At 41.8% G+C, this 72,089-nt stretch overlaps 1 protein-coding gene and 1 pseudogene across 1 annotated transcript; both read left to right on the plus strand.

Annotated features, from left to right (window-relative positions):
• Positions 1 to 26,921: 26,921 nt before the first annotated feature.
• On the plus strand, positions 26,922 to 38,391 carry LOC131293779 (uncharacterized; annotated as a pseudogene).
• A 2,658-nt stretch (positions 38,392 to 41,049) lies between these two features.
• Positions 41,050 to 48,675, plus strand: LOC131293780 (uncharacterized). Its single transcript, XM_058321837.1, has 2 exons — positions 41,050 to 42,099; positions 44,455 to 48,675. The coding sequence occupies exons 1-2, from the start codon at positions 41,050 to 41,052 to the stop codon at positions 48,673 to 48,675; spliced, it is 5,271 nt and encodes a 1,756-aa protein (XP_058177820.1).
• The last annotated feature ends 23,414 nt before the right edge of the window (positions 48,676 to 72,089 follow it).

Consider the following 72,089-nt stretch of genomic DNA (forward strand, 5'->3'; position numbering starts at 1 on the left):
CTTGGCATCTTTCCGTAATTTCGAATACATGCGTTCGATTTCGTATTATGAAATTTTGTTTTACGATAATCCGTCTCTCGTGCTGGATTATGGAGTCAATGTATTCGTATTCGTACATTTGTGTGGTTACTTTGGGGAACTTTAGTATGTAGATAATATGCGTTTGGTTTACAGCAACTTGCGCAGTTGATTGCCCTAGCAATTCCTCTGGAGTACGGTAAGTAATGTTGTTACTCTCTAGGAATTGGGCTATGGAGTTTAGATCATCTAGGGATAGTAGCTTGCTGCTTGGAATCCCGTGTTTCGCGAGTATGATGGCATCTTCAATTACTTCTAATTTTTCTTGTAGCATGTTCATGTTTGATAACAGGATTAATTGACGAATCTCTGTCTGGTGCGTTTCGTATCGTTGATTTTCAATGTTGATAACCGTGTTGGCGACTTCTGTTATTTGTTGGAGTCGTTCATTTAAACCTTGGTTGATAACTACTTGTTTGTTGTTTTCAGCAATTAGGGAGTTTATCGTTGAGTTAATAATGTGTAGGTCGTCGGCGTCTGGATTTCCTGCGATCCATTTCCAAACTTTTCCGATCGTGTCCCATCGTTTTTCTCTGTTTGTAAACGGTCTAATCTTTCTAAAGGTTTCCTGTAGCGTTCTAGCTTTTATATTAATCAAACTTTCAATTGATGCCGTATAGATTCCAATAGGAATTTCTTCTAACGTTTTTTCTACTGCTTCTTCTATGTTTGATAAATCGATTGGATGTATCGTCCTTACATATCCGATTTGAATTTTAGCTTTACTTATTGGTATTATAGCTAAGGGATTATTACTTAGATCATATATGCTTATATCTGCTACAATAAGCTTGATCAACAGGGTTGTAATCACTCTGTAACGATAGTTAAAAGAATTTCAAGAGTGTATTAATATTTCTTCCTTATTTTCTTAGATTCATTTTATGAATTTTTCGATTATTCGAATCGATTATATAAGTTGGATGATTCTCCTTTACTTTTATTATATTAAAACGACTTTCGCGTTTATTATTTGTTTTTTTCCTTTCATATACGTATTCATTTTCTTCATAGTCTTTATATTTTTCATCTTTGATTTTTTCATCATTCTTTTTGAATATTTCGAGTATTCTTTCATTTGTAGCTTCTCTTATTCTTGCTCTTTCTTGTGGATCATCTGATCGTTCTCCTACGTACACATTTCTTGGTGTATCCTTTATAAATGAGTGAATAGTATGATTATATTTATAAACGGCTTGTTGCACTAATGTTATAATACTCATTTCTGGATTGAGTTTTTTCGTACATCTCGCTATTTCTCTGATAGTCGAATGGCAGCTCTCTACTTGACCATTCGTTTCTGAACGATTAACTGGAGTTTTGAAGATTTTGACTCCTATATTTAATATTGATTGTTCGATTACATTCGATACAAAAGTACATTCGTTGTCTATAACAATTTGGGCTGGCAAGTCCCAGTCATATAAAAGTTGTAGTAATACTTCTTTTATGTCAGCGATTGATTTCGATTTTATCGGTCGTATTTTAACGTACTTTGAAAATTTATCGATTGACGTGATAAATAAAAAGTTTGCGTTGTATGCAAATATATCAATATGAATTATCTCTCCTGGATATGTCGGTATTGGTGTTTTTACTGGTATAAATACTTGTGGTTTTCTATCGTATTTTTCGGTTTTGCATATCTCACAATTTTTAACAATATTTTGAATACTTTTTCTCATTCCGGGGAAGTAGAATTTTTTTATAAATTGCAATGAATTTTCCTTAGCGTTTCTGTGTGCAAAATTATGGATATTTTTAATCTCTTCGATTTGTTTTTCTACGTCGCAAAGATCTTCGACTTGTATTTGAGAAAATCTAGCTTTAACTGTTTTTGGATTGTAAAGATTTTTATAAACTTCTTGGATAATTCCCATTGTTTGTTCATCTGTATGAATTCCATTAATTACGTTTGGATTAATAACTTTTTTGAATTTATCCTTGATAAAATCAGTAGTAAAATTTGGTTCGATGAAAATATGCCTTTTAAATTTCGGGAAAGGGCTTATTAGTTCGGAAGAGGAATTAGTTCCGATTTTAAATATTAGTTGGTTGCGGAAAACATTAATAGGTGCTTCTGTTGAAGGGATATATGAATTATCATCTTCATCAGCTGAGTGCTGGGTTGGTGTTAGTGAGTTAATTTGTATTCTGGAAAGGGCGTCGGCTACGACGTTCGATCTTCCTGGTTTGTAGCATAACTGGTAATCGTGTTCCTCTATGAATGATTTCCATCTTTTCAGCTTTGCGTTGTTGTTCTGCGGTGATAAAGTAAATGTTAATGGTTGATGATCAGTATGGATATTAATTTTCGCTCCGTATATGAAATTTCTCAGTGTATGTAGTGCCCACACGATGGCAAGCATCTCCTTTTCGTTTGTTGCATAATTTTCCTCAGTTTGGGAAAGAGTTCGGGAAATGAAGGTTATTGGTCTATCTCCGTCGTGGCATTTTTGTGAAAGCACAGCTCCTAGTGCTTTATCTGATGCATCTGTTGTCAGTTCAAATGGCTTCTGGAAATCTGGAAAAACTAAAACATCATTAGAAGATATTATGTCTTTCAAGGTTTGGAATGCGTTCTTTGCATTTTGATCAAATTTAATTGGAACATTTTTTGATTCGTTTTTTGAAATTTGGCGATGGCCATCCTCCCCTCTTAGGAGTTTTGTGATGGGTTTTGCCAAGTGTGCATAGTTTTTAATAAACCTGCGGTAATAACCTGATAGTCCTAAGAATCTTCTCAGTTCTTTGAGGTTCTGTGGTTCTGGGAATTTTTTTATGGCTTCAACTTTTTTTATGTTTGGCTTAAGTCCTTCACTTGAGACAATGAATCCGAGGAATTCTACTTCAGTTTTTAAGAATTCGGATTTGTCTGGCTGTATTTTGAAATTTGCGGCTCGCAATGTGTCTAAGACAATTTTCAAGTTTTGCAGATGTTCTTCAACTGTTTCACTAAAAATGATAATGTCATCGATGTAAACGTGACATATTTTTCCGATATGTTCTCTCAAAGTGTCGTCCATGACGCGTTGGAATATGGAGGGTGCATTTTTTAATCCAAAGGGCATGCGTACGAATTCATATTTTCCATTGTTTATCGAAAATGCAGTTTTTTCGATGTCGTTCTCCGACATGGGTACTTGATGAAAACCTGATGCTAGATCAAGGGTAGTGAAAAATTTATTTGAGCCTAAATTGGCTAAAACAGTAGATGGATCCGGAATAGGATATTTATCACTTATTGTTTGAGTATTTAATTTTCTGTAGTCTATGACAAGTCTATATTTTTTTTCATTGGCAGCGTCCAGTTTTTTTGGAACAATCCACACTGGTGCATTGTATGGGGATTTTGAAGGTCTGATAATTCCATCATTTAGTAGTTTTTCAATTTGCCTGTTAACTTCACCTTTAAGTGCTTGGGGATAAGGATAAGTTTTACTGTAGATTGGCGATTCATTTTTTGTCCTTATGGTAGCTTTTACTTGTGAGGTAAAAGGTAATTTAGAATCAGGTGGTTGGAAAAGATCCTGATATTCCTGTAATAGGTTATGTAGCTGTATTTTTTCGTTTTGGTTGAGATGACTATCGCGGATGTTTATTTTATTTACTTCCTGTAGTTCATATTGTTGTAGGGGTATTACATTTGTGCCGTCAATGATTAATTCATCATTGGCTGTGTCAATAACTGCTTTGATTTCTTTCAGTGAATCGTGCCCTATTATGGCATCGAATGATTTCAAGTTTTCAAGATGATAAAATTTTAACATTTTATCTGAAAATGGTTTGAATAGTCGAGCTTGTGAATAAGCTTCGATTTTTATGTCTCCTGCTACTGAAGATACATAAAATGGTTTATCGATTTTATGGGAAATTTTAGCATGTTTCGGGTGGATATAGTTTTTATTAGAACCGGTATCAATGAGCATTTTTAATGGCTCCGAGGCGTTACCATAAAAAAGAAAGTAAGGCAACGCCGAGTTTAGTCTAAAAAATTAAGTTCTGCGACTTCGACAGTGTCACTGAAGTTGCATCCTTCTTGTTTTTCAATGGTTCGGAGGTATCTCTCGAACGATTGTAATGTGTTGTTATCTATTGTGTTGTTCGCGGGGTTACCGTTTTCGAATTGTTGTGGCGGATTGGCATCCGTTATGTGGTTCACCGTATTTGAGTGTCCTGGCTGTGTTTGGATATTGTTGACCCTGGGACGTTTTGGGGGTCGAACGTTGTTTGAGTTAGGGCGGTTTCCATAGTTCACTTGTTGTGTTCTGATGGAATGGTCAACTTCCATAGGCTCTGGTGGCGGTTGACGTTGAAAATTGTTAAATGGTTTTTGTTGGTAATGTTGGTTGTTCTTTTGGGCGAAATTATTAAAATTTCTATTTCCCGTGAACGGTTTGGGATGGTAAGACCTTGGTGGCGGAGGTGGATTTGTATATCTTATGGGCGTTGTTGGCGGTAAGGGAATCATATTCCTTGGTGCCGTTGGTGGGATATATGGCCTTGGTTTGGTTAGCATTTTTCTACACTCAATATTTTGAAATGAAATGCAGTAGCTGTACGCTCCTGCAAGGGATGTCGGTTCATAATTTCTAATGAATTTATAAACGTCTCCATCCAGTCCTCTCATGAAAGCATCGATTGCTTTTTTGTTGTACATTTCGATTAAAGCTCTTGAGGCTTCGGGGTGTGTGAATCTTTCGTCAGTGTTTATTTGATTTGCTATAAGCGAGAGCAATCTATTTACTTCGTCGTAGTATACTTCCAGTGAGCGGATCTTCTGCTGCACGCTCATAAGTTGGAAGTCTAATGTTTCCAAATCTCTCTTTTCACCGTAATACGTGACCAATGTTTTTTTGATCAGGTTCCAATTTATGCCTACGTTTGAAGCAACAAGTGAATCGTTCGCTTCACCGCGGATTTTTCTGCGAATGAATTTGCAGATCATATGGTATTTGTTTTGGCGTTCAAGTGTGTCTGTACTTTTAGTTTGGTACAGTTTTACCAAGCTGTCTACGTCACTCAACCAGCTATTCAGTTCGCTGGGATCCCCAGTGAAATTTGGTAGATCCTTTACCAAATCAGGGATTTTTTCAAAACTTTCGGGATTTACACTTGTTCCATCTGGCTTTGTAAAATAAAGCGGTGGATCGGAATAATCGATCTGAGCGGGGGCGACATTGCACGCTTCGAGTGCGGCAATGCGGTTAATAATTTGGTCAAGGTCTGGTCTCGACATTTTGAAGGAAAAGGATTGTAATGAATTTATAAGATCCTCCAGGATTTTTTGTTTGTTTTAACACGTTTTTCACTTCACTAGGTAATTTTACTTAATATTTGTTAATCGCGTTTTTGTAATCACTTGATTTTTGTTTCACAATTTTGTGTTTGTTTCACAATTTTTACTTACTGTTTTTTTTTTTGTTACTTACAGTACCATACGCATCCTGTATCGGGCGATGGTTTTATGATTTATGATGCTCCTCTGACGGGCGTTGTGTTTTACTGCTCCTCTAGCGGGCGTAGTTTAGTTTCTGGAAAACCGGCTGTGAATGACTTCCTTCTCGGTGTAATGGATGGCTCCTTTTTGTCCTGTGTGAGCTGCTAACTGCACAGGTGACTCGGGATCCTTTTTACACGGCTGCACTCGGCGATCAGGAAAGTCTTTTTAAGTTTGGGATTCGGTGGTAACTATCACTCTAGCGTGGTTACTTTCACTTTCACTTGTACTTAATTTCACATAGCGCGGTCCCTATTCGGGCGCCAGTTAACGCACTGCTGCGGGTGTTTGAGTTTTAAAAAAACTTAAACTTTATTTCCTACAACATATGTGCGGGTTAATACCCAACTATCGTGTTCGGATGCTGGATACCAACTGATGATCGGTTCGCGATCTGGATCGTTGGTTCACGGTCTTCTGATTCTAGGTGGTCCGCGTCGCTGCGGGAATCTGCAATCTCAGCATAATGCGGGCGGTCCGTGTTGCTATGGGAAGCTGCAACTCAGCATAATGTTGTGGTCCGGGGGCCGCGTCGCGATGATCGAATGTTGACTCACAATGTATGCTCTGGCGATGTCCACAATGTATGCGATGGCGTTGTCCACAATGTATACGCTGGCGTTGTCTTGACTCAAATAGTTGTCTGGGTCGTAACTGTCTACTTGGAGCTAGAAGGTTGATTTTGCTTAAAATGAACGGGGCGTCTATGGTTCCTGATACACTGTTTTCAGGGCCAGTTCGTCCGCATCAAGCTGCTATAGTGTTAAATGTGATTGTGTGTGTGATTTAGACGTAAGCCTGTTTCGTTTTTCAGTGATTATGTTCCCGGATTTTCAAAAAATGCGTTCGCATAGAACCGATGTTGCTGGAATGCTTATATACTGTTTGGCGAAAGTGTACAAAATGTGATATGTTGATTTTCGCTCATTCCACCAATGAAGGGCATCTTCATTTAATTTTAAATTATTTTCTGCTATGTATTGATCTAATTCATTAGCTGCAAGAATCATAGGACTACAGCTTGGGGTTCCTCTTTTTCCTTTTCGTATTAAAGGTTCCCAAATATCATCATCACTATCTAGTAATTCGATTTCTTCTACAATTGTGTTTTCTGACTGAGGCTGAAGTGGAATCATCTTCTCTATTAATCTGTCATAGGTACTTTCGAATTCCGCAATGTTTCCCAAAAACCAAAAGTATCGTTTTGATAATAGTTGAACAAACAGTAACGAGTTTTGTAGATGGGAAAAATATTTCCCTTGATCGTGAAAGGGTTAATATAACTGACAAAATATTCGCATTGGTTACTTATAATGCTTCTAATATATAAACATTGTGCATCTATCTTGTGGGGCACATACATTGAATTTAGTCGTACAACAGGCACTCGAAAAATCTATCAAAAGTACTATAGATAATGCCAAGAATGTGGTAATTCTTTTCAAAAAAAGTTCTAAAGCAGCTCAGATGCTGCTTGAAATGCGAACTAATTTAAATTGTCCTATTTTGAAATTAAAACAAGATTGTCACACGCGCTGGAATTCTACGTTTGACATGCTTGACCGTTTAAATAAAAATAGAACTCCACTAGTTTCATGCTTAGCATCCATGAAGAGAAGGGATAATGTTGGAAACGTTTCGGTCCAACGAAGCTAGCTGAACATAAACGTCGCCGCGACAGCGGATGATTTTGGAAAATATAAAAAGTATCGAAGGATGCGCCTTCGATCTCTTTTTCACTACGGAAGACGGAAAAGCAAGACGATTTTTTGGCTTTTGTAGCTTTAATAAAGTTTCACATAGGCAAGCTGCGTTGTCAAATTTGACTAAATTGGTGCTTTATAAACAAATAGTAGCTGAAACATTTGCCTTGGCGAGTTTTGGTTTTAGCGCCTCCATTTTGTTGTCAGCTGGAAGCTGTTTCTACGAATTAGGAGGCTGTGGAGAAGAACAAAGACAATCAACACCGCAAGACCGAATTAGACAAAAAACCAAATTGTTACTGCACTGTCAGTTCTACAATTTACCACGGGAAGTACCAAACACACTTGTGGATCAGAAATTGTTAAAATGTACAGGACAATGTTTACTTCTCCTTCAGCTCGATCAAAGACGCTTCGTGTTTATTGGTTTGTGGAACAAAGAAAACGGGCAATTCGTGGTTCACTCTACACCGTCAATTGTACTTACAGGCACTTTTACGCTGCAAATTGACAGCATCAACAAACACGTTTCCAAAACCTATACTTAAGAAAGGAAAGTTTATACCTATACATAAGAAAGGAGACAAAAATGAAGCAACTAACTATAGAGGTGTTTTGTCAGTATCGGCAATAGCCAAGCTATTAGAGTTGTGTGAAAAACCACATAACATTGGCACAGCACGGATTCATGCCCCAGCGCTCAATTTCGACAAATTTAGTCGAATTTGTCTCGGAATGTTTGAGCTGCATAGACAGGAGCAAACAGGTTGACACTACCCGGCAAGCAAAGAGAGTGTACTTTCGTAGGCGAAGGGTACGTTGCGGTATTCTGAAACGTGGGGAAGCGCGGTGAGGTGAGCTAAAGTTTGCCTACACGAGAGAGAATCGAAAGATGAGTTGAATTGTGCAGGAGAAATACAGATGAACAGGATACTTTTGGTCGATCGGCGCGAGTAAAAAACTGCCAAAGCAGGCTTTGCCGCGCAGTCTAATTTTCTAACTTGTCCAGTCTGTGAACTTATAGTTCGGTCGCGCGTTTTAAACAGTAAACATTGTGATTTTGTGTTGGTGTTTTCAGAAAGAAGAACAAATGACCATCTTCAGGTTGACTTACGAAGCCCCAGCACGTTTGATTCAAGATCCGTATTGGAATTTACTCCAGCGGAAGTGGTGGAAAAAATAAAGTGTTGGTGTTTTACGCCAGAAGCAACTAGCATCAACCCCGTGAAATGTGCAAAAAAAAACAAAAAGTATCCTTTTGTGTTTTTTTTGTCTACTGGCATACCCAAAATAACGAAAGAAACGACCGCGCAAAGCGCGAACCGGTAGAAAGAGCGTAAGCAAGCGAGAGAGTATTTCCAGAGAGCACGCTGTAAAAGCTCACTCTAGCCCGAAAAAGTAGTACTTTCGTAAGTTGGAACTTTCTCTCTCGTTTTTTTGCAAGCCGGGTATATACACGAATTTAATTAAAAGCAGCCTTCGACAGTGTATCGTTTGATATACTGCTCGCAAAACTTGATCGGATTGGTCTACATGAATCTATAATTTCGTGGTTTCTTTCGTTTTTAGTAAATCGAGTCTATTTTGTAAAATACGGGAACGCGTGATCTGACAAATTCCTTAGTACCTCTGGTGTCCCGCAATTCAGCAACCTAGGGCCCCTCTTGTTCTTATTGTATGTGAATGATGTAGCTTCAGTACTGCCCTGTGATAGCTTTTAAATGTACTAGCTTATTTGCCCGGTTACACGGGCACTATGCATTTTTTAGTTTACTATGCTTCAAAACACAATTTCAACATGAAAAGTATTTTGTTAATTCAAGTATGCTTTCACTTTCCCAAATCAAGCTGGTTGCTATAGCAATCAATGTTATGTAATGGGAAAATCTGTTTAGTAATTTTTGTCAAAAGTAAATGCACTTAGTTACGTTGTTCATATTTCATAATTGTGGACAGAGTGAAAATACTAACCATCCCCGGCAAGTTAGTGACTTCAAAGCGAGAACAAAGCGCCGTTCTTCTGTTTCAAGAATGTTGTTTGAGATTTTTTTTCCTAATCCAGTAACACGAGCTTGTTGAAAATTAGATCGTGGCGAAATAATTAATTATTTTTCATTTTTTTCTGTGATTGCATTGGTAAACTATTGAAAACTGTGGTAACTTTGCCACAGTCGTGTATCAACTGTCAAACGACTAAAAACACCGGACCTGCGTTTTATGTTTGTTTTTGGCACAGTTGAATATCAGAACGATTTTCTATTTAGGTTCAAGCCAGTGAAAAGTTTGGGTGCTGTAATGTTAATTGCTGTGTAAATGGTTTGTTGTAATGAAGCCGTGCAGTGGTTTGTTGTAATGAAGCCGTTTGAAATGATCTGATTATTAAACACGTTAAACGCTACGTCCCGAGGGGCCGACAGTGTTCTTTCCCGCAAGCAGAGGTCGATCTGCTCGGACCGACAGAGCCCGTTAGGTAGACCGGCGTTTCTACGAATCGCTGGCAGAACGGAAAGCAGTGTAATTTGTGCATAGCGCTAAACGTGTTAATAGTTTCTTTAAACTTAAATCGACACAAAAAAAGTATGAAGTGATCTGGCTCTGTGAAGTGAATGATACTTGCATAGCATACTTGCATGCAACTTGTGATTGCGTGCAACACGAGATTGTACAACTTACGATAGGATTAGAAGGACCAACAGGACTCCCGGTTTAGTTCGTAAGATGACATGCGAATTCAACGACCCTTATATGTTTAAAAACGTTATCCCTGGCTCCGCTTCCGCCCCATGGAAGGAACCATGTCGTCCACGTTACATTTTCTAGGTGTTTCTGTAGAAGGTTCGATTCGAATTGCGGGATCAAAACTTCCATTTAATTTTCAATTCGAATAATTCCGACCCTCTTCCTGTTTGACCAGTGCCTGATTATGGCGCACAGGCTAAGTTACTTTAACTCGATAGCGCTTAACGTGTTACACGTGTAACTAAAGCCCCTATCGACGTAAATGAAAAAGCACTGTGATGTTACTTGGGGACCTGTTACTGTTTTCAAAAACTAATAGACTTTAACAAGTGTTATCAATGTTTTAACATGGGTGTGCTAAGTCCAACTAGTTTTATTGAGGCTTTTTGTAATGCAAAACACTTTTAATTATTTCAGCATCTTTAAAACCATTTTAGGATAGCTATGAAACCGATCATTAAGTCTAAAATCTTTGCCGTCTTGAAGAATCTATGAATACGCTGTGAATACGCTGTGTCTTAAAACCTTCTCTTAAAACCAAACAATGACAATGCCTATTAAAACCATATAGAGTTAACGTAGTCTTGTGGAGGAATCCTTAAGGATGCTGTTGCGGACGGACGATAGGTCTCGTTCGAGTTAGAAAATCGGTTCTCAAATTGGCATGTCAAAATATAAAATTACACACAGACAAGAAAATGAAAGTAAAGGAAGGAACAAATAGCCAACAAAGATGGCCATAAAATGCTTGGATTGGCCGGGAAAGGTTGTTGGTCTAACATAGAACAACCACGAGTAAAGTTTAGGATAAACGCAAAAGCATAAAAACAGCGATTACCGCTGTCGTTGCACCAATGCAAACTCGCACGTAGATAACGGTAAAGGAAACGATTGTTACTTTCGGTACCAAGTACAATCGTGGATCAAAATACACATGACTTCCCGGATAAGATTCATCGGGAACGAGATGTGTAAGCATGCGTGCAACGACAGCGCTAAACGTATGGCGCGACAAATATTAGTAATTAAATCAAAACATGGCTTGCTCAACGCGTGGGAGCAAAGAACGGGAAAGCGAGATCGCTTAAGACTACAAAGTCAAGACGCCACACGTATGCGTACGCGAAACAAATTTCAGCATAACCAAATTCCAACATTGTAGAAGGGATCGCGAGCGGGCGCGATCTAACATGTTGTAACGAGAACAAAATTCAGCTAACCAATATAACATTGTAGAACGAATCGCGAGCGTGCGCAATCTAACAATGTTTTATCCAGTACAAAATCCAGATAACCGAATTCCAACGATACAACATTGTAGAAAGAACGAACGATCGAACGTAGCGAGAGCGCGTTGACGAACGTTGCGCTCCGATCGACCTCGTAAACAATCTTCAATTGTTTACGCGATCGACATAAGTTCAAGTGCATGGCCAGCATAAGATTCGAATACGTGACCAATCATGCTAAAGTCAATGAGTCAAGCCAAAACATAAGCATCTAAGCCTAGACAACAATGTAGTTACAAAGGCCAATGTTCGATTTCAAGTTCAACAGAAAAACTGCGAATATGTTCGAACGAACATGAATGAACAAGTTGGAACAGGAATTTACGCAACTGCAAACAAATCTGGATTCTGGAGTGAGATCTTCTAACTCGCTCGCGCTCTTTAGTCCATAGAAACCATTTAGGTATATAAGACGGACAAATTTGGAATAAAAGCAGACTTTCATGGGAATCCATCCGAGGCGGTCACCTTGACCGTCTTGGTACGAGGCTCGTGGATGTTCTCATCATCTTAACCTCGACGTTTTAGAGGAAAGGAAGTCCGGTCTAATTATTTTTTACCCTTTCAGCAACCTTACCCTAAGAACTTAGGAAATCTTGAGAGCGTCCCCTCCGGCGTCGGCATAGTCACGGCACGGACCAAACTCTCGGGAAATCCACAAGTTCAATTCCCTCCTTACCCCAAGGGCTTAGGAAATTTCGAGAGCGTCCCCTCCGGCGTCGGCGTAGTCACGGCACGGACCAAACTCCCGAAAAATCCGCGAGTCCAATTCCAATCCGGTTACGATTTCTCCGTTGTCGGCGTAGTCACGGCGCGGACCGATCGTACCAAATCAACCTTTCTATCCCAGCCCGAAAGACTTAGGAAAATTCGAGAGCGTCTCCTCCGGCGTCGGCGTAGTCACGGCACGGACCAAACTCTCGAAAGATCCAAAGTTCTATCCCATCCTCGGTCGCGATTTCTCCGTTGTCGGCGTAGTCACGGCGCGGACCGATCGTACCGAAAAGCCAACTTCCTAACCCTATCCGAAAGACTTAACGATAATTCGTTGGAATCTCTCTCCGTTGGCGGCATAGTCACGTCGCGGACCGAATTCTCGGTTATCGTCAAGTCCAGGTTTTAGTATCACACGTTGTTTTCTCCGGTGTCGGCATAGTCACGGCCCGGACCGAACACGTTGATACTAAAGCCGAAGGAGTCGAGTGCGTTAAAAGGTGTTCGCGTTGGAGACGACCAACGCACACGGTCAAGCTACCTTCGCGCTTGATCGGACAATCCCACGTCGTTACATGGTGGCTCCAGAGAGGAGTACAGCATCGCGCGCGGTTGTACTCGTGAACGAATTCACAAGGCGTGCTGTCGCCTAAAGAACAGCAGTAGTGAAAAGGTGTGCTGTCACCTGAAGAACAGCTGTTGTGACTGACTCAAAGTGAAGTTTGTGAGCAGTATTGTGAAATTCGTATAAGTGACTTCTCAAGGTACAAAGTGCAGTACAGTGAAGTTAAGTGAGCGCGTGAAGTGTAAGAAGTTAAAGGACAACGACTGAAGTCGCTGCACTGTTTCGAGTTAACGCTCGAATGCAGCGAAAGAGTGAACTGCGACTCTTCTGACCCAGGCCAATTAGGGCCTGTGCCGCGCCAGCATATTGTCGACATAGTAATTCCTTCAGTTCGTATAAGGGAAGAGAAAATTCTCTCGGCCAACATATCCCCACCAGTTAAGCCGGAGAACTCTTCAGGTGTTTGCACAGTAGCAAAGAGATCATAATCTCCGGTCGCCTAAAGGTAAGGGACCGCACCACTGCCAAAACGGCATTAAAAACGGCACTGAAGCCTCTGTCCGGGATAGCAGAGGACGAGTGAACTTCGACTCCTCGGAATCAGGGAAACGGGCCTGGTTCAACGATTGAGAGAGTACGACTCAGTAACTCCTTCAGAGTCCAATTTGGACAAAGGCCGGTTGACGCTCGATTAGCCTCAACAGCGTAGGGAATCGCAGGTCGTGATCCCTACGAACGATCGAAATTCATCGATCATAGAATCTCTCATCGGGAGGGATTAACAGCAGGGGATTTGCTCGTGCTGTCAAGAGTTTTCTACCAGTTTCCTACGGTCCTGATCCCTACAAATGATCTAAATGCATAGAATCTCTCAACGGGAGGGATTAAAATTGGCTCCAGGTAACCCCAAAGGTTAGTGCAATCACGTGCGTTACCAGGCCAAACCGCGAACGGTTCACAGATCTAAATGCATCGATCATTGAGTCTCTCACAAGGAGAGATTGGCGACGCAACGGGACGTCGACCACCGAAGGAAATGGCTTAGGATAGCCTTAACAGCGTAGGGAAAGAGCGCCTACGTCCGATCTAAAGGCCTTGATCGAAGAATCTCTCAGCTGGAGGGATTAACGACGCAAGGTGACGTCGACTATCAGGAACTGGCTCCAGGTAACCCCAAAGGTTAGTGCAATCAAGTGCGTTACCAGGCCAAACCGCGAAACGAGGAAACACAGTGTCAAGTGTTAAACCGCGGACAAATAAATGAGGTGGAAGTAGAGCTCCGAAGCAGGCACGAGGCACCTTTTTTTTTTTTTTTTTTTTTGAATTTGGTAACAATGACTGACAGGTAAGCAAATCATATTATTGCCAGCTCCATAAATTCTCATCGCAACGGACAATGAAAAGACCCACGAAAAAGGGCAAGACAGGGCCAAACAGGGAATAGAAACAATTCCAATGTACATCCCGAAAAAAGGAAAATCACAGAACGAAATTTGTGATTCGGGTGTTTGGCAGGAAGTAATGGAACATGGTTGCCACAAAGCAAAACAATAAGGCATCTCACGATGCACCAAAGGCGTAAACACGTCTATTCGGTATCAACCCGAACTAATAAATAACCATGCCATAAATAAAAAAAAAAAAACTTCAATACATACTATCAAGTGTTACAGTAATCTTGATCAACACATTGCAAGTTAAAACTTATCAGTTCTTAATTGTCACATCTTGCAAAACAAAAAATAAAACCAAAAGGTTTCAAACAAAGGAAAACAGGTCAACTGTTGGAGGTTGTCAAAAGGAATACGCCGCATTCTGGAATCATTGACAACAATATAAACTAACCTGGGGTGGTTGGTTTATTAATATTTAACACAACCCAAAATGGGTTAACTAATACTATCTCCTTTCATGAGATTTAATTCCAGGAACACACCTCTAGTGCAACTACAGAAGCTCCAATCGATTACGGAGTAACAATCCCAAGCCGGTAAAGGTAAAAGCTGAGACGCAGAGTGGTCAAGGCATACGGCCATGGGGACAAATGGCAGCAAAAACATGCAAGTATAAACAAGCTCAATCAGGCAGGATTGAGAAAACGGCACCGGCTTAACCGGCAGAAGACATGCCAATTTCAAACAAAACTGAAAAAAGTTAAAGTAACCAAACGAGGTAGTTCACTAGTATGCACACAACAAAGTTAAAACCTAATAAAAAACAAGTATAAAAAGTAGAAGGATCATAGCGATAGGAACATGCCAATAAAGGAGGGCATTAGGATCCATTCTTGAAAGTAGTTTGAAGGGATTGATTGCTCACGATTGGACAACGAGTGCCGATTCAACAGCGTGTACAACCATCGGACATCCTGGACACGACGACGCTGAAGTCGATTGGCGACTTGCAGCAACATTCAACGGTCAACCTTGCGTCAGGTCACAACAAAGCAACCAGAGAGAGAGAAAGAGAGAAGCTGTCTGCTGAAAACACCATTTCGACAGAACTTTTGAACTAGAAAGCTGCTCACTAGACGACGCAGCACGCTATCATCAGAGAAAATGGTTCACCGCAGTCATCGGTTAAGGACGTGGTGGCCACACGATACTTCAGCCGGAGACTACGAAGCACCTAACGTTACACCCGTAGACGCGTTCGATTTACACCAACGTCCGCATCTACCAGAAACAATAGATCGAGAAGAGAAGAGAATGCCATCGAGACATATGCGAGTATCGCACACAACAGGCAGTGCGTCAAATACTGAAACGGCAGCACCAACAACAACACTGGTATTGCATACGATCAACAGGAGATGGTCCAACCGCCATTAATGCCCATCTCGCTGATCCCGACGACTACAAGCAGAAGCACATCCACATCATTCATCATGGATGCAACTTACCTACTTCCGATCGTAAACAGCAAACGCATATGCAGACTCGTGGCATCAGCTGTAAACGAAAGAATTCCGTCCACGGCAACAAGACGCGAACGCAAGAGTGACTCGCAATCTACTCAATAAACGTCCAAAATTGTAAAACGATGTAAACATAGTTACATCAAGCGCCTGTATTTACATGCGGAGGAGACGAACGTCACGTCTCCGTCTGGCATCTTCGAACACAAACAGCAAGGCAGACGACTAGACATGCCAAGGGCAAGGGCATCTCGTCAATATTCGGCTGCAACTAAAGTATGCACCGTCAGCTTCATCTCGACAACAAACGACAAGCAGCAGAAAACCACGATCGACCAGCTCAACATAAGTTTATTCAACGAGCATCGAATAACTGTCCTGACGCAACGCAAAGGTTCACAACGCAGCGACGACTGTGGCAGAACGAAGACATCCCATTACGCAGCGTGGAAGCAGAGGACGTACGAATCGGAGCGAGAATCAATCCCAACTTGAGTAACGCATAAAAAATAACGAATAACATTGCGCAATCAAAATATCATGAGGACAGATAGATATTTCGAAGGTCGCGTTTTAAAGGTTACTTAAAAAATAACATTTTACAAGCGAGATATCGTCCTACACTGTAGCGTAAAACTTAGTATACTCGCGTTTTACGAGGGGCGGTGTTGCGGACGGACGATAGTGTAATATACTTTAAGTAATAAATCATAATAGAATTTATTTTTAAATTATAGAAAATAGAAAACGATCAAAACTGTTTGAAATTATTTATAGCTAGATATTAATTATGGTAAAGGATCAGGTGTATAGATTAAAGGTGTAAGATTAATAGTTTCGTTAAGATAAGGATAGAAGTTAAATTGAACTAGGCAGTCTAGATAAGATAGAACGGTAATATATTAGAAAGAGACAGATAGTTGTTTCCCCGTAAATAATAAATTATCCATAAATTTCGATTCAAATAATATATTAATTAAATAGGAGACACTCTCAACAGATAGGTAATTTAAATTAGGTTAGTTTAAGATATGATTTAGGTAGGATAGTACTATTAGTAAACATTAAAAGTAAAAAGATAGGATCAAATTGCGCAGCATACTCAAGCGGTCACCTTGCGCGCAATTACGCGGTGCTACCAGGCTTTTGTTCAAATTTATATAAAAACGCGCTACGAACGATGTAAAAATCCATTCGCAATAAAGTTATCGGTGAAGCTCGAACCAGCTTCGAAGTTTAAAAAAAAAGTGTTTCTCCTATCCGAGATAAATCATATTACATGGCGACGTTATTACGTGGAGCCTGAATCTAAAAAAGTAATAATTATTAAAGTGCAGTTAAGTGAAAATTCTAAGTCCTACGAAAAAGAGGACTTTGCGGATTATTTGGGAGAAAACAAAAAAAAATATTAAAATCAGTTAGTGCGAATTCAAAGTCCCATATAAAATTGGACTTAGGCCGAAAAAATAAAAGTATTTTAAAATTCTAAGTCCAACGAAAAAGCGGACTTAGTGGATTGTTTGTGAAAAATCAAAAACCAACTTTGATTAAGTGCAGTGGTGGAAATTTCAAAGTCCCATAAAAAATCGGATTTGGACGCAAAAACAAAAAATTGTGAACAAATTCTAAGTCCCATAAAAACGGGGACTTAGTCGAATTTGGAAAATTTGGTGAAAAAAAAAAAAAAGGACTCAGACGGCAGTGTTAAAATAAAAAAGTGTTTTAGTTGAAGTGAGTGAGCGTAATAGGAGTGAGTGCCATAACGATCATAGAAACAAAAAAAAAAAAAGGACAGCTACAGTCCAGCAAAAGTGAGAGTTGGATTATTACTTCGGACACCAACAAATACCGCCTTACCGCGGGACAGCAGTCACCGCCGTAGCGGAACAGTGAAACAAAAAATAATAAAAAAAAAAAAGACAACATCGTAGCGGCGAACGAGTACATACAACTACCTAGCACCACGTAGCGGCTTCTACCCAGCACCAGCAGGTACCACCCAGCACCAGCGGTATAGGGACAACATTATTTACCACTACCGAGGCAAGCATACGTAAACCCTTAAAGGGCCAAGGTTAGTAGGGAATTTTTTTATTATTGTAAATGGGATATTATATTTAAAAAAAAGGGTTCAAAAAAAAAATGTGCTACTATTGATATCAGTCAAAAAAAATTTTTTTTTTTCCGCGTCCTGCTCATTAGTTTTATTTTCCTCCTACACTTTATGTTTTGTCATTTGCCAGCATCAATTGGTGCATGGATGAATTGGAAGAAAAAGTTCGTAGGCTCAAAACATTGGAAATTCGTCTAAGCGATCCAAACAAAAGTCACAGAACGTGTAAACTTACAAGTGATAGGCTACTAGCTACACAAATAGTAGCTGGAATTCAAGCCGATATTATCCAATTGGAAAAAGTTATTAGCGAAGAAGAAGTCAATTCCATAATTCTGCGTTCCCGATGTATTTACTCTAACATAATATCTCACATAAACCAACACCTAGGCATAGCTCGAAAACATATAACTTTCAAAACACTTTCCAAACTGGTTATAATTTTCAATAGAATGGCTCAGTTAGATATTAAAGTAGCCACAGCACTCGTACAAGTGTACGATGGTTCCGCTGATAATCTTGATTCTTTTGTAGATTCCGTAACTTTATTAAAAGATTTATCAGGAAGTGTTCAGGAACAAACAATAATTAAATTCGTGAAAACAAGGTTAACTGGCAAGGCACGTTTAGGACTACCTCTGAAACTTGAAACCATAGAGCAATTATTGAATGATGTAAAAACCAGGTGTCAGTTAAAAGTATCTCCAGACAACATTGCAAACAAACTCAAATGTCTAAGATCAAAAGACACGCAATCACTATGCGACGAGGTAGAAAAATTAACAACAAAGCTTAAGAATTTATACTTAGAGAAAAATATCCCAGAAAATGTCGCCAATGAAATGGCAGTTAAAATTGGCGTCACAACACTCATAGAAAAAATCGACAATCCAGAGACCAGATTACTGCTTAAAGCAGCCACATTCTCTTCAGTCTCGGCAGCTTGTGAAAAAGTAATAGAAAATGAATCAAGTAATACCTCACAAATCATGCCTGTAAGACATTCCGGTTACGGCAATTATTATAATCAATTCCAACAGCCACCTCACTTTTCAAATAAAAATAGATACCCAAACAGATACCAAAAGTACCAAAACTTTAACCAATCATATTCAAATCGTAACAGATACAACAATAATTATGACCACGGATTTCAAAATAAAAACAGTTACAGAAATCAAAATAACTTTAATAATAGGCAAAACCACAACAACAATAATTACAATAATAGCAGGAGAAATAATTATTCAAACAACCAGAACTTTGCCCCAAGGGACAATAATGATAATAGGCAATTCAATGAATCATCAAATAGGAGAACATATCCAATAGAAACTACACGCGAAGAGGACTCTTTTTTTAGAACAAAGAGAACAACCTCATACCGAATGCCAATCCTCACAATAAATCTTACAACAAATAATTCAATATTAGTAAAAATAGATTTATCAAACAACACATACTGCAACCTCCTTATTGATACAGGTGCAGATATTTCACTCCTAAAAATCAACAAAATAAGTAACGTAAAAAGTATTAATGAAAATATGAAAATCAAATTGACAGGCATCAGTAGTAATTCAATCAATACTTTGGGAACAGCCTATGGCAAAATAACTTTTGGAAATACATCAGTGTGTCAAGAATTCAATATAATTCCAAGTTCAATAGACCTAAACGTAGACGGCATTTTAGGTAGAGATTTCCTTACGAAATATAAGTGTTTAATAGATTACGAGCATTGGCTCCTTACCTTTACGTGGAAAGGTATAACGATAGAGCACCCAATTGAAGAAGATAAAAAGTATACTTTTACTATCCCTGCTAGAAGTGAATTTATACAAAGTATTTTTTCACCCAAAATCAAGGAAGACTCATTAATACATTGTCAAGAAATACTACCTGGAGTATTTTGTGGAAATTCAATTATTTCAAAGGAATGCCCATATGTAAAGTTCATAAACACAACAGAAAAAGACGTGCGTATAAACAACAAAAATTTCAACCCAACAATAGAACCACTCAAAAACTATACCATTTTTTGTGCTAAACAGAATAAATTGAGTAGTAGTTCCAGATTAAATACCATTCTAGAAAAATTAAATATAAATGACACTCCACAATTTGTTCAAAATGATTTAAAGAAGCTTATATCAGACTTTTCAGAACTATTTTGTCTAGAAAATGATCAAATAACAACAAACAATTTCTATGAACAATCAATTCAACTCAAAGATAATAATCCGTTATTTATACCAAATTATAAGCAGATATATTCTCAAACCAATGAAATAAATGCCCAAGTTAATAAGATGTTCGAAAACCAAATCATAGAACACTCAACGTCCCCATATAATTCACCAATTCTTCTAGTACCAAAAAAATCCCAAGATAGTTCCAAAAGATGGAGATTAGTTGTCGATTTCCGACAACTAAACAAAAAAATTCTTCCTGACAAGTTTCCCCTACCCAGAATAGACACAATATTGGACCAATTGGGGCGAGCCAAATATTTTAGCACCCTCGATCTCATGTCAGGGTTCCATCAAATACCTTTAGAACAAAACTCAAAAAAATACACTGCATTTTCAACTCCCACAGGGCATTATCAATTTACCAGATTACCATTTGGGCTTAATGTAAGTCCCAACAGCTTTCAACGGATGATGGCGATAGCCATGTCAGGCCTGAATCCAGAAATAGCCTTTGTATACATAGACGACATCATTGTCACCGGTTGTACGGAAAATCATCACATTGAAAATGTAAGTAAAGTTTTCAAAAGATTGAAAAATTACAATTTGAAGTTAAATCCGGAGAAATGTAAACTCTTTAAAAGCGAGGTAACATATTTGGGACACAAAATAACGGAAGCCGGAATATATCCAGACGATTCTAAGTACCAAGCAATTAAAAACTATCCAATACCAACTAACGCAGATGAAGTGCGCAGATTTGTTGCCTTTTGCAATTATTATCGAAAATTCATAAATAACTTTGCTAAAATCGCAAAACCATTAAATGATTTACTTAAAAAGGGCACTACTTTCAATTGGACGCAACAATGTCGTCAATCTTTTGATTTATTAAGAGAAAAACTATTGTCGCCCACTGTCTTAAAGTTCCCAGATTTTGAAAAAGATTTCACAATCACGACTGATGCATCAGACTCAGCATGTGGGGCCATTCTTTCTCAAACCTTCAATAACAAAGATCTCCCTATAGCTTACGCCAGTAAAAGTTTTACGAAAGGAGAAAAAAATAAATCAATTATTGAGAAAGAATTAACTGCCATCCATTGGGCAATTAATCACTTTAAACCCTATGTGTACGGCAGAAAATTCAAAATACGAACCGATCACCGCCCACTGACCTATTTATTTGGCATGAAAAACCCTTCATCAAAACTCACTCGCATACGATTAGACCTTGAGGAATATGATTTTGAGTTGGAATATATAAAAGGTAAAAGTAACGTAGGTGCTGATGCACTTTCCAGAATTAAAATAGATTCTGAATATCTAAAACAACAAATACCGACGGTAAAGGACGAAGATGTAATAAGGATGAAAAATAAAACAATACTCAGAGTAAATACTAGAGCAATGAGTAAAGCTCCCGACAAGAAAGAAGAAGAAATAGAAGAACAGGAAATTATAAATATACCAACAATATGGGAAACAGATAGGCCATCCCAAGTAAATAAATTGTTGAAATTAAAAACTAACATTAAACAAGAAAGCATAGAAATTGGAATTTACAATCATAACGGAATCAAAAAGCTAGGAGGCACGAAATTTAATCTCAATGATGAAAAAGGCCAAAATGGAAGTCTGATTCTCGAATCAGCTCTTCTAGAGTTATGCCAAATCCTGAAGAGATTTAATCGTGACAAAGTAGCCATATCAGTTCATGATCAAATATTTTCGTTATATAGTATCTGTACCATAAAGGAAATCGCAAACAATGCCATTTCCGGTATCGAGATAATAATATTCAAGCCACCTAGGATGCTTACCCGAAAATCAGATATAAATAATACAATGATTAATTATCATACGACCCCAACAGGAGGTCACATTGGACAATATAGATTATATTTAAAAATTCGAGAAAAATTTAAATGGCAAAATATGAAGGAAGACATAAAAAAGTTTGTTAATAATTGCGAAGCTTGCAAGAAGCATAAAATTACAAAACACACAAAAGAAAAAGAAACTATTACATCCACACCCGCCAAACCATTCCAAGTTATATCCATTGATACAGTTGGACCATTACCACGGACTAATAATAATAACAGGTATGCTGTTACAATACAGTGCGACCTGAGTAAATTTGTTGTCATAATACCAATACCCAACAAAGAAGCTAATACAATAGCTAGAGCATTGATTGAAAAATTTATATTGGTATACGGAAGTTTTATGGAATTGAGATCTGACCAAGGACTTGAGTACAATAACGAAATACTAACAAAAATATCGGAGATCCTCAAAATTAAACAAACTTTTGCCACAGCCTATCACCCTGAGACTATTGGATCACTTGAACGAAGCCATAGAAGCTTGAACGAATATTTGAGAACCTTCTCTAATGAGCACCATGATGATTGGGATGACTGGACACAGTTCTATCAATTTGTGTACAACACAACATGTCATACTAATACACAATTCACTCCATTCGAATTAATCTTTGGAAGGTCACCAAATATACCACAAGATGTTTACAATGGCAAAACAGACCCAGTGTATAACATAGAGCAATACTACTATGAGATGAAATATAAACTACAGAAATCTAATGAGCTCGCACGTGAAAATTTAATAAAAGAAAAAATAAAAAGACAAAGCACTCAGAACCAAAATATAAATCCCATCAAGATAGGGCTAGGCGATCAAGTGTATTTAAAGAACGAAAATAGGAAAAAACTAGATCCTTGCTATATAGGACCATATACAGTTATACGAATAAATGACCCAAACTGTACAATTAAAAATAAAACTACCGCTAAAGAGGTTATAGTGCATAAAAATAGATTAATTAAGAAATGAAAAGTATACGTAATTACACTCATAATCTTCGTTCCATTCCATACACTTTTCATTTTTTTTAAGGGGAAGGATGTAATATACTTTAAGTAATAAATCATAATAGAATTTATTTTTAAATTATAGAAAATAGAAAACGATCAAAACTGTTTGAAATTATTTATAGCTAGATATTAATTATGGTAAAGGATCAGGTGTATAGATTAAAGGTGTAAGATTAATAGTTTCGTTAAGATAAGGATAGAAGTTAAATTGAACTAGGCAGTCTAGATAAGATAGAACGGTAATATATTAGAAAGAGACAGATAGTTGTTTCCCCGTAAATAATAAATTATCCATAAATTTCGATTCAAATAATATATTAATTAAATAGGAGACACTCTCAACAGATAGGTAATTTAAATTAGGTTAGTTTAAGATATGATTTAGGTAGGATAGTACTATTAGTAAACATTAAAAGTAAAAAGATAGGATCAAATTGCGCAGCATACTCAAGCGGTCACCTTGCGCGCAATTACGCGGTGCTACCAGGCTTTTGTTCAAATTTATATAAAAACGCGCTACGAACGATGTAAAAATCCATTCGCAATAAAGTTATCGGTGAAGCTCGAACCAGCTTCGAAGTTTAAAAAAAAAGTGTTTCTCCTATCCGAGATAAATCATATTACAATAGGTCTCGTTCGAGTTAGAAAATCGGTTCTCAAATTGGCATGTCAAAATATAAAATTACACACAGACAAGAAAATGAAAGTAAAGGAAGGAACAAATAGCCAACAAAGATGGCCATAAAATGCTTGGATTGGCCGGGAAAGGTTGTTGGTCTAACATAGAACAACCACGAGTAAAGTTTAGGATAAACGCAAAAGCATAAAAACAGCGATTACCGCTGTCGTTGCACCAATGCAAACTCGCACGTAGATAACGGTAAAGGAAACGATTGTTACTTTCGGTACCAAGTACAATCGTGGATCAAAATACACATGACTTCCCGGATAAGATTCATCGGGAACGAGATGTGTAAGCATGCGTGCAACGACAGCGCTAAACGTATGGCGCGACAAATATTAGTAATTAAATCAAAACATGGCTTGCTCAACGCGTGGGAGCAAAGAACGGGAAAGCGAGATCGCTTAAGACTACAAAGTCAAGACGCCACACGTATGCGTACGCGAAACAAATTTCAGCATAACCAAATTCCAACATTGTAGAAGGGATCGCGAGCGGGCGCGATCTAACATGTTGTAACGAGAACAAAATTCAGCTAACCAATATAACATTGTAGAACGAATCGCGAGCGTGCGCAATCTAACAATGTTTTATCCAGTACAAAATCCAGATAACCGAATTCCAACGATACAACATTGTAGAAAGAACGAACGATCGAACGTAGCGAGAGCGCGTTGACGAACGTTGCGCTCCGATCGACCTCGTAAACAATCTTCAATTGTTTACGCGATCGACATAAGTTCAAGTGCATGGCCAGCATAAGATTCGAATACGTGACCAATCATGCTAAAGTCAATGAGTCAAGCCAAAACATAAGCATCTAAGCCTAGACAACAATGTAGTTACAAAGGCCAATGTTCGATTTCAAGTTCAACAGAAAAACTGCGAATATGTTCGAACGAACATGAATGAACAAGTTGGAACAGGAATTTACGCAACTGCAAACAAATCTGGATTCTGGAGTGAGATCTTCTAACTCGCTCGCGCTCTTTAGTCCATAGAAACCATTTAGGTATATAAGACGGACAAATTTGGAATAAAAGCAGACTTTCATGGGAATCCATCCGAGGCGGTCACCTTGACCGTCTTGGTACGAGGCTCGTGGATGTTCTCATCATCTTAACCTCGACGTTTTAGAGGAAAGGAAGTCCGGTCTAATTATTTTTTACCCTTTCAGCAACCTTACCCTAAGAACTTAGGAAATCTTGAGAGCGTCCCCTCCGGCGTCGGCATAGTCACGGCACGGACCAAACTCTCGGGAAATCCACAAGTTCAATTCCCTCCTTACCCCAAGGGCTTAGGAAATTTCGAGAGCGTCCCCTCCGGCGTCGGCGTAGTCACGGCACGGACCAAACTCCCGAAAAATCCGCGAGTCCAATTCCAATCCGGTTACGATTTCTCCGTTGTCGGCGTAGTCACGGCGCGGACCGATCGTACCAAATCAACCTTTCTATCCCAGCCCGAAAGACTTAGGAAAATTCGAGAGCGTCTCCTCCGGCGTCGGCGTAGTCACGGCACGGACCAAACTCTCGAAAGATCCAAAGTTCTATCCCATCCTCGGTCGCGATTTCTCCGTTGTCGGCGTAGTCACGGCGCGGACCGATCGTACCGAAAAGCCAACTTCCTAACCCTATCCGAAAGACTTAACGATAATTCGTTGGAATCTCTCTCCGTTGGCGGCATAGTCACGTCGCGGACCGAATTCTCGGTTATCGTCAAGTCCAGGTTTTAGTATCACACGTTGTTTTCTCCGGTGTCGGCATAGTCACGGCCCGGACCGAACACGTTGATACTAAAGCCGAAGGAGTCGAGTGCGTTAAAAGGTGTTCGCGTTGGAGACGACCAACGCACACGGTCAAGCTACCTTCGCGCTTGATCGGACAATCCCACGTCGTTACAGATGCTTTAAGCGTATTATTTAAGTGTCACTTTGTTGTCGATTTGTTTTGGTTTTATAATTGCCATCATGTCTGATGATAAGTGGAGAAAAGTAAAATTTAGTGGATGTTTCAAACGAAAAACAATGAACAACTACCTACAAATTGTGAAAACACAACCTATAACTGTATTGAGTGCAGCAGAACTCATCGAGTTCCCAGCGCAAGAAGCATACACTTTACCAGTAAGGTCGAATCTCGAAAAGACCCATAATGTCCCGCAGCTCAAGAGAATGCTTCTGCGGTTTATCAAATATCACCTTCGAAAAGCAGTGCTTACGACGATGCGCGGCTTCACAATAATCTTCAAAAATGGGCAGTAAAATTCTGCATCAAACAAAATGCATTGAAGGATCTAATGGGCTTGCTGAACATACAAATTCCCAACGTGTTACCCAAAGTATATTGTAAAGATTCTGCCAATGTGTGACGGTCAATATTGACATAATATACGTAAAAGTAAACTTCGATGGTCTTCTAACCTACAAGAGCTCGAAGGACGAGTTATGGCCAATACTTTTCAATATAGAAGAAGCTTCAAGTGTACAACCAATGATAATGGGGATGTCAAATTTTATTTTGATTGAGTACTGTAGACTGATTTAGCGTATGCTAAAACTCACGTCTTTCCTCTCCGGCGGTTCGTTTTAGATAGAACGTTCGGTTCAGAAAGAACGTGAGTTCTCTTTATTTTCTCACCGTTTAATTTACATGTATCGCCCTCTGCCGACAAACCTGGCGCTGACGTTTGAACCCGTTAAAATTCCACTCCAACAATCGTGCACTTCATGCACCCGTATTTTGTATTGTGACCAACCACACCTAACGAGCATAGAAAAAATAATTATCCTCTACTATTAAAGTATCTTCTTATCATTATGAAGATTTATTTCTTCTGCGGGTGCTGATCAACGACTGATCCTTTATTATAATTATTACACATATCTGTTACTTACATCGAACACACACACACACACGACACTACAGATACACTAGAAATTGCTAGTTGTGATAGTGTTGAGCCATCCGGTGTCAACCATCTCCAGACACGTGGATTGGCATTGGTTCCAACAAAGCAATTTGCGAGTTTCAGTCCAAATGTAGTGCATAGCGCTATCCTAAATTTCGTTTTTCTGTAAAGTGAAAATGATTTAACGCGTTTGTGAAATGAACCAGGATCAGAGCAAAATTGTATTGGAGAAGCGCTTTAATGCTCTCTGCGAAAAAAATCACATGCTCTCAGAGCTTCTACAACAGAACCAAGCGGCAAAGGACCAAACGACAAGCCAACCAAATCTGTTCAAAATACTGGACGTAATAAAAGGGTTACCGTTATATGATGGTCAGAACAAAAAACAATTGGCTTAAACCTGTTAAAATCGACTGAAACAGCCACGTTGTTTTGTTTATGTTCCGTTATAGCTTGGCCGGACGAGCTAATACACTATAGTAGATGTAAGAATCAAATTTTGTCTTCTTGCACATACCCTCTTTTGATTGTTTTGGCTCTAAGTCATCGTACTTTTCGTAATCAACACCAACACCGCCGAGTACAGTTCAGAGTTATTAAAACAGAAAGAGAAACAATGACTAACTTTGTGACGAAAATGCGAACACCTATGCGACTTTACCGCAATATTGCTGCCAACAGGAAGACTTTCAAAGCAGCTAAAAAAAAGCGTCTCCGTGAAAATGAGGAAATTCGGTTCCATGATGACGAAAGTGCTGGGACGTCTTTAACAGTGATCGAGCATATCACAATTGAGGTATTTATGGAAGAAGCGAACATTTTTAGACGACGTGTACGAACTAGCTGAGCATATCACTGTACCCGACGTAGAGGAGTCGCTTCCATTCGGAACACGTTTGAAAACGTGGGCTACGAATACCACCCAGACTCAGGGTCAGCAATTTACTCCTTGAGCTTCTATGGGACACAACTACCTTTCAGTTGATCTAGGATGCGCTGACGATACTGGGTACTCCCAAAAATATTGGAAAACAGATAAAACTCATACCAGGAGGGCATATGTGGTATCAAGACATCAGAAAATCGTTACAAGACTATTTTAGATGAGGATATTTAATGGAAAAATATTGATTTCAATTTCCTTTTAGATTTGTGCAGCCGAACATGGAAGTTCTCTAACTTCATTCGGACCAAAACTAATGAAGGTTGAAGGAATACCCGACATGCCCATAAAAGTAGTGGCAATTTTTCGTGGCTCCCATTAATAGCGGAACTAAAGCATTTGTCTACCAATGGGCTTATGCAGTATGAGACAAACTATCCTTTCCACCTGAGAAGCATAGTGGCTGACGCCCCTGCTCGTGGTTTTCTAAACGGTAGCAAGCTAAATTTGTGGTACATAAAATTGTAATCTTCCAAGTTACATAAAGATATAAGAGAATATCTTCCTTTCCTTTCCTTAACATAGGCAATGCATGATTGTCAAATTGTTCGCGCGTAGAAGTTCGCGACGTCTCCGGCTTTCTTAAGTGAAGCCAATGTCATCGACTTTCTTCAATTCTTAACAAGATTGTTGATTTTTGAAACATATTCGTCCGCTTTTGAAGCTGTGGGGAGCCCAGAACGAGGTTAACCTCAGTTTCACTTGGCCATCTCACATAATCGCCGAAAAAACTAAAACCGTTACACTGAAAAAAATCTCAAAGACTAGCGGATGCACTCACAGAAACTAAACTTTGCATACTGATCAAGAACATGTTAAGATTTTAAAAAAATATATTGAACCCGATCCCCTTTCCCCCCTCTTCACCCTGCTACCCGATTCCCGTTACTTTTGGGCCCGCCCTCGTAAGTGTGAAATCTCTTCAAAGCGTATATAACAGACAGCGTCTCCAGTTCATAACTGTGTAATTTCGATTCATCCTTGGAGGTAGTCTTCGAAAAGTATGCAACGGGATGGAGTTTGTTGTCCTTCTGCTTCTGCATTAGTACAGCGCCGAAGCCGAAAGAGCTGGCGTCGCAATGCAACTCCGTTTCAGCTTTTGGGTCAAAAAGGGCCAACACAGGCGACTCAACTAGCTTCTGACGGAGGGCTTGAAAAGCTTTTTTCTTCTTCTTGGCGTAACGACCTTGTTGGTCATGCCTGCCCGTTAAGGGTTTACGAGACTTGTTTCCTTGTTGTACGTGGATAGTCAGTCCTCTCGTACAGGGGAGGGTCCGGTCTCGGTTGGGATTCGAACCCACGCCGTCGAGGTGGTGAGCCCCGGCGCTCATGGGCCGATTTTCTAACCGGCGCTACCGCTCGGCTGTCGCGGACCCCCCTGCAAAGCTTCCACACAGTCCTAAACAAAGAGAAAAAGGGCATCCTGGCACAAAAGATTAGTAAGTGGTTTTGCAAGGCAAGAAAAGGAAGGAACAAAGCGACGAAAGCATGAAAACAGGCCCAAGCACCTCCTAAGTTGCTTTGCATTTTGGGGCCTAGGGTAGCTTTGAATAGATTCAATATGCCTATTCCTTGGTCGTATACCGGATGCACTAGCCTCATACCCAAGATAGTCAAGACGAGTATCAGCAAACCTGCACTTACTAATATCCAAACCAAACTGCTTTATCCTCTCCAGAACCGCACGCAAAGTCTCCAAATGAGAGGAAAAATCGTAATAAGCAACAATAATATCATCGAGGTAGACAACCAATTGTTCAACCTGGATGAATTCACGCACGATAGAATTAATAAACCGCTGAAATTCCGAGGGGGCGTTCTTAAGTCCAAAGGGCATTTTCACGTATTCGTACTGACCATCGGGGGCCACAAACGAAGTATATTTTATTAATGACGTCACCCTAGCCATAGATCAGTGTTCCTCCGATCCAGGATAGGAGCGAATCCCTTCAATAGCTCCGAGCTCCGAGAATAGACAAACAAACGAAACCCTCATAGAAACGGATCACCAAAAAATCGTTACTTTCAGTGTATCAATCATATAACGATACAGCCTTTTACGATGGATAGCATAAGTTGAAACGCGTTGAACGCCTTTGTAAACTCCGTTATCGCGTCTGGAAACCGGAATTGACATCTTGCAATCCTTCATCGCGTTTGTCACCTTCATTAATGATTCTTTAAACTCGAATATGATATCTGTAAACTTCATTATCGCCCTGTCTGATTGGAGGCCGGTTTTTTGGGTTTCATAGATGCAAATTGTGTACACATACATGTATAGTCAACCATTCGAAAAAGACGTTACTGTTCACAAATTGTATCCACGCTGTGAATCAATTATTTTAAACGATTGAACGGTTCTATTGAATATCGGTTATTTAAATGGTATATTGCGGTATACACAAATCATAGGAGGGCCCATAGAAACGGAAATGTAAGATTTATTCATACCAATCTAGTAAACTTAGATGTGCTGCGGTGAAGGTGAAGAGTGAGCAAGTGGGCAAGTGAGAATTTCAGATTCCGTGATAAACAAGCTCAGCGAAGGAGAAACAGGATTAACTTGCCCACTGAGGAGTAGTGAATTGGCCTTTTATTCCCCATTGAAACTGGAAAAGAAGTGTTGGCTCACGTTTATGCCAAACTCGCATATCGAAACTTTTACAATATCGAGATGTTCCTATGTAGCCTTTAAATTTAAATGTAAATGTGATATGCAACTAGTTCCTGTAAATGACCAGTGATTTATCAAATCATCCTTTGAATCCATGCAGAATATGAAAACGATAGTTTGGTCGAACTATATCTCATCGAGCAGATCCATAGGCGTCCAGTACAACACGACAACTATAAAAATAGTACGAAGCAGGACCATGCTTGGCGCTCGATTGGCGAAGATATGGGACTAGATGTTTCCTTGCTCAAAACCAAATGGAAACATCTACGTGCCCAGTATCGCAATAATAGAAAGAAGGTTATTGAATCTCGCCAAACTGGAGCAGGTAGGAAAACGATTGTGATATATTATATTCTTAAAATATTAGTATTACTTTGCTTACGTTTATTTCAATGTTTATTTTTAGCCGCAAGCCAAATATATAAGCCTCTTGGTTTGCGTTTAATGCTATGAGTTTTGTGACAGAGTCAATAGATGCTGGAGAAACGATCGATTCGGTAAGCTGATTTGTTTTATTTTTCTCTTGGTGTTGTTGTGTGATATGCTGAGAGTTTCTATGGAGTGATGTTGCTGCAAGTGACCGGATCGTTGGTTGGTGGGACGGTCGTTGTGTTGCTATGAATTCTTTTGTAGCGTAAAATAATAAGAAAACACTTGTTTCTAGTTTGATTCTCGGCAGACGACTGAACATTTTTCGTTCGTCTTGATCTTTATGTAATAGTAAAGCTTTCTTTGTTTGCCTTGCCTTGCCTTGTTACAATGGTGAAAGAATGTGCGTCAAGGTGTGTTGTGCGTAGATTTTTTATTACTTCTTATTAATATGTTGAAATTAACAAAATTGACAAAAAAGAAGAATTCACAATGGATTACTTACAAAAAATTCGTTTAAATAATTTCGCATCTGCATCAACTCAGCTGATGGTCTGATTGGTACGCGTTGCAAATTTACAAAAGTTGTGTGATTTGCGTTAACTTGGTGCCATAACAATTTTTCTGGCCACGTCTGGCTCTAGGTAAATAGGTGTATGGAGCACCCGAAAGCGGTTACTTAAAATTCCGAAAGCAACTTCAGAAGGCATTCGTGCTCGTGACAGTCGGTAATTACATACAGTTTCCGGAGATCCTGCAGAATGACTACCTCCATATGGTCGTACGCAATATTTAGTGAACGCAAACGCCTTGTCTCCCAACAACATGTACGGCACATTGATAGAGTCTTGCTCGCGTAAAGGCGTTGGTTCTGGAATGTTTAATTCGTTCCTTTCGAATTTTTTATGAATTTTACTGTTCCGAAAAATTCCTGAGTCAGACACCCCTCCTTTGCCTCCAATATCAACGTTTAAAAAGTTATAGTCTGCATCTACAATACCGAGAAGAACAATACTAAAAAAAATGTTATAATTGTAATAAACGCCACTGGAATTTTTCGGTTTTTTAATTCTGACATGTTTTCTATCGATAGCATCAGGCATCAGATCCCCGGTCGCAGGCCCATCGAGTGCATGGCAATCCCCAGCCCTAGCCACATCGGGCGATCGACGATCCCCGGTCGCAGGCCCATCGGGTGCACGGCAATCACCAGCCCTAGCCGCATTGGGCGAACGACGATCCCCAGTCGCAGGCCCATCGGGTGCACGGCAATCACCAGCACTAGCCGCATCGGGCGAACGACGATCCCCAGCCCTACCGGCATCGGCCGAGCAATCTCCTGTGCCAGGCTCATCGGGCTTGCTACAGCGAGGATCGTGTATTTGCCAGCAGTCTTGACAAACTCGGCAAACACGTTTGGACAACCGGATTATGAATGTGCTAGACACAATGGAAAATGTTTGCCTTAAAATCGAGCAGCGCCTTCCAATTTCTGGGTTCTTAGAATCCCTGGCATACCGTTTGCAAAAAAAGAAGCCGGAGCAACTATTACAAATTCAAATTGTAATAGAAACGGTAGTTGACAGCTTCGAAGATGCTGAGGAATTTGAAGAGTCACAATAATTGAGTCCCACTATTTTTTTTATGTTGGTTAGAACGGCCTTTCACCTATTTTGGGTCGAAGGTCAGCACCGACAACAACATTGAAGATGAAATTCGAGCTAGGGTGCTGGCAGCCAACCGGTCATATATATTTTTTTTTATGTGGCACGACATCCCCTAGTGGGACAAGGCCTCTCTCCGAAGAGAGTTTGTGTGACCGAAAGACGGTATATTATAGATCGGTGGTCAGCCGTTCGTAATACCGGAACCGGTCATATTACAGTCTGAGAAATCTCTTCCACTCACGATACCTGTCAAGACAGTCGAAGCTGGGACTATACCGAACATACATAGTACCAGTATACGCCTCCAAGACATGGACTCTGTCCAAATCTGACGAAACCCTCTTAGACGTATTCGAGAGAAAGATGCTCAGGAGGATTTTTGACCCCGTATGTGAGGAGGAACAATGGAGAAGCCGATATAATGACGAGCTCTACGAGCTGTACGGAGACCTCACTGTCGTACAGCGAATTAGACTCGCCAGGCTCCGGTGGGCTGGTCATGTCATGCGAATGGCACCGGACGACCCAGCCCGTAAAGTCCTTTTAGGCTGTCCACAAGGACAGAGGAGGCGTGGTAGGCCTAAATTGAAGTGGAAGGATGGCGTAGACGAAGCCGCCAATAAAGCCGGGATACGGAATTGGACCAGTGTGACAGGCCATGAACACTCAGCGCCATATAAGTAAGGAAATGGTTATATATGCCATTTCGAATATTATAAAGTTAAACCAAAACAAGATCTTGCACTTGTACATATAGTAGTGTAATACTGCAATAGGTTTGTAGGGCTTAGAAATAAAACAGTTTGTGATAATACAGTAGCCATGCACTGCGATAGCAACCAAACCACATAGAAACCAAAACAAGATCAGGCACTTGTATAGTAGTGTAATACTGCAAAAGGTTTGTAGGGCTTAGAAATAAAACAGTTTGTATAATACAGTAGCCAGGCACTGTGATAGCAACCAAATCACATTGAAACCAAAACAAGATCAGGCACTTGAATAGTAGTGTAATACTGCAATAGGTTAGTAGGGCTGAGAAATAAAACAGTTTGTGATAATACAGTAACCGTGCACTGTTAATAACAAAAAGTATACAATTCAGTTGGCTGTGACAATTCAGTTGGCAGATGGATAGAATTCAAAGAGTTGTAATTTGATAATCCAAAAATACTTTCAAGGTTTTGAAAACAACCTGGCCGATAAAACTCTAATAAAAAATATTTACATCAATTTATAATTGTATGTAATGCAATATATTGTACATGAAGTGTTTGTGTAATCAATTATTTTCTATTTAATAGACAAATAAACTAATAAGCTTAAAAATAGTTTGAACATTTACTTACTTTTACGTATTCAGCTAAAACATTCACCAAACAGTCACATACTTCCGGTATTATCCTGGAGACCGTACATACCGATACCTAAATAAATTATTCGATAAATAATATAATTCAAAACCACTGTTTGTAATCATACTTACTCGAAACAAAAACTGGAGACTAGGATACGAATCTGCTGTAGCTAAATAACGTAGAATGATTATTAGCTGCTCCCTTGCAGTAACTGCTTTCCGCATGTAAGTACAGTCAGTATCCGACTTACGCGGATAATGGGGACCAGAGAAATCCGCGTATCTCGAATATTGCTTGACACATAGCTTAGAGGGGAAGGTGAGGCAAGATGCCCCGGCCTGTTTTACGTTGAATTAAGCCATTTAAAAATAATTTAAGTAATAGAATATGTTCATCAACGTATCTACTACTGTACTGTGTACTGTAAATTTTACTGCACGAAATAACCATTTCAAAAAGAAAACGAGAAAAAACAAAATTGACTCCAAATGATCTAATATTTTGTCACTGTTATGTAAGGTATGGCATGCTTTGATATTATGTTTTTTAAACACCCAGGCCTTTTTTTACTACCTGATAATGGTATTTAACGAATACCGAAGAGAAACTGATTTAAAATCCTCAAAATTTTAAATAAATTACATAAAACGGACGATCCTCAGAGTGGGGCAAGATGCGCCTGCAAAGGTGGGGTAAGACGCCCTAGCATTCCAAATGTAAACAATGGGGCAGGACGAACCATTAAAACAAGAGTAAGTCGCACGGTGTCCCCATCATTGTTGATTTAAATAAGTCTTATATTGAACATGTCATGTGAGTTCATAGAAACGAATAGTTTTTAGTTCTGACAGAATTGTAATTTCATATGAAGAAGTGCTACCTGCGAGGTTGTTGTAAATATAAAGGTATTGTCCAGGTTTGTTTTGAAAGCCATTTACAGATTGGTAAAGCTATTGAATAATTATTCGTAAATTAGTAACAACCTATTACTTAATTTGTCTTTTGAATTCCTCACTACAAAGTTCAAGCAAATGTTCGTGTATACGCAGTTAGTGTTGAACTGTTTACTTGTTTCTCTGCATGACCTTACCTTTGTATCTATTGGCAGTCTAGCAACCATGGTCGACTGTCAAAGTAAACGGGTCCATAGCAACCATTTGCAATTTTCATTCGAACCGGTGATCAACGTAAAACCCAAATTAGTAATTTTTTTTAAAAAAGTAAAAATCGTCAGAGACTAGAAACGAAAGTCGACCCGACATGCGTGGACTGCAGAGCAGCTAAATAGCGCCATGGCCGCTATAAGAAATGGTGCCTCGCAAACTAGTGTAGCGGCATTTCCCAAATTCCCAAAAGAACATTAGCGCAATATTTAGCAAAAGGAAAAAACACGGTATCCAGCTTGGGAAAGTACAACACGATATTTACAAAAAGTCAAGAGGACGAGCTTGTAAAACATGTCATCGAAATTGTTTTTATGGCATGACTTCAAAAGATATTAGCATCAGCGACCTCGAATGCTGTTTTTCGAATAACATCCAACACCCGTTCAATGTTAAAGAGAGGATTGCCGGAATAGATTGGTTTCGTGGGTTCATGAAGCGCAATCCAATGTTGTTAATACGTCTACCAGAGAATACTTCGCTGCAGCGTGTGAAAGGATTCAATGAGAGGAGTGTAACTGATTTTTTCAATCTGTTACGTTCAGTTTTTACTGAACATAACTATCCGCCAAATAGAATATGGAACATGGATGAAACGGGATTTTCAACGGTACGTATAATTATTAGCCTTTGTTAGACATCGTAGCATTTTTGTTTATAATATATCAATTTTATGTAGGTGTCAGACAAGCCAAAGCAAGTTGTATGCCGAAAAGGACAACATCAAGTTTGAGTAATTTCATCTGCGGAAAGAGGGTTAAACACCACAGTTATTATGGCCATGTCTTACTAGTAGTTACGAGATCGCGTTCTTGTGTACATGTATCATAGAATATAACAAAATTTACTTTGTCAGTTGCAATGAATGCAATGCAGACGTATTCGAATAAAATAAATTGCAATAAACGAAATAAACAGCGTAAGTTATGGAAATGTGTAATTTACATATTTAATAGTGTGGTTGTACATCTCAAGAATTTATATCGATGTTATAAACCCAATCTACTGTCAAATTTTGATAACCACGTATCTCCGAATCCGCGTATGTCGAGTACCGCGTATGTCGGATATCTACTGTACCTTTTTTTACTATGTGCGGCGTTAGAATTTTGAGAAGTAGTTCAAATTCTTCCACCGTCATGCGCAAAAATTTCGTTATTGTTTCGTCTGCAGCCTCTTCTGCAATGTCTGCCAACAACCGCCCACACAACACGAAGTCGTATTAAGTTGAATAAATTGAATCTCATATTAGTATATTTCGAATCGGAATCGCATTATGCATAGACAATGTACGAGCAATGTATATTCTTTGTTGCATATGATGCCGATTAAGAATGTAATGCAATTTTTTTTCTGCATACGTATAGATGAACGAGCAATGGCCGGCTGATGTATATCGTAAGTCGTCTATGATGCCGACTTAGAAAATGTACGACTAAACATATACATTTTGAACAATGTACGGTTAGCGCCCCCACTTTTGTACGTATATGCATTTTTTTGCATCATTTACGATTCAATCATATTGCATAGAAGTACGATTATTTCAAGTTTATATTCGATTTATATGCATATGTGTTGTGTGGGCGGTTACCATCCTCAGCCCTTTTGTACAACATTGGCCGTACTCAAAACTGTCGCAAATTTCGGGTCAAGCAGTATGTGATAAAAAACTATCATTCGTAAATAAAATGAACCGACGTTTCTAACACGTCTCAATGATGATGTCGTCAGTCGGCAAAGTGTTCAGATGCTGTATAAAAACTTATCATGCGAGCTGTCATGGGAAAAGTGATAAAATATCCCTTCATTTTCGCAACAAATTAGCGGAGGAGCCAGACTCTAATCCTGACTTTTTTGCTTTGTTTTTCCCGTTCGAAGAAACGTTTGTTTTTTCTTGTTTGAAGCGGAAAGATGCACGTCCAACAGAGTTGGTGAGAGTAGCGGAATTGGTCAGGGTATTTATACTAGGGAAACTAACAACATTAACGATACTAACAGCTTGAACGAAACTTATAATACTAACTTGGAAAATGTACAGAAATTAGAGCATTCAGAGAGACACAACAGAGTAGAACAGAGAGAAGAAGAATTTTGGAACGAGACTTATAGTTTTTTGAACAAGTTTAAATCCCTGAGAGAGGCATTGCGCCATATATCAGTAGTAGGGAACCTTTCTCGGAACTTTGTTAATATATTATTGGCAGTTTTAAGGATGGTTGGTCACCCTGATCTTCCAACAGATCGGCGAGCACTTGTAAGAACTCCCAAAGTTAGTCATGAAATTAACAGCTTGAAATGAAAAGTTAGTAAAAGTAACGGGAGGAGATTTTTGGTACCAAGGGATAGAGGTTGCTTTCAGAAATTATTTCAAAGATATCATTCCTGAGGCAATGAGTTTTACGCTACAAATTTTCATAGACGGGCTACCACTTTTTAAAAGTGCTGCAACTCAGTTTTGGCCAATCCTTGTAAAAGTTGTAAAACTACACGATAGCGTGGTCAAAAAAAACCTGAAAACTTAGAAACATTTTTACGGCCTCTCGTGGGTGAATTAAATAATTTACAGCAAACAGGCCTGACATTTGATAATAAAATAATACCTGTTAATGTAAGAGCATTTATTGCCGATTCTCCGGCGCGCTCTTTTATCAAATCAGTAATGGGATTTTCCGCAAAACATGGATGTACCAAATGCAACATTCTTGGAGTTCATGTACAGCCAGAAAAGAAAGTAATTTTTGAAGGGGTATCTGCAGCACCACGCACGGATGCTGAGTTTCGTGCTAAAGTAGATAAAGCACATCATAAAATCATTCGCTCCCCCTTAGAAGATGTTGCTAATCTTAACATGGTTTCCAATTTTCCAGCAGCTGATCGACTTCATTTAGTTGATTTAGGTGTTACTCGCAAGTTACTGCAGGGATTTATAAACAATAAAATGGCGAGCTTCGATCGGTGGTCCAATGATCAGAAGACTAACATTTCCAAATTTTTAAAACAAACAAAATTACCTTTCGAAATTAACCGACCCTTTAGGCCTCTAGATTCCCTTCATTATTGGAAAGGCACTGAGTTTAGATCTTTTTTGCATTATGCTACTCCGGCCATTTATAAAAACTTTTTACACAATGAAGGTTACAATCATTACCTTTTCTATTTTTGTAGCGTTACAATATTTTCTTCTGCTGTATACAAACATTTATGGCCTCTTGCTGGAAGAATGTTAGTGAAATTTGTTAAAGATTTCCCCACTCACTACAGCCGCACACATATGTCTAGTAACGTCCATAACTTGCTTCACATTTATGATGACGTTCAAGTACATGGAGAACTTGATAATTTCTCTGCTTACGATTTTGAGAATTTTTTGCAATACCTCAAACGATGCGTAAAGAAAGGCTCTAAATGTGTGGAACAAGTAGCAGCTAGGTGTAAGGAATTTGCCTCGATTAGTATACCTCCTCAGACTGCTAAAACGAAATATCCTTATTTGACGGTTGATGGATTGAAAGTAACTTCCAGTTTTATTTGACTAAAAAATTTTAAAGATCAATGGTTTCTGATCAGATCCAATTGTATAGTCAAATTTTTAAAAGCGGAAATGTGTCCGACTAACTGCATTTCTATTGTTGGTATATTGTATGATAGTAACGAAGATTTTTTCAAATGCACCTTACAAGATGATACTTCTACACTTCAGATTCCTTCATCTAAACTCCATATTTACAACATTACATCTTTCAATTCATTTAGAAGAGTGAGACTAATTCAATCAAATGCAAACTAGTAGCGATAAATTTGCCACCTCGCCCCCTTGTTTATTTTGAACCTGATAAAATCGTAGATGATACACTTGGATCCGTATTATTCATTCCACTACTACACACTTTTATGAACAACTAACATTATTAATTTTCGTAACTTGGCGTATTAACATTTAAATATTTTGCTAGTACTGTTGTTTTGGTGATGGGGCAATCGTAGTTATTAACAACTAACTTCAATAATTTTAATGTAATCGCATTAACATTTAAATATTTTGCTTGTACTGTTGTTTTGGTGATGGGGCAATCGTAGTTATTAACAACTAACTTCAATGATTTTAATGTAATCGTATTAACATTTAAATATTTTGCTAGTACAGTTGTTTTGGTGATGGGGTAATCGTAATTATTAAAAATTAACATTATTAGTTTTCATCACTTGACGATTAACATTTTAATATTATGGAAGTGTTGTTCTTTTGGTGACGGCCCAATCGTAATCATTAACAACTAATTTCATTGATTTAATCGCATGAATTTAATAGTATTAACTTTTAATACTTTGCTTGTCACCATAACGGTGGCGGAAAAATAATGATGATGTAAAAAATGGAAAGGAGTGTATAGTGTCGAGACTCGCGCGCGTTTTTGATTTCGATTTTCCTTTTTAATCAATCTATACACGGGAAAGGGGTGGGGCTTCATCATTATTTTTCTCTGTACACTTTTACTACATTGCATTACAAATATTAACTCACTCATCTTATTTATCAGAATACATCAATAGAATAGACAACAGGTTCCACAATGCGACTGAATCGTAAAATAATGCAAAAATATTATGTAAGTACTAACAATTTCGGCTAAACCTCAAACGGTGGTTGCAGTGCTGACCGTGAGAACGCGCGGAAACGGCGGCGCGCCCGCAGCGAGCGCAGCGAGCGGACTGCGCTAGGTCTACCGAAAAAGAGAGTTTGTTATAGTTTTGAGAAATAAGGGGGGCCCGTGGGCCCCCCTCATACCGCACCCCCTAGGTTGATTGCGTAGCCGAAATTAACTTAAAATTAAAAATTAATTAATTAAATTAGGTTTAGCCACAATTTCTATACTGAATGATGATTTATGTATTTTACCGGGTTGTTCTATTTTTTGCATGTTTCATACCTAAACCACATCCCAGCAATAACACGGCTTCAGCAGGGACAATGCAATCTTCAACAAGTATGTTTAGCGTCTTCGATATTGTGAAAATGATTTATTCTGCGTTTCAGATATTTATAGATAAGTTTCAAAGATATTTATTAGATCAGTCCAAATTCAAATCACAGTCCATAACTGCTAGGGAAATATTGACATGCTTTTAACTACATCTAAAATACGATTAAACTATTTTAAAAGTTAAATATTTATTCATAGAAGAAGATATAGTTCATTGATATTTATTAGTTTAGTTCAAGTTCAAATCACAGTTCATGATTGCTAGAAAACTATTTACATATAATACATCTAAAAACTATTTACAAAACCAAACTACTTATAAGTTTTTACTTTTAAAATATTATCCGCATGATTTAGTTTTAGCCTAATCCATTCCTTTACATCAGCTGCTGTGCATTTCCCGGCTACGTGATGTATTAAATTAAAAATGTTGCTAAATTTTGCGAATGGAATTTTGTCGCCGTGCTTCCCTCGCCCGGTCCACGACATACCTACTAAAACTTGAATATCAATAATTCTTTTAATGCACTCAAAGGCCCGCTGTTTGGGATCAGCGGTTGTTAGCTTAGTTATCACCCATGCAGCTAATTTTTCAAAAAAGTTCTTATTTTGTAAGTTTTCTACTTCCTGCGGTGTGGTGGCCGGTCCAAAATTTTCCGTGAGGTTGTCGTTTGTGTCGTCAGCTTGCCGAGCAAGTAATATATCAAGCTTTTTGTTGATTTCCTTTTGGCCTTCGTGCAGTCTAGCCACTGCTATTTGCAACAGGCGAATCGCCTTTGCCTGGTCCGTAGAATTCGAATTAGAATTTGAATTCATCTACAAGGTAGAATAGTTTTTATTAGTTACCACTGATCACCTTCTTAAATGAATAGTTTAATTGCAGCGCCTTAGACTGATGACTTACCTCGTAAAATCGTTTTGAATAAAATAAAACCAAAGTGCCTGGGTTGATGGAATAACATCAAATGCAATTGTTGCAAATGTGAACCAACGTGCTTTATAATTCGAAAGAAATACTGGTTGTGGGAAATAATCGCGTTATAATCGAAACAATTATGTCATCCGCGCGATCATGCGATAAGCGCATATCAATTATGGCAAATCCCCTCCATGACCCGGAAGATCGTGTGACGTGCCAGACCGCGTGCTGGAATGTCAGCTTATCACCGCGTGCTGGTACGTCACAGGAGAGAGCGCGTGGGAGAGCTTTCGCTACGGGCAACTCTCCCACGCATAGGGAAGTGGAGGGGAGCGATGACACCTATAAAACCGTCGATCAACGGATCGACGGGCTCTCTCGCTTTTCTTACGTATACCTACGAGTAACAAGCTGCTACGTGCCAATCTAATTAAAAAGTGCAAATAAAGTTCCTTTTTAACCTAGTAATTACAACGTGTGAATTCTTCGTGCAAAACATTCGCTCTAGCTTCGTGCAAAACATTCGCTTTAGCTTCGTGCAAAACATTCGCTTTCGCTACGTGCAAAACACTCGCCCATCGCTACGTGCGAGAACATTTTGGTGACCCCGACGTGATAACGTGAAAAGTGCTAAGTGCAAAATTCTGTCACGACTTAAGTATGAATAACGAGAACGAAAACATCGTGGCCGAGGCCTTGCGGCTACTTACCGCCCTAGAGGGCAGCGTAAAGGAGGTGGCCGCAAGCCTCGATGCGAAGATGAAACCGGAGGTGGCCGCCGTGAAGGTGGACATCTTGGCGTCCCTGTGGCGGGACGGGAACGCCGCGCTGATGCGCGTCGAAAGTGTCACCGGCCCCCATCCGCGCAGGGGCCCCTTCACGGAGGCTTATGCGGCAGCCATGGCGGCTGCAACCAAGCGCCGTGAGGGAGCCGTCTCCAAACCGTCCATTTTGGACACCACGATGGCGGGGCAGCCATCGCGAGCAGACCACCTGCCTCGCATAGAACTGCCCAAGTTCGAGGGCTCGCCCTCCGAATGGCCCGCGTTCTCGAGTCGATTCGAGAAGCGCGTGGCCGGACTTACGGAGGACTCCGATAAATTCGCCTTTTTGATAAAATGCCTCGAGCGGTGCGACATCGCGAGGCACAGTTGTGAGGCATTCGAAAACGCCGGAATGCCGTTCGCCCAAGCTTGGGCCAAGCTGGAGGAGAGATTTTATAAGAAGCGGGTGGCATTTATGGGCCACATCCGCAAAATCCTCGAACTGCCCAGGATGAGCTCTCCGTCGGCGAACGCGTTGATGCGCGTCATCGACGTAGTGGAGACGGCCGTGGCCTCAGCCCGCCAGATCGCCGAGGCTGGCGATTCCACCTCCGTGGTGGAAGACGGGCTGATTGTCGCGCTCGTAATGGACAAGCTAGACGCTGAAACCATTGCGAGCGTGACACGGCGTGCGGACCAGCAGCTCATCCCTACGTGGGTTGAGCTGCGTCGCGAGCTGGATGGGCTGGCTAATAAAATTTATTATCAGCCCAAGCGGAAGGAAGATGCGGATCGAGCGCGTGGAGCGAACCAGCGAGCAGCACGGACGGTGCTAGCTGCAACCGTCACCCCGAAGCCCGCTGCCATCGCCTCCAGGCCTGCGCGGAAGGCGCCGGCGACCCAGCCAGCCGCTGCCGCCATCGTTCCCGCCAGCACCAGTACGAAGGTAAGAACGGGGGGTCAGGGGGCTGGGACGCGACGGTGTTACGCGTGTGACAGGACGGGCCACGTGACGACGGTGTGCCCGGAGCTGCGCGCGCGTTCCGTAATTCAGTGCATCAATTACATTATGGACCGCCGCAAGTGCATGAACTGCTTCTCGAAGGACCATCCGGCCAATGCATGCCCGAGTGAGCGGAGGTGCCAGGTGTGTGGAAAGAAGCACCACACAATGCTCCACGTGCACTCCGACCCGACGCCGGAGTGACTGGCCCACTCCGTGCCCTCACTCCGCGCCCGCTCCGTGCATCCGAACCCCAGTGCCGTGTCCCGCCGTTCCCGCTTCGTGCGTCCTGGCGTGTGCTCCGTGCGTCCTCGCGTGTGCTCCGTGCCTCGCCCCCCGTGCTTCGTGCCCCGTGTGTGCTCCGTGCTTCCTCGTGCTACCGCGCCGCCCAGTGCCTGCTGCTTGCCGCCTGGTGCCCGCGCCGTGCCGAGTGAATCCAGCTTCGTGCCCCGCCGCTCCAGCTCCGTGCCTCGCCGCTCCCGCTCCGTGCCTCCTCGTGCTACCGCGCCGCCCAGTGCCTGCTGCTTGCCGCCTGGTGCCCGCGCCGTGCCGAGTGAATCCAGCTTCGTGCCCCGCCGCTCCAGCTCCGTGCCTCGCCGCTCCAGCTCCGTGCTTCCTCGTGCTACCGCGCCGCCCAGTGCCTGCTGCTTGCCGCCTGGTGCCCGCGCCGTGCCGAGTGAATCCAGCTTCGTGCCCCGCCGCTCCAGCTCCGTGCCTCGCCGCTCCCGCTCCGTGCCTCCTCGTGCTACCGCGCCGCCCAGTGCCTGCTGCTTGCCGCCTGGTGCCCGCGCCGTGCCGAGTGAATCCAGCTTCGTGCCCCGCCGCTCCAGCTCCGTGCCTCGCCGCTCCCGCTCCGTGCTTCCTCGTGCTACCGCGCCGCCCAGTGCCTGCTGCTTGCCGCCTGGTGCCCGCGCCGTGCCGAGTGAATCCAGCTTCGTGCCCCACCGCTCCAGTTTCGTGCCTCGCCGCTCCCGCTCCGTGCTTCCTCGTGCTACCGCGCCGCCCAGTGCCTGCTGCTTGCCGCCTGGTGCCCGCGCCGTGCCTAGTGAATCCAGCTTCGTGCCCCACCGCTCCAGCTCCGTGCCTCGCCGCTCCCGCTCCGTGCTTCCTCGTGCTACCGCGCCGCCCAGTGCCTGCTGCTTGCCGCCTGGTGCCCGCGCCGTGCCGAGTGAATCCAGCTTCGTGCCCCACCGCTCCAGCTCCGTGCCTCGCCGCTCCCGCTCCGTGCTTCCTCGTGCTACCGCGCCGCCCAGTGCCTGCTGCTTGCCGCCTGGTGCCCGCGCCGTGCCGAGTGAATCCAGCTTCGTGCCCCGCCGCTCCAGCTCCGTGCCTCGCCGCTCCCGCTCCGTGCTTCCTCGTGCTACCGCGCCGCCCAGTGCCTGCTGCTTGCCGCCTGGTGCCCGCGCCGTGCCGAGTGACTCCAGTTTCGTGCCCCGCCGTTCCCGCTCCGTGCTTCCTCGTGTTGCCGCGCCGCCCAGTGCCTGCCTCTTGTCGCCTGGTGCTCGCGCCGCTTTTAGTTCCTGCTCCGTGCCTCTTCGTGTTGCCGCGCCGCCCAGTGCCTGCCTCTTGCCGCCTGCTGCTCGCGCCGCTTCTAGTTCCTGCTCCGTGCCTCTTAGTGTTGCCGCGCCGCCCAGTGCCTGCCTCTTGCCGCCTGGTGCTCGCGCCGCTTCTCGTTCCTGCTCCGTGCCTCGTCGTGTTGCCGCGCCGCCCAGTGCCTGCCTCTTGCCGCCTGCTGCTCGCGCCGCTTCTAGTTCCTGCTCCGTGCCTCTTCGTGTTGCCGCGCCGCCCAGTGCCTGCCTATTTCTGCCTGCTCGCGCCGCCCCGCGTTCCTGCTCCGTGCCTCTTCGTACTGCCGCGCCACCCAGTGCCTGCCAATTGCCGCCTGGTGCTCGCGCCGCTTCTCGTTCCTGCTCCGTGCCTCGTCGTGTTGCCGCGCCGCCCAGTGCCTGCCTCTTGCCGCCTGCTGCTCGCGCCGCTTCTAGTTCCTGCTCCGTGCCTCTTCGTGTTGCCGCGCCGCCCAGTGCCTGCCTATTTCTGCCTGCTCGCGCCGCCCCGCGTTCCTGCTCCGTGCCTCTTCGTACTGCCGCGCCACCCAGTGCCTGCCAATTGCTGCCTGGTGCTCGCACCGCACCTTCTTGTTCCTGCTCCGTGCCTCTTCGGATTCATTCTGCAACCAGAAACTGTTGCCTGCCGCATGATGCATACAACATCCCGAGGAGATCCCGCTCTGTGCTTCGTTCCGGCTCCGTGCATCATCGTGCTTGTCCTGCGCCTCGTCCTGATGAAACCATCCCACAGGGTGGTAATGCCCCCCCTTCGGGCTCCAATTCATCGAATGATCCTGCTGCCGATTCTTGCCAATCAAGTCGTGCCTTGGTTGACATTTCACCAACGGAAGACATCCCGCTACTGGACAACTACGTGCTGCTCGCTACTGTCGCGATACTCATCCAGGACAACATGGGGATGTGGCAACGGATCCGATGCGTGCTCGACTCCGGCAGCCAAATCGAGGCAATCACCAAGAATGCGGTCAAGCGTCTTGGATTAGCGATGCACCCTGCACGATTGACGCTGAGTGGCGTGGGGAGCAAAATCCCAGTAACCCAACAAATACGAGCGAAGATTACGTCGATTGACGGCAGCTGCTCTGAGGATGTCGGATTCTTCGTGATTCCCGGTCTCAGTGATCAACCGGCTCGTGCCATCAGACAAGACGAATTGGACCTGCCAGAGGCCAAGTTCCTAGCAGATGCGGAATTCTACCATCCTGGAACAATCGACGCTATCTTAGGTGCCAGAATATGCTTCGACGCACTCAAGACAGGGCTGCGTCGCCTCCCAAATGGCTTGACCCTCCAGAATTCTAAATTCGGATGGCTCGTGGGAGGAATGCTACGTGACACGACTTCAGCCGATCTATACGAACACAGTTGTCTAGCTACGTGCGTCGATGACCTAAAGGAGATCCTCGAACGATTCTGGAGAATCGAAGAACTCCCAAATGATGCCGCCGACTCCACGGTTTGGAAGTCTCACGAACTAGAGACGCACTTTAAGGAGCATACCACCATCGCTGACGATGGACGATACATCGTACAAATTCCCTTACGGGGGGAGCTAAACCAGCTGGGAGATTCAATGGGGCAAGCAAGACGCCGCTTGCTAGCCCTAGAAAGACGTCTCGCCAGCCATGAGCCCACCTACGCAGAATATCGAAAGTTCATGCGAGAGTACCAAGAGCTGGGCCACATGTGCCCAGTATCAACGGAGGAGCTCCCCAAAGTACGCTACGTGATTCCCCACTCTTGCGTGGTCAAGCCAGACTCGACTACCACAAAACTACGCGTTGTGTTCGACGCCAGCGCGAAATCAACGACGGGAATCTCGCTGAACGACCTCCAAGCCGTAGGACCCGTGATCCAGCCTGACTTGTTCCGAATCTGGCTAGATTTCCGTACTCAAACCGTGGTGGCGACTGCCGACATCGTGAAGATGTACCGTCAAGTGTGGGTATCCGAGCCCGACACTTGGATGCAGTGCATTCTGTGGCGCGACAAGCCAAAGGACACGATGCAACTATTCAGACTCCTCACTGTTACGTACGGTGAGGCTGCTTCGTCTTATTTGGCCTGCAGGGCGTTGTTCGAAGCCGGGGAAGAAGTGCGGACTTCCGATCCCCAGACAGCTGACGCCATCCAATCATCGTTCTACGTGGACAACCTTTCGTTGGGCGCATCGACTCCCGAGCAGCTACGTGAGCTTATGACCAGCGTCGAGCGAGCACTCAACATACGCGGGATGCCATTGCGAAAGTGGGCATCTAACTCACCAGAGATCACCAGTAAAATCCCGGTGGAACACCGCGATACAACTGTACAGATTGGTGAGAAGCAGGCCATCAAGTTGCTCGGCCTGGCTTGGTGCCCTACAGAGGATACGTTCCAGCTCGTAGTCCAGGATGAGTTCTACGAGCCTTTGGGTTCATTGGAGAAACGACGTTTAGCATCCAAAGTTGGCAAGCTGTATGATCCTATCGGGATCCTCCAACCAGTGATAGTCACCGGAAAGATTCTGCTACAAGACCTCTGGCGAGATGGCTTCGGATGGGATGAAGCCGCATCACCTCGCATGATCGAAAGCTGGAACGGATTCGCCAGCCACCTGCCGCTTCTCAGACAGCTCCCAATCCCAAGGATGGCGCTGCCCAGCGAACCTCAGGGCGCGATCATGTACGGCTTCAGCGACGCATCTACGAAGGCCTTTGGATGCGCCATTTACCTTCGCTTTCTGGACGGTGAAGGAAACCCGCAATCTCGGTTGCTGTGCTCCAGGTCGCGATTGGCACCCATCGAAGAGGTGACTTTGCCGCGACTCGAACTGCAAGGAGCTCTGCTCCTAGCTCGCCTTTATGCCAAAATAAAGGACGCCTTCGGCACCCGGATAAGCCAAACTCGTTGGTGGACTGACTCTCAGGTGGTACTGGCTTGGATACGTTCCGACAACACCAAGTGGGGAGTCTACGTTAAGAACCGGGTGGAGAAAATTCACGCTGCCACGAATCGTCTGGATTGGAGCTACGTGCCGACGAAACTCAACCCAGCAGACCTTGTGTCCAGAGGACTTCCTGCCAACAAGCTTATAAACAGCGAGACTGCGAGTTTTTGGCTGAACGGACCGAGTTTCATAGTCAATGATGAAAGGCCAGTTATGCCTCAACTAAACTACGTGACTGCGTTGGAGGAAGCTGTCGACGCTCCTCTATTGTTGACGGCCATGGTGGGGAACGATTGTGATGACTTGTTATCCCAGTATAAGCACCACAACTCGTTCATCATGACAAGACGACATTTCGCGTGGCTCGGTAGAGCAATCTTTAACTTACGCGCACCCTCATCCTCCGTGGAGAAAAAATCAGGACCCCTTCAGCTCGACGAATTGGAGTACGGACTCCAACTGATAGTACGGGTGATGCAAGCTACGTGCTTTCCCAATGAGGTCAAGGAGATGCAAGACTCCGGGTCAGTTACGCCCAAGGGTTCGATGCAGCACCTCGACCCAATAGTAAGGGATAAGATCATCTGCGTACGGGGACGACTAGGAAACTCGGATCTGGCTGACGAAGCCAAGGTTCCTTTCCTAGTACCAAAGTCGCATCCCTTCTCCCGCGTAATCATCCGCCATTTGCACGAGCACAATTTCCATGCGGGAACTGAGCTGATCATGGCCGAATTCCGTGCGAGATTCTGGATGCGAGACCTGCGAAGAACAGTCGTCGGGGTAACCTCGAGATGCGTAATTTGTGCCCGAGCGCGCCCAAGACAATACGCCCAGCAGATGGGACAGCTGCCGTCGGCTCGCGTCAACGTGTCTCCCGCCTTCACCCACACCGGCGTGGACCTGTGTGGCCCCTTCGAAATCGTTTCAAATGCTCGATCAGGCAAGCGTAGAACGGTCTACGTTTGTATCTTCGTGTGTTTCACTACAAAGGCCACGCACTTGGAGGTAGTGGAAGATCAGTCGACATCGGCGTTCATCTCAGCTCTATTACGATTCGTGTCCCTACGTGGAAGACCTGACACGATCTACTCCGACAACGGCCGCAACTTCGTGGGAGCTGCCAGAGAATTGACCCTGCTTCGCAAGACTCACAACAACCGGGAATTCCAGGACGAAGTGGTGAGCTTGGCAGCGGACAGCGGAATTCGTTTCTCGTTTATCCCTCCCAGGAGCCCAAACTTCGGAGGGCTTTGGGAGGCCAACATCAAGGTGGCAAAACGATTGTTCAAGGCCGCCGCAAAGGGAGCCCAGCTGAACTTGGTAGAGCTACAGACGTTACTCTACCAAATTTCGGCCATTCTCAACTCCAGGCCGCTCACCGCAATCCACTCCAGTCCGGAATCGGTAGAGGCACTTACCCCTGCGCACTTCCTCATCGGACGAGCATCATTCACCACTCCTGCCCCGCTTGGAGACGATGACACGGTCGGTGTCAAAACTCGCTGGAAGCGAGTCCAGAAACTCGCTCAGCAATTCTGGTCCCGTTGGCGAACTGAGTACCTTGCTCAGTTGCGTTGTAGTGCGAAGTGGACGAAACGCACTACAAACTTGCAGACGGGCCAGATCGTGCTAGTCGGTGATGACAACCTACCCGTTGGACGATGGCCCATGGGCCTGGTCGTCAAAACCTACGTGGGACCCGACGGCATCGTACGTGTCGCTGACATACGAACAAGCAGCGGCATCTACAAGCGCAACGTGAGGCTGTTGGCACCCCTCCCAGTTGAGGCCGCTGAAACGGAAGTATCCAAGGAGCATTCGGGCGCACCTGACTCTTCCGTATCCGACGCAGCGCCAAACGAACAACTTGAGGGATCAGCAGCGCAGTGTCCTCCTGACTCGACTCCTGGCTACGTGCCGCCGACGACCCCTGAGCATGAGGACGACCCACCACCTACGTGCGGAATTTGGGACGGTCGCCTGCGTCCCAAAGGGGGGAGGAATGGTTGTGGGAAATAATCGCGTTATAATCGAAACAATTATGTCATCCGCGCGATCATGCGATAAGCGCATATCAATTATGGCAAATCCCCTCCATGACCCGGAAGATCGTGTGACGTGCCAGACCGCGTGCTGGAATGTCAGCTTATCACCGCGTGCTGGTACGTCACAGGAGAGAGCGCGTGGGAGAGCTTTCGCTACGGGCAACTCTCCCACGCATAGGGAAGTGGAGGGGAGCGATGACACCTATAAAACCGTCGATCAACGGATCGACGGGCTCTCTCGCTTTTCTTACGTATACCTACGAGTAACAAGCTGCTACGTGCCAATCTAATTAAAAAGTGCAAATAAAGTTCCTTTTTAACCTAGTAATTACAACGTGTGAATTCTTCGTGCAAAACATTCGCTCTAGCTTCGTGCAAAACATTCGCTTTAGCTTCGTGCAAAACATTCGCTTTCGCTACGTGCAAAACACTCGCCCATCGCTACGTGCGAGAACAAATACGAAAACACTATTAGATACCTGGGTAAGTATCACCAACACAAGTAAACGCCTCCGAGCACACTCACACAACTACAATTTCTGGGCCACTGGATGCACGCACACATCCTCATTTGCTTGTTTATTCGGCTGCTCGAACGTCCTATTTCGTTCTATTTCACACAAGCTCCCATATAAAAACGTCCTCGTTTCGAAACGTTTTCGCTGGCCCGAGGCCTGGGTGAAACAAGTGCAATACAACTTGCATATGCCCGCCTAGCGGGCTTCGAGCTGATATTGCGCCTTTGACGAATCGTCAGATATCCAGAAGGATCCTCCACTATGAGCAGAGATCAAAGCATGCGAGACGTGGAAAATAGTTTGCGGCAGAATATGCAGTGAATGTGACACGGATGGTATGAAGAGACACGGATGTACACCTGAAGTATTCGTTTTTCTGTTAACTCAAATAGAGAGGAATCAATGCAGTGCTCTACCTTTTTCTGATTTTTTCCCATTTGAGAGAGTTTTCTGCTGAATGCGCAAATCGCATCGCAATCACGTGGATTATCATGCGTAGCAAGAATTAAAACTCAACACTGCAGTACCCCGGCAGTACATTGTAAACTTTTTTTTATTGTTTTACGTCAGGGGAATCTTCAAAAGATCCGGGCGCGACTCCGACTGTCGAATTTTTACCGACTAAACCACTTGACGAGTGCTGCCATCATCGCCGCTGAACGTGACCGCGAGGACTGGGTCATTGGCTGGGGCCTGGCTCTATGGATCGAGCAAACGCCTGAAGGCACTTGGACCTTCGCAAAGCCCATGCGCTGTGCAGCCTCAGCTGCGCGACTTCCATGCCGTGGGGCAACTATTCCAGAAATACACGGTAAACTGGTACAATAAGTTGAAAGTTGTCTTAGAGTGTGCTACATTTCTTTCAAAACCTCCTGATGAACTAACCGATATGTTTGGTAGACATTAACAGGAAAAGGGCCAGAATGTTTCAGATCCATTTTTTATCCCGCTAATCGTATTTGTTAACCCGCTTACTGCCGTCAGACAATTGCCGGCACAATAGACCTTCTGCAAAAAGATCTAGAAAGTGTAACGTGAACATGGGACCTTCCATGGGGCGGTAGGGGAGCCAGGGGTTACCGACGGCCCAGGTACCTGGCCTCAGAAAACCTAGTGTGATTTCTTATAACTAAAAGGTGATCCGATGTTCTGCTTGAAACAGCCTGCAGGCTTTGTAAAGGTGATTCTTGCCTCATGTCACGTTGTACCATGTTTCGGTGTGTTTCAGTTCTTCGTGCCATCCGCTTTCGCAAAAACTTGTGGGAATGGACTGCTGTAAGTATTACTTTTTGAGCCACTTCGAGTTCCAGTTGCATGGGCCCTATCACGACTCGAAAGCGATTCGCAAAAATCCCAAATGCGTCTTGCACTGATTGTGTTGGTTGATCCTATTTCACCATAAGGGTGGCCTGATTCCTAGGACATGGAGAGTTCGCTATGTGGAGATGAACAGTAAGACAGCGTGCCCATCACATACTGCTTAAGCATTTTTTGTTGTGCAGGCTTGTTCAGTAACGGAAGGGTGTCTATATGTGCTGCAAATTTTGTAACAAACGCAGCCTGTTTCTGGCCCAGTTCTTTTTCCAGTGTTTGTGTGCGCGCCTACGACAATTCTTTGAACTCCTTCATTGCGGACTTGCGCCAAGCACGCGTCGGAACTGTATAATCTTTTTTGGCATAATCGTGCAAACAGTACTCGCTTGCCATAAGCGGAACGTAAGCAGGCTTTTCTACCGCCATGTTGTCCATATTTTGTACGTGAAGTTTTTTCTGGTCTCGTCGAAAAGTCTGCTGATCTACGCTACCGCCGCCGGCACCGACACTCGTCGGCACAACGCCGACAGACTGCCGGCTAGTGGAAGTTTCGCCGAAAGTGAACCGTGCGTTGGGCTCCTGCGGATGTGGCAAACTCACGGCCTCACCATCCGTGCGTCGTGTTACGTAAAGTGTCGGTGTACTGGGCACGATCCGATCATCGGCACTCTCGTGCTCGAAATTCATCAGCATCAAGAAAGCGATCTGTTGCTGTTGCCGACTGAGCGTATTCACCAGCTGGCGCTTGGCGGCTAGCATAGCGGCGTTGGAGGAGGTGGAGGTGGTGCCGCACGCATTCGGCGCCTCGTTGTCCTCGTCCTCGTCCCTATTACTCGTTGTACGTTCATTATTAAATTATCTACAAAGTTGCGTCGTCCTTGAACACTGCACACATTTACGGTTACGCTCCTTCCCCGGGATTTTCTTCTAAAGTTGCGAGGCCTGTGCTGCCGGTGGGGCTTTTTGCAGTAACCCTCACGATGACCCATTCGATTACAATCTTGACATTTGTGGGACTTACAGGGTTTCGATTGATATAATGGAACATTTGAATCAGCTGGTGTAATGTTCTGACATGTTTTCAATAGGGTTAAGGAAGGGGGAGTCCGGTGGAAGATATTCTATCCGAATGTTGTTGGTTTGCGAACTCTTTTACAATGTGTACTTTATGAAACGCAACATTATCCATAAACATAATGGGGTCTGTTATTTGGCGTGTTGACAGGGCGTCCTTCAATTTTTCTAAAAATTCCCAAAATAAATGTTGGATGAATGCACCATCGGTGGAAACATACGTAAGTATGCCATTTCTGATCATTGGCGGTAATTAAAATTTCTTTCTATCGCTCCGAGGGTGTTGCATACTCCCCCATTAGGTCGAATGCCTTGTCACCCAGGATAAAATATGGTACTCTTATTGCATACGGCTCTTGCAGCACTTCAGGTTCTGGAACATCCAGTTGTTTAGTTTCCAGCATCGTATGCATATACCGAACCTGTCAATTCAAATTCGACTGATGCCTTAAGTTGTTTTAATACGAATCCACCTGCCCCTCCCATTTTCGGACCTTCCAATCCTTTTTGTTCTAACGAAACATCAATAGAGTCTCAACTCTCCTGTCCTAACCATTGAACAATCCCACTCCCTGATAACCGATCTGTTAAATTCATTTCAAGATGTTTTCCATACTACTTCTTCAATTCTCAATCCATCAATCCCCACCTCCACCACAAGGCACCAAAGATAACGGCCACAAGAACACGAAATTATTGCTTCCCTCCAAGCTTTGCTGTATATAAAGAACGTACGAGCACAAGCACGCGCAATGGCAGACACATTTTAAGCGGTCAGTAATGGCGGTAGAGGATGAAGGCTCCCGCGTGTGCAGGAACATCGACTTTCGGTTCGTGCAACAAATGCTGTATTTCCAATAGAATCTGTTAAATGATAATCGCCAGACGCCAATCCTTTTCTTCATCCAACGTGTAAAGAGCCACTTTTCAGCCCAGGAACACGATGTCCATGCTGTCTCCGTGTAAAATCCGAGAGATGCCTGTTCCATCGACTGTAGCGGTTGAAGAGCGTCCGGATCAGCTTAGCATCAGAATGCCGGGATAGATGATTCGGAGGATGACTTCTTCATTGGCTGCAGCGGTCGAGAGAGTTTTGCTCAGCACAGCGCCAGAATGTCGTAATATGTGGTACGGACGATGCAGTATCTATCGGCTGCAGCAATTGAGAGTCATCCGGCATAGCACAGCGACAAAATGGCGGGAATGGGGATCCGTGAGCTGCCTTCTAGAACACAAACAGCAACAAACGCGGCTGTGAAATCATTATTCCACATGTTTTACACAAATAACAGCACTGATCACTAAATTGTAAAATTTAGATGATTTTATCAAAAAATAGTGATCAAACAAAGCTTCAACAACAGCTGCTGAAGTTTAAAGTTTCAGAAGCGACGGTTCAGTATTGGTCGAGTTTTTAATGTACACAAAACTCCATACATAAAAAAGCTAAAATATATAGTAGATAACTCCTATAAACTTATTCGTCTCCGTTCAGCGTTTCGGTTGTTGATCCCGACACAACGATGGCCGATCTGTGCTTGTCCTGCTCTCGCCCTTCGTCGCTGGAGGACCCAGTGTATTCCTGCGATGGTTGCTGCAAACGTTGGTCCTATCGATCCAGTATGGGTGTCTGCTACGCAATTTTTAAGGAAGGTTCCCAACTCCTGTGCCAGTGTAGTGGATGCTCGGAAGCCCGCCCTAATTGCCGAACATGGCGTTCGAGCAGCTTGCTGAGGCGCTGACGGATATCAGGACACAGCTTAAGCGACGGCTAGACACTGCAGTAATCGCACGAATATTCCCGCCGTCCAGCGAGAATCCCGCTGGATGACGGGAAACTCCATAAAGAAACGGATTTCGTTCCCGCTATGTTTAAAAAACTCGAAACTACGACATGACGGGAACGGACGCATTTGCGTAATTGAAACGTTTCATGAAAAGTTTCATTCGCTTGCTACAATAACGTCGTTATGGGCAACGTATATGGATGCGGCCGATGTTGTTGGAGAGAAACCAAAATGCGAGTAGTCTTCTACGCAAAATTTTGGAGGAGGAACTCAACAACACCATTCATAAACTTTATATTTGATAATGATTCACAATTCCACTTTTACCTGCCGCCAATTTAGATCACGTAAACAAACTAAAACATAACAAAGCTTCACTTTGACAGATCGGACGAATAAGCTCGTTCCCGCTGGATATTCTGTCGAATCTGGGCTACTTTTTCCCGTTCCCGCCACCGGGAATTCCAGCTACGTTTAAACACCGGTTTACACGCTTTACAGACTGTACCGTCGCGTAACGCGACGTCGCCTGACAGGCGCTGAACTCCATGCAAAAAAAAACCTAGCGCGATTCGCGCGACATCGCGCAAGGTTTTTTTTTATATGGAGTTCAGCTCCTGTCAGGCGACGTCGCGCTGTAGTGTGGACCCCGAGTAACTGTGGAACTCAAACTGCCATAAGAGCTTCTATAAACATAGCTATGGCTATTTGGCCCGCACCACAAATATACATATCACACACTTCCACCGCATCGCCTGCCGTGACGGCACGCACTAACCCGCCTAAACGTCGGCTTAAAGTGCTTGCATACATTGCCAATGTTGGCGCCAACTTTCACTGCCAATATGCAGATTCTATGGTATCGCCATCTGTCGGAAAAAATTGCAACCAAATCTTGCTCAACCAAAAAGTTTCGGTTGCAACCTCGCCAATGTTTGACAATTCAATATTACCTAGTACAGAAATGGTAAACAAACCAGTATACCAAGCGTAAACAACCATTCGCATTCAAACACAACTGGTGTTGTTTATTTTTAATAAAAACACGAGTATAGAATGAAATTTAAAACAATGTTGTCGTCGCCAACTTGTCGACAACTTGCGCTGATACTTCACACATAAGCAATGCCAAGGTAAGCTATTCTGACAGAAAAAAAGAGGTTGTCAAGTATTGCTTTGGTATTACCTTGGCAGGCATTGCTCAGGTGTGCAAGAGTTTTTATGGACGGTTCTACACTGTTCGCTGGTACCGCATCACTCGATACCGCTTCATCTCCTGCCACGATAATTTTGCCGGCAGAAACATCTAAATTATGGCTGTATGATCGCACTGCCGACCGACTGCAACAGTTTAGGAAATACAGGTATTTGTGAAGGAACAAATGGGCATCGAGAATGTTACGGCGATCAAACCAGTCCCATTTAACAAACATGTTAGCAGGCTGAACTTTGCTTCGTTCAAGGTCGGTCTGGCGCTGCAAAAAAGAAGAAGGCATTGTTACCTTCCAAGTGTCCGGAGGGTACGGTCTTTAAAGAATTCGTTAACCGGAGGGGCGCAACGAATAATGTATTATCAGCGAGCGAAGTTCATTCATCACCGACTCCAACCACAGTAAGTCAAGCCACCTGGAACGACACTATTAGAACAGTCAACCAACAACCAGCACTGCAATCAACAGGCACCCTTTTAGAACTGGTCGCTTACCGTATACCACCAAAACGTACGCGGCGTGCGAACCAAAATATCTTACCTCTAAGGGTCGCAAAACAACATAGCAAAAATCCCACCATAACCGGCCTGCTACACGAGCCGCAAACTCCAACCGCAAACTCAAAAACCATATAAGTGTACGTCAAAATCTTTGCGGTTCGTGTAGCCACGTTTTGCGGTACCAATTCTGTCGCCAGTCAATGCAAGTGCAAAGTTCCTGACAGTCTATGCACGCGTTATTCTCTGCTGTTTTTGTTTTTGATATTTCAGTTAACTCAAAAATCTTCCTTCAAAGCAAACAAGATCTTATTTCAATTCACACAAAAAGTAAAAGATGGATAATCCGTTGATGAGTGAAGTGTGGCTAACTACCCTATCGCGAGTCATCGAGTTGAGTACCCATAACATGCAACAACGCAACAGGCAACGCAACAGGCGTATTGTGCGTAGGTAGTGGATGCGTCCAATTTTTTCCGGCGGCAAGAAGATGGCAACCGTTTGCTGGACAATACTGTAGCAGATCAAGCAAATAAAACTATAATTAACTTTCTTCGCATGATGAAGTAAGATTTTGATGTTCTCAAGTTACATAACAAGTGGTAAGATAAAATATTTTAATCTTTATCATTAAACTTTTTGAAACTTTTGGATAAAATCAGTTGGTGGGCCGGACTTTGCCGACCCCTGATCTATAGTGAATTTATATTTGATATTCTAGCTATAAAATGACAAAATATTTCTGTAGCTGCAAAATAAACACGTAAATTTATCACCACATGTTCGTTTATTTTGTTTTTGAGATTTGTTATGTTTACATTGATTTCTTCTTCATCTTCTTCTTCTGGGGCATTTGAGTTTGCGGTTAGCTGCCAAAAACTTTGCGGGTGCAGTTTTCAGCTCACGGAGCTGAAAAGTTTCTGACGTAAACTTTTCGGCTGTTCCCCTCTTTGCGCCGCAAAGTTTTTGAGTTTGCTGCTCGTGTAGCGTGGCTCTAAGGCTGGTGTCAGTGCTTTATCGCACGATATTTTGTCGGACGTCAGGTCCGCCATTTTTTCTGTAATTTTTTAAATTCTAAGACGATTAAATGAATTTTATTATTTTTCTTAGATGAAAGCCACACCTCCGAGTTTATAAAGTCCAACTTTGATTTTATCGGATGGACGCATCCGATTTTATTACTCTTATTAGACAAGGAATGTATCTGTCATATTTTTCCATCCTTTTACTGTCAAAGTAGGCTCTGGCAGGGCGTTTGACATATAAATGATGTCCGCCCGTGTAATAACGAAAAGTTCTACCAAGGGGTTTTGCAGTCATTTGATTTGATTAAATTTGAATAAATTTTAAATGAAACGTACTTTGGGACCGATTACGATTTTTCCTTTTTGGAGAAACTATTGACGAAAAAATACCATACACGTGAGATATGCATGTATTTTGGATTCTTTTTTGATTCGAACAAAGTTGAATATATTTGAAAACATGTTTGAACGTGCACTGTTCCGCTCGCCGTCGATGGTATTCTACGAATCGGCGCTAGAACTCTGCTCTTCCTTGGCGACAGCTGCGACGGGCCTCGTGCATCGAGTATTCAAAATGATGAGGAAATAGAGGTATGCACATAATTGAAATTCATATTTAGTTGAGTAACTAATTACTACTAACCCTGCCTATGATACTATCTTACCTACCAAAACAAAAAAGAAAAAAATTAATTCAACTAACCTAATTAACATGATTTCAAAAACATTAACCGTAGAATGCTCTTTGAACTGTTTCGTCTTGCCACTCAACTCGACCTACAGTGTTGAAATAATCAAAATATTTCATGCGAACCAGCTTTGCTTCTGATATAGAGTTAGTACTATTAATGCTTTGCAGGCTTCCCATATTTAAACTACTCGTATTTATGTCCGAAGTTCCTGATACATAGCTATTGGACCTACTCCTTAAAAAATTATGTAAATAGCAACAAGTTAAAATAATCTTATTTATGTTTTCTATTTTTCTAACTTGTATGGCCGATTGAAATATTTGGAATCGTGCGCAAACTATTCCAAAAACGTTTTCGATGATTCTACGTGCTCGAGACAGTCGGTAATTAAACACTCTCTTTTCGCTATCCAATTGCCTACGGTTAAAGGGTTTCAGAAAATTAGTCCTAAGGCTAAATGCCTCATCACCAATAAAAACAAAGGGCAATGGTGTATTGCTGTCCGGAGGATTTTCGGCGTCAGGTAAATTCAAATTATTGGACAATAAAAACTGGTAAAATTTGCTTTGTTGAATGCATCCCCCATCCGGGTTACTGCCTGGGGCTCCTACGTCGCACATAATAAAATTGTATTCAGCATCCGCAACAGCCATCAGTACAACACTGTGGTATTTTTTATAATTTAAATACTTCGATCCGCTTCCTGGTGGGGGAATAATCTTAACATGCTTGCCATCTACAGCCCCCAGACAATTAGGGAACTGCCATCTGTTGCTAAACTCCTTCGCTATTTGTTTCCATTCAGTTTAATTTGATGGAAGCTAAAAGAAAAGAATGATAATAATTACCATTGTAGTGTATGTATAATGTACAAAATAATATGATAGTGTAAGGGTATTTGTATTTAGAATCTAAGTATTTTCGTACGAATAAAGTAGTCTTAATCAAGCCCTCAAAGCATGAGCACGCATCCACAAAAGACAGAACAAATTGGCGACGAGGAAAAAGTAAAAAAGTTCGAGTTTAAAAAAGAAGTAAAAATGAGTTTTACAATCGGAAGCATAGAGCCTTACGTACTAGGCGACAGTTTCACTGAATATGTCCATCGTATAGAAATGTTCTTTTCGGCAAATGATGTACCGAACGAGAAAAAGGTTCCTATCTTTGTGACAATGGCGGGAGGGTCATTATATTCGGTAGCCGTCAAGTTGTGCGCTCCAGACGATGCCAGAGAAAAGACATTTGATGAATTAGTGAAACTGTTAGAAAATCACTTCAAGCCAAGTGTGAATATTGTGGCAGAACGATATCAGTTCCGGAAGTGCAAGCAGACAGCAGAACAATCAGTAGCAGAGTACATCATTGGGCTAAAATCGTCGGCGCAGTCATGTGAATTTGGCGATTTTTTAAACGACGCACTACGAGACCAGTTTGTAGCGGGAATCAACGACCAGGAGCTACGTAAAAGGCTGTTAACGGAGCCTAAAATGAAATTTGTAGAAGTGTGCGAAGTAGCGCGATCGTGGGAGACAGCAAAAGCAGAAAATGCCAAGATGAGTGAGTCTGCAAATACAGTGGCGAGCCTCAATACAAAAGGCGCATCGGGCTCATCGGCAAAGCAGCGCCAAGTGTATCAGCATCGAAGCCAACGGTCAGCCTGTTATCGGTGCGGTAAGGATCACGACCCCGAAAGTTGTCCAGCGCGCATGTGGAAGTGTTTCACCTGTGGCAAAACTGGGCACGTGTCGACAGTTTGTCGAAGAGCGAAAGATAAAAAATACGACAATGGTCGTAAAGGTTATGTACGAAAAATGGAGATTAAGAACTTAACCATGGGTAATTCGTCGGAGGTAATTCAGTTGAATTACGAAAGTAAAAAACTAATGTTTGAAATCGATTGCGGTGCGTGCGTTAGCGTCATTAGTGAGAAAACGTATAACAAAGTATTTAGTAGCGTAAAGCTAGACCAAGTAAAGGAGTCATTTATATCAGCTTCAGGCCAGTCAGTGAAGCCTTTAGGAAGCATAAAGGTTGATGTATCAATTCCTATCTCAGGGAAAAAGTGTAAATTGGTATTAGTAGTAATATCAACTGAGAGAGATGTGTGTCCCTTGTTGGGAAGAGATGGTTTAGACATTATATTTCCAAAATGGAGAGAGGTATTCAGAATCAATAGCATCAAATCAGATGCAGAAAAGGAAATTGAGGCAAGGTTTGCGAAAATTATGACCGGAGCCGGAAATGAAACAATAAGTGGTTATGAGGCAAATTTAGTGTTGAAAAATGGTGTCGTACCTATTTTTCACAAAGCGTATTCAGTACCCTACTCAGTACAGGACAAAGTAGAAGAAGCTTTAGAAAGCTTAGTCAAAACCGGTGTGTTAGTACCAACGCGTTTCTCACTGTGGGCAAGTCCTATAGTGGTGGTACACAAAAAAGATGGCAGCGTCAGAATTTGCTTAGACTGAAAAGCGGTTTTAAATAAAAGTTTATCCATTGAACATTACCCCTTGCCGAGCGTGGACGATATTTTTGCCAAGATATCGCAATGGAAAATATTTTGTAAGATAGATTTATCAGGTGCATACTTACAAGTGTCATTATCAGAAGCGTCGCAAGAAATCTGTACTATAAACACACACAAAGGTCTTTATAAGTACACGAGAATGCCATTTGGTATTCATTCGGCTCCAGCAATATTTCAAGGAATAATTGATCAAATACTATGTGGAACGCCAGGGCTCGCGTACATAGATGATATTTTGGTAGGAGGAAATAATGCGCCTGAATGTCAAAACAATATAAACGCGGTATTGTGTCAATTAGAAAAGCACAATGTGCACATAAATATGAGCAAGTCATGCTTTTATAAAAACAGTATCGAATACTTAGGGCATACGATATCGGGTAGCGGCATACATCCCGATTCAAAGAAGATTCAAGCGATTATAAATGCATCAGTACCAAAAGATGTAACACAATTACAAGCATACTTAGGATTATTGAACTACTACGGGCGGTTCATACCAAATTTATCAGAACTGTTGTATCCGCTGTATCAACTTCTGAGGAAGAATAGTAAGTTTATTTGGAGCACAGACTGTCAATTTGCTTTTGATAGATCGAAGAAGTGTTTAGTTAATCATAATGTTCTTATTCCGTACGACGTGAAAAAGCCATTGGTTCTTCAAGTTGACGCTAGTCCTTATGGTGTAGGTGCAATTTTGTCACACACAGTAGATGGAGTAGAAAAGCCAGTATGTTTTGCGTCAGCTACCTTAACAACGGCTCAAAAAAATTATGCACAGGTGCATAGGGAGGCTTTAGCAGTGGTATTTGGTGTCAAAAAATTCCATAAATACTTATATGGACGATCATTTAAGTTAATTACGGATAACAGCGGAGTTAAAGAAATTTTCAATCCATGTAAAGGAACGTCATCAGTTTCAGCAGCAAGATTATTACGCTGGTCCCTGTTTTTGGCTAATTACAACTATACAATTGAACATAGGTCAGGGAAATTAATGACAAATGTAGATGCGATTTCAAGATTGCCATTGCCAGAAGAATCAGAAATAGAGCATATAGAGCTAGGCATCAAGGCAGTATGGGAAAATTCTTTAATCGATTTGGAGCATATCAAAGAATCGCAAAGGAAAGATGGTGTAATTCAGAAGCTTCAAGAGGTCATTAAGTACGGTTGGAAAAGCAGTGTGTTACATGAGTTAAAACCATATAAGAAAATAAGTAATCGTCTGGGTATACAGGATGACATATTATATTTTGATGATCGGGTTGTCATTCCTGAAATCCTGAAGGAAGAAATATTGAAGCAATTCCACAATAATCATGACGGTGTTGTGAAGACGAAGATGAACGCTAGAAGGGCAGTTTGGTGGTTAGGAATGGATAAAGATTTGAACCAATATATTCAATCATGTGAAGTATGTCAAGCAAGGCAATCCGTACCGAAGGAAAAAGTAGAATCTAAATGGCCAACATGCAGTTTTCCATTCGAAAGAGTTCATTTAGATTTATTCTATTTTGATTCTAGAACATTATTAGTAATAGTTGACGCCTATTCTAAATTCATAGATGTACGTTTGTTAAATATGGCAAAAGCAAACGACTTAATTGAGCAAGTAGAATCTCATTTTGCGTATTTTGGGATTGCTAAGGAAATAGTGACAGATAATGGCCCACCTTTTAACTCACAATCTTTTGTAAATTTTTTGAAGGAGTATGGTGTGAAAGTTACCAAGGCACCAGCTTACCATCCACAATCTAACGGGTTGGCCGAGAGGGCCGTCAGAACCGTTAAAGATGCGTTAAAGAAGTTTCTGTTAGATTTGCGATACAAGCCACTACCTTTAAGTCGTAAGCTGAGTAAGTTCTTGTTCCATTATAGAAACTCACCAACTACTGTAACAGGCGAGTCACCCTCTGAGAGAATTTTTAAATATACTCCTATAACGTTTATTTCAAAGCTAATTACGAAAGAGAATCAAAATCCTGAGTTAACGATAGAAGCACCAAGCGTTCAGCTCACAAAACCTATTAAAAAGAAGGTTTACACTTATGGTGAAAAAGTAATGTATAGGAATCATTTCAAAGAACTGGTAAGATGGATACCAGCAGTAGTTCTAAAAAGGTTTAGCGCCTTAACATACTTGATAGCTATAAACGGCAATGCTAGGATGGTTCACGTTAACCAAATTCGAAAACGTTATAGTGTTCAGAGCCATGTTATAGATAAAACTAGAGATGAAGAAACTATCACGAACAAACGTAAAAGAAGCGAATCCAGTTCCCCACCTGTCCGTCGCTCGGATAGATTGCGAGGACAGCCTAGATTAAAGTATTCAAAGTAAACTTTTACGTTAGGGGGAGACTGTAGTGTATGTATAATGTACAAAATAATATGATAGTGTAAGGGTATTTGTATTTAGAATCTAAGTATTTTCGTACGAATAAAGTAGTCTTAATCAAGCCCTCAAAGCATGAGCACGCATCCACAAAAGACAGAACAACCATATTTAAATATTTTTCTTCTCTTCACTACTACTTCTTTTGATTTAGATTTTATATGAATTAGACGAAGAAGGCGATCAAGACGAGGGTAATGATACGCCAGAAGACACTCCAGCACCATCCACATCGAATCCCCGGAAAAGAAAATTTGGAGAATCGGAAGATGAGCGATCCTTACAAAAAAAGGTGATGAAGCTGGTGGCTGAAAGATTGGAGCAACCACCAGTCAGCCAGCAACAAGTGTCTTTTGGAACCTTCATCGATATGGAGATGCGTAGTGTGCCGGTAGAGATGCTACCGTACACAAAAAAACTTATCATGGAGGCCATATGGATGGAATCGGAATTGGTCGTGCTTGGTTCCGATTTTGAGGAAGGCATGTATCTGTCATTCGCGTTTGGCAGATAACTTCTGGAAAAATATGACAGATACATTCCTTGTCTAATAAGGGTATATCTGTCAACAAATACATCGTGATCGATGCGATATCGCTCGGCACAGTTGCGAGGCGTTTGAGAACGCGGGCATGCCGTTTGCGCAGGCATGAGCGAAACTGAAGGAGCGCGTGGCATTCATGGGCCACATAAAAAAGATGTTGGAGCCGCCACGGATGAGCTCCCCATCGGCCAACCAGTTCATGAGAATTATCGACGTGGTGGAAACGGCCGTAGCATCGGCCTGCCAGATCGCCGAAGCGAACGACTCCACCTTCGTGGTGGAGGACTGGCTAATCGTGGCGCTCGTCATGGAAAACCTCGATCCCGACACCATCGCGAGTGTGACAAGGCGAACGGACCAGCAAGTCGTCCCTACGTGGGTCGACCTTCGCGGCGAGTTGGACAGTCTGGCCAACCGAATCTACCACCGCACGATGGAGATGGAGCGAAGCCGGGATAAAAATGAAAAATTCATTTTTGGATTTCAGCAAAATGAAATATGTTTTCTTATGCTTAGTTTACACGAGGCGCAAAACTCTGAAAACACAGGCGGAAAAATCATTTTTTCTGTCACTTTTTTTCGCTTCGTGTAGACGTTCCTATTCGTGAGCCTTTGCAGATGTAAGCGCATTCAATGTTTAACTGTAAAAAAAAACAGTACAAAGGTATTGTGCACACCGAAATCTTATCAAAAACCACTGTACATCATCACAAACAACTATTTTCCATCCACCGGCACTCTATTCCAGGTGCGCGAAAAACATATTTGCGCACATTCTGACAATTGACTGCCCATCTGATAGCATTTTACCGCTAACTCACAGCATTTTACCGTTTGCAAAGGTTGCTTTGCGCCTCGTGTAGACTAAGCATTAAACTACAAGATTAAACTAAGAAATGACCCAAAAACTAGAGCCTCTGTTCTTCCTGGTTCTGAGAAACAACCCGACAAAGTCAAGATTTGTGAAAATATTGCGTGAAAAATTGAAAAAAATCCATCAAGGTCTGTAACTCCTATAATAATGGTCGGAATCGAATTTCAAGTAGAGTTTTGGAAAGCTATATTATCATGCTTTAAAATTGTTGACAGTTTAAGTAAATTGAAATTGAAAGTCACAAAATATTAAGCATTGTTTCGCAAAACTCCATGAATTTTTTTCAATTTTCTGTCTTTAACCTTAACGCCATCGCTAAGGATTGTGAAAGATTGTAATATGATGCATACCCACTTATAGTCTAGAATGTTTTGTAACAATAAATGATAGGTTTTTTTGCGCATACGCGCGCATCTGTACGTCATTCTGTACTTTATATGTGAAGCTTATAGTTTATCACCTACTAGGCGTCTCCATCATGCCATATGCAGCATCATGTGTGGTAAGAAATATATGAAATTCTCATTCAATCAAATATAGGTCGATGATCGTATCGTAAAAATGTGAAGCAGGGTAGTGGTTGAACATCACGTGAAAGGGAAAAGACAAGCCAAGTCAATAACAAAGAATGAAATTTGGTTTGGTTTGCTTTGAATGTATTTGGTCGCTTGCGGAGTTCAATGGCGGAGGGGACAATCGGGTCCACAAGGTACCTATTGGTAATAGCACAGGGGACCCCGTAGTCTGCCGTGGTGCCGTTGTAGGCGACACGCTGGTCCGCCGTGGTATCATCGACGGAGGGGACTTGGTGGTCCGCAATGCGACCAATGCACGATGGACCGAAGCCGGGATAAAAATCAAAAATTCATTTTTGAATTTCAGAAAAATGAAATATGTTTTCTTAAACTACAAGATGAAACTAAGAAATGACCCAAAAACTAGAGTCTCTGTTCTTCCAGGTTCTGAGAAACAGCCCATCAAAGTCAAGATTTGTGAAACTGTAGCGTGAAAAATTGAAAAAATCCATCAACTTTGAAGGTTTGTAACTCCTATAATAATGGCCGGAATCGAATTTCAAGCACAGTTTTGGAAAGTTATATTATCATGCTTTAAAATTGTTGACAGTTCAAGTAAATTGAAATCGAATGTCACAAAATATTAAGCATTGTATCACAAAACTCCTGGAAAATTTTTCAATTTTCTGTTCTTAACCTTACGCCATCGCTAAGGATTGTGAAAGATTGTAATATGATGCATACCCATTTATAGTCTAGAATGTTTTGTAACAATAAATGATATTTTTTTTTGCGTCTAAGCGCGATCTTTACCTGTTTTCGTACATCATATGTGAAGCTTATTGAATATATGAAATTCTCAATCAATGAAATATAGGTCGATGATCGTATCGTAAAAATGTGAAGCAGGGTAGTGGTTGAACATCACGTAAAAGGAGAAAGACAAGCCAAGTCAATGGCAAAGAAAAAAATTTGGTTTGGTTTGCTTTGAATGTATTTGGTCGCTTTTTCTAGTACTACAGCTCTCAAACCCATCTTTTTATACCCAAAATTCCTGTTAATAATGAATCCTACACTAACATTTTGTTTTGTTTGTACCCTTAACTGTAAAAGTTGAAGTTAATCTTCAAGAATTGGTGAATCACACTGCGTGTAGAATAATTGAAATGCAAAAAGCAGAAATCTTGCAGCACTTTTCATCTTCTTTGTGTGATTCACTAAGCGTCGTATTATTGCGCTCGTGGGGCATTGACGGATCTAGTGGACACAGCATTTACAAACAACTGTTTCATTGTTCCGGAGAAAATAATCCGTCTTTCGTTCATTAGTGGCAATTCAGATATCATCTGGATAAACTTGATGCCCCAAAGTGTTGATTCGGCAGGCCAATTGTGATCAAGTTTGCGAAAGATTCAAAAGAAAAAGTTATACAAACAGTAGATGAAAAGCCAAATTACCATGTACAATCATGCCTATCGCGAACGAAGTAGGTTTCACCAATCGATCGATGCATTTTTATCGGTCGATAAAGTTATCTACTCGAATTTTGCATCGCGTACGCTTTTTCTGAATCGGTCGATATAAATTTATCGGTCGATAAGGCAACCAGTTTTCTGGCTGCTAATTAGCTACTTTTCTATGGGTGTAAAAATTGCATGGAAGACAATCGTCATCCAGCTGGATCCAAGTATCCTTTTTTTTACTGGTCAAGTGATACATTTGGTAAACAGATGAAATCAGATGAAAAGAAACAATCAATAAAATCAGTGATTTTGGTAGAAATAACGAATTGTGATGCTCAGTGGTGTTAGTTATTGTGGATTCGTGTTGATTTTTCAGTGTACCATCTTTAAAAATGGTCTTTTAACTCACTATCGACTGGTCCATGGCAGTGGAAAGTATATCGATCGATTGGGTTCATCTTCTAGCGTTCGCGATAGCAATATCTATCGATATAGCAACTCCTCGACAAAATTTGTTCGCGTTTGACAGCCGTTTTATCCACTGCTATATCGATAGATAACTTTGAACGTTCGCGATTGCTAAGTGAACCAAGTATCCCAAAAATGAACACTCGTTGGTCGATATACCAAATCGATCGATAGAGCAAAACGTATCCGATAGCTCCCAATGATCGATAAAAAAATTGTATTGGAAAAGATGTACAAGGAATTTGGTGTTAAAGTAGATGAACCAAGGCAAATGGGTGGAAATAGTACGACGGGAAATGTTTGCGGGTTTCTTCAAACATAGAAAAATTGAGCGATATTTTGCAAATAGAAACAGAACTTATAGAAAGGTTTCGAAATATTTTAATATCCATTAACTGTTCACAGCCTTTAAATCCAAAAACTATTAGTTTAGTAATCCGTCAGTTATTAAACGTCAGAACAAGGGGCTTAGCTAGTGCTGTCAAGAGTTTTCTACCAGTTTCCAACGAGTTTCCCAGCTGTTGCGGGAACTGAGTTCGACAGTTCGACGGAGGAGAGTTCGCTATGTGGAGATGAACAGTTACATACATCATTACAATTGGTACAAAATGCCTTCTACTGTCGGCAGTAGGAAACAGCAGAAGGTAGAAATAAAATATAAAGAAGGAATAGAAGAGAACACGTCCGTAAAATGTAACGAAAATTCAATATTAAAGACATTTTTATGAGAGCTTTAAATATCAATTATTTTTCAAATTACAATATTTTGAATGAAAGTTTTTAGTAAATTTTATTTGTTTTATATCATACTAAAAACAAATCTTTAAGTTAATATAAAAAAAAGATTGAAAGAATAATGCCCCCACAGAAAAATCCAAAAATATGTAGTTTTTGCAGCGCCACCTGGCGGGATTGTCCAGAAACACCATAATTTCGTGCTATATAATAGAATTACACGATATTACAATGAAAACATTGCAAAACATGTGAATACGATTTTTATCCCGGCAATTTGCTCTTTTCGCTCCATAGTCAGGGTGGCCACTCAACCGGGAAAACCGGGAAAACCGGGAATCAGCCTTGAATTTAATTTTTCCGGGAAAAAAACCGGGAAAACCGGGAATTTCGCCGAAAAAACCGGGAATATTTTTCATATAATATTTTTTTGAGATTTACATATTTTATTCTCGTAGCGTAATTATATTTTCCTTTAAAATTGTCACTACATTTCAATTGTTAAGGGCGACATTTGTTGTCAGCTGTTTGAAGGTCCAATGTATCCATATTGCGTTTTCGTTTCTTCCAGTAGTGCCGGCGTAGAGGCAAAGCGAGAAAGCATGATGATTTTGTCGCCAGGGAAGCAATGTTTACGAAAGACAAACGCATCGAGGGTTAACATTGGTAACATGGTAACGGGGATTTCCAGTTGAAATTGTAAATGCATAGATCATCTGTTTAAACACTCGCTATGAAATAGCAATGCAACCAAATGTCTCTGTATATGCTTCAGATAGTAGCCAAAACAGTTACTTTAAATCTAGTAAATCTACTAGCTGAAAAGCTAATCGCTTCCTATGATATTGTACGAAAATATTCACAGCGCTCAAATCCGTCCTTTGAAATTTCAATTGCAAACTCCTGTCCTTCTACCAATATTTCCTGATGAGATCCTTTATCCTGTTGAGTTTATAAGGTTGCTTGTTTCGGAACGATCGTGCGCGGTGCAATCTCTTGGTGCACTTGCTATGAATGTGTCACTATGGATGTAACTTTCGGATATGATCTGAACGATTTCTATGATTGCAAAAAAATTGCCGCTTTGGATAGAATTTCGGTCGCGGTGTGGTCATTACTATTCGTACGGAAATAATTATGTATGTTTCATTCTATTTACCAGCAATGGTTTGATATGGATAAAGTTATTTGTTTTACCTTTAACTGCTAACCACTCTCTGGCTGGTGTGGTAGATGGTGGAGGTGGTGGACTTGCTGCGTCGCGAACTTTAACCGTTTAGAGCTTTTACGCGCACATGAGTCGCGGACGGACTCTGCTGACCGGACAGCATGGAAACACTTAGGGTGTTTCCCAAATACACGGTACGGAACGTTGGGAAGCGTCGGGCCTTACCTCGGGTAGGGGGACTTCGACGTTCCGGGAGAAAAAAATAAATAGACACGAGGTTTAATTTATCATTATCTCCGATGCACTGGCTCTCTTGTCCAACTATCGGTTCTTTATTTATACCAACTTTTTGAACGATTTTACACGGTTTTTAGGAAAGTGTTTGTGACGGTTGCCGAAATAGCTGACTCGGTTAGATGATGTCAACTTGTGTTATAATTGGTGAAAGTGGTAAAGGGTGGTTTTCCGGTGCGAACTAGTACATAGCCTACGCTGCACTTTGAGTGCGTTTACCTCTTGTTTACCAGCTAGCTTGTTGGTAAACCCTTCGTATGCCAATCGATTGGTTAGCGCCTGTTGTTTATGAAATAATATGCATAGGTGAGGTGATTCTATCACACTGGTGTATTGGTTGTTATGGTATGGGATCTTATTGCATTCCGGCATTCGCTAGACGAGTGTACTGGTCAGTTTTTAATCTTGGTGAAATGTAGGTCATTTGAGTTGTTGGTGTGTTTGCTTGAAATTTTGATAACGTGAATCATTTGTATTGACGTGTTTATGAAAGTCTGATCCATGCATTGTACAAAGAATCTTCGAAGTGTTCCAATTTAAGAAAAGTTTAAGTAAAAATAAAACACATTTAAGATACTTCAGGCGTTATTTTTCACAACTCCCCCTTGAACAAATTTATTAATTTATTATTTTTCGAAGAGTTCAATTAACTTCTGCCAGATTACTTAGCTTGAACTTGTTTCATCATATATTTGAGGTATTTTATGTTAGGAAGATCGTAAAGTTTTGCTATAATCATGCATAAACAACAAAGTTAATTATTAAAATATTTTCGATACAAACTATAAGTTAACAACTTCTTCTAATTATTGCGCAATTTGGCAATAGGAAACGTAGTCGTTTGATGCACTCATTTGAACTATATCTATAACCACTAATTTCGAGCATCTGGAGCGACGGAATCTGCAAGAAGTCATCGACAGTCCACTGGTATGGGAAGAACCGCAAGTAGAATGCATTAAAATTAAAAGTAAAGGGTAACAGTAGAATAATGGCGGATATAGTTTACCTACCTCGTCCCAGTTGTGAATCGAGAGTACACTGATTTTGTGTAATGGCATTATTTTAAGCAAACCATCAGTCACATATTGCTCGTTGGGATACATGTTATTTAAACTCAACTTAAACAGATGAGGTAATCGATCGAGCTATTCCAAAGATTTGATAGATCGAGGTAATGATTTCCCGCTGATCTGAAATGCAACACCACAAACAATTTAAATTCTTTTTTTGATTTGTACAAAAAATAGTGTGACACGCAGGTTAGTACCTTATTACATGATAACTTCAAACATCTAAGAGATAAAAGGTTATTGCAGATAAATTGAAGACATCGATCCTGAACAAAGTTTTCTAGACATAGCTTAGTGAGATATGGTGCCGCCGTACATAATCTTTTGAAGAACATCAACTGATCTTCTATGTCATGTAAGTAAGCTACATGAAGTGCTTGCAAAGAAGGAATTGGTTTACATTCGTCAAATACGTAATGCGGAATCGTGCCATTCAATTCAAGGGTCTGCAAGAGAAAAACGAAGCATAATTTTACTATCAACGAGCCTATTTCCCAATTTTTTTAAAAATATTTTGCAACTTACATTCAAATGTTCCAGATTCGCCAATTCAAGCAACGGAAGATTTTCTAATTTGTATATAAAGATTTCTAATTTGTTTGTAAAGATGGCAAGGAATGTTATTTCCCTGTTATTGTTTTATGTTGTGTAATGTTAAGGAATGGTCCACCAAACTGTTGATGAACGGTTGAGCTATCCGACATTTCAGTGTTGCACGTTGAAGATGTTTTGATCCAGATAACTTAATCCATGGAGCAGTTTATTCCATTGGGTAACAATTTATGACATAGAATTAGCACATGGTTTGTAATTCAGCTCGACTCGTAGACTACTTTTGGTTTAAAAGCGTGTAATTTCCATAGCTTTTCAGTGGTCGTCGACATCCTGTATTTGCTGCGAATCTAATTTTCTTTTTCCACCTTCTTCGAAAACAATCTATTGACAGTTTTTAAAGTTGCCAACTTTCTTCGAGCTTAGTAAAATAACTCGCCGTCGGAACAATCTTCCCATTCGTCCGATGATCCAGTAATACCTATAGCTTCGTCAACGACGTCGTTAATCCAGACTGAGAATTCCTCGAGCGATTTCTTGGGTAGATCATTGTTGAGCTTGTTGAACTTTGCGCTTGCAACGCGGGGCAAAAGTTTGATCAGCTCTGGCATCAGCTTCTTATCGTACGATGGTTGGACGACGAAGTTCTCGTCTTGCGCAGCTAACCAAATATCATCGATAACCATGGCGAAATCGTGCAGCTCCGTAAATTCGTCCTTCGGAAAGTTTGCGCGATCGCGCAATCTCTTCATGAGATGCTGGATGCGTACATCGTTGGGTTGTTGCTGCTTTTTAGGTTTTTTGCCCTGCGGTTTTGGTTTAGTACCCTTCTTCAGCTCCGTCGTAGGCTTCACCTCGGGGGCTGCCGGCGCCGGATCATTTTGCGCTCCATTTGTGATAGCTTTAGCAGTGCCGGTAGCTGATAGCAAAAGCTGCGCAATTTCGGCATCCTTATCCTTTATCAATACCCGGGTAGATTGATACAGTTCCTTCCAGCCTTCCACCTGCCGGCGAAGCGTTTCGATTTCTTCCTGCAATAATGCCGCGGAATTCGATGGGCCAGGATTGTTTTCACTTTCCTTGCCGGTCGCCTCGAAGGATCCTATTGTTTCCAACGCTGGTGGCAAGGCCTCTAACAGTTCATTTTGGCTTGCGCTTAGCTTATAACTTTTCTCCGCGATCTCTAACTTTACTGTTTCGGCCATAGTGTATTTACGTACTTTTGCCTTCCGAAACGACGTAAGTTCAACAATAAACCAGACATAAAACCACAATTCCCATTCAAGATAAAGCCACCAACAAAACCAAAAACAACAACCTTGATTTCTAAAAGCTTCGGAAAAACGATTTCACAAAACGAATACGTAAGTTCATTGTTCTTAAGAACTACATCCACCGATTTCAGTTGATATCTGAAGTGCCTGTATAAGGTTAGAGTGCTTTCTGTATCACACACCATCTGGATTGCCTGGAGGTTTGAAGCGATGGTACAGAAATCAATCGCAGTCAATAGCGTTGTGCTATTAAACCACATTTCCCGTACAGAAAGTTGTTTTAACTCCGCCAACTGGCTAAAACCGTTTGTACGCACTTCCATATCTTCAAGCTGGTTCAATGAAAGAGCCTTCAAAGTTGGAACCTCCAGTAGGATGCGCTTGATTAGCGACACTTCATTGTTCCACTCTAAATCTAAGCTCACTATAAATCTTTCGAAACGCTGTAAAATGGTAACGAATTTCTCGCAAGTGCCTCTATTGCTGGCACTGAACCGAATATGGCGATACCGTCTTTGACTTCTTCTTTAGTACGTTTAATGAGCCACGTTTTACATAATCGTTCGCTACATAAAAGCGCACGCGATCTAGTCCGCGTCCAGAAAATACCAACTGCGACCACTGAAAGCACACCAAGCTGGCAGTTTTTAACTCAGACACGGTCAAGTAGTCGAAAATGATTCCAAGAATCTACAAAACAAAAAAAAATATTTAAAACAACGAACTGTGTTATTAGCATAAAATAAACTCACTTCATCTGGTAAATCACAAATTTCTATTGTTTGCTTAGTAGAATTATCCATTGTGCAGAATGAAATATTGTTCAACGCATCAAAACCGCTACACAAGAATTACTAGATGTTTTCTCCTTTCAATCTTTCGTAAGTATCTCTTTTGACTAAAAACCCAGTCTACTGCGACCAAAACTATGTCAGTTTGTTCGATCCAAAGAAAGTACTATGGTATGTTGATTCGCAACTGTGGTATGCATGATCTAGTCGTAATGATTCTTCTTGGTGTAACGACCTTGTTGGTCATGCATGCCCCGTTAAGGGCTTACGAGACTTTTTTTGACCCTACTAGGTAAAACGGCCCGGTTACGCGGCCCAGTTACAGGACCCAGGTATAGGACCCGGTTACAGTGCCCGTTTACAGGACCCGATTACTGGGCCCGGTAAGTGGGCCCGTTTACAGGTCCCGGATACATACACATACATCGGAATTTCATCTCTCCTACGCTAATATCTTCGCTACCAGCATTAACTGCAGTGAAATTACCCTGTCCAACTCCATTACAGTTTTCCCGTGTTGCGTTTGTACTCCTTTGAAGCTTTCCCGTCATATTTTTTAAAGGAAGTATTCAAGCAGACGCACACGAGATATTA

Source organism: Anopheles ziemanni, chromosome 2 (assembly GCF_943734765.1).
Source record: "Anopheles ziemanni chromosome 2, idAnoZiCoDA_A2_x.2, whole genome shotgun sequence".
NCBI lineage: Eukaryota > Metazoa > Arthropoda > Insecta > Diptera > Culicidae > Anopheles > Anopheles ziemanni.

Bases quoted from the DNA above. Each gene is read 5' to 3' on its own strand.
- LOC131293780 (XM_058321837.1), top strand. From the start codon at position 41,050: ATGAATAACGAGAACGAAAACATCGTGGCCGAGGCCTTGCGGCTACTT. The intron at 42,100-44,454 runs GTAAGAACGGGG...ACCATCCCACAG, and splicing joins CCGCCAGCACCAGTACGAAG to GGTGGTAATGCCCCCCCTTC.